The 72,089-nt window shown below is 43.8% G+C and overlaps 2 protein-coding genes across 3 annotated transcripts in view; both read left to right on the top strand.

The window, feature by feature from the left end:
- Positions 1-4,463, top strand: part of LOC115175489 (ras-related protein Rab-25) — a 6,416-nt gene extending 1,953 nt beyond the window's left edge. The window contains exons 3-6 of the mRNA XM_029734744.1: positions 1,594-1,787; positions 2,131-2,211; positions 2,401-2,552; positions 4,270-4,463. Coding sequence (XP_029590604.1) covers positions 1,594-1,787; positions 2,131-2,211; positions 2,401-2,528 — 403 coding nt within the window. The 3' untranslated portion in view covers positions 2,529-2,552; positions 4,270-4,463. The remainder of the gene's footprint in view (positions 1-1,593; positions 1,788-2,130; positions 2,212-2,400; positions 2,553-4,269) is intronic.
- A 29,221-nt stretch (positions 4,464-33,684) lies between these two features.
- On the top strand, positions 33,685-68,655 carry LOC115175488 (zinc finger protein 385D). 2 transcript variants are annotated; one of them, XM_029734742.1, is made up of 8 exons: positions 33,685-33,877; positions 37,785-37,906; positions 59,729-59,839; positions 60,823-60,988; positions 66,690-66,977; positions 67,219-67,400; positions 67,635-67,739; positions 68,032-68,655. In XM_029734742.1, the coding sequence occupies exons 1-8, from the start codon at positions 33,850-33,852 to the stop codon at positions 68,272-68,274; spliced, it is 1,245 nt and encodes a 414-aa protein (XP_029590602.1). In that variant the 5' UTR covers positions 33,685-33,849; the 3' UTR covers positions 68,275-68,655. The 2 variants fall into 2 exon arrangements, with proteins under 2 accessions (XP_029590602.1, XP_029590603.1); XM_029734743.1 differs by having other exon boundaries at positions 33,688-33,877; positions 66,690-66,941.
- The last annotated feature ends 3,434 nt before the right edge of the window (positions 68,656-72,089 follow it).

Genomic DNA, 72,089 nt, shown 5'->3' with positions numbered 1-72,089 from the left:
CAATTGCTTGTACATGATTTGGAAAGGAACACACTAGTCTATATAAGGTCTCACAGTTGACAGTGCATGTCAGAGCAAAAAGCAAGCCATGAGGTCGAAGGAATTCTCCGTAGAGCTCAGAGACAGGATTATGTCGAGGCACAGATCTGGGGAAGGGTACCAAAAAAATTCTGCAGCATTGAAGGTCCCCAAGAACACAGTGGCCTCCATCATTCTTAAATGGAAGAAGTTTGGAACCACCAAGACTCTTCCTAGAGCTGGCTGGCCGGACAGACTGAGCAATTAGGGGAGAAGGGTCTTGGAAAGGGAGGTGACCAATAACCCGATGGTCACTCTGACAGAGCTCTAGAGTTCCTCTGTGGAGAACCTTCCAGAAGGACAACCATCTCTGCAGCACTCCACCAATCAGGGCTTTATGGTAGAGTGGCGAAACGGAAGCCACACCTCTGTACAAGGCACATGACAGCCCGCCAGTTTGCCAAAAGGACTCTCAGACGATGAGAAACAAGATTCTCTGCTCTGATGAAACCAAGATTGAACTCTTTGGCCTGAAGGCCAAGCATCACGTCTGGAGGAAACCTGGCACCATCCCTACGGTGAAGCATGGTGGTGGCAGCATCATGCTGTAGGGATGCTTTTCAACGGCAGGGAATGGGAGACTAGTCAGGATCGATGAAAGATGAACAGAGCAAAGTACAGAGAGATCCTTGATGAAAACCTGCTCCAGAGTGCTCAAGACCTCAGACTGGGGTGAAGTTTCACCTTCCAACAGGACAACGACGCTAAACACACAGCCAAGACAACGCAGGAGTGGCTTCAGGACAAGTCTCTGAATGTCCTTGAGTGACCCAGCCGGAGCCTACACTTGACCCTGATCTAACATCGCTGGAGAGACCTGAAAATAGCTGTGCAGCAACGCTCCCCATCCAACCTGACAGAGCTTGAGAGGATCTGCAGAGAAAAATGGGAGAAACTCCCTAAATACAGATGTGCCAAGCTTTTAGCTTCATACCCAAGAAGACTTGAGGCTGTAATCGCTGCCAAGGTGCTTCAACAAAGTACTGAGTAAAGGGTCTGAATACTTATGTAAATGTCATATTTCACTCTTTTTTATATAAATTTGCTAAAATGTATATAAACCTGTTTTTTTGCTTTGCCATTATAGGGTATTGTGTGCAGATTGATGAGGGGAAAAAAACTATTTAATACATTTTAGAATAAGGCTGTAATGTAACAAAATGTGAAAAAACTAGAGTCTGAATACTTTGCGGGTGCACTGTTTATGCAAACACAACCCCCACACCAAGTGAACATCTGACTTCACTTTAGATGTCTCTCTCTCTGCTTCTCTCTCTCTCTGGTTCTCCCTGTCGATCTCTCTCTTTCTCTCTCTCTTTCTTGGTCTCTCTTTCTGTTTCTTTCTTGCTCTCTGTTTCTCTCTGTCGATCTCTCTCTCTGTTTCTCTTTCTCTCGATTTCTCTCTCTCACTCTGTTTCTCTCTCTTGCTCTCTCTTTCTGTTTTTCTTTCTTGCTCTCTCTCTCTGTTTCTCTTTCTTGCTCTCTCTCTCTGTTTCTCTCTCTTTCTCTCTCCAGGTACTACAGAGGGGCGGTGGGGGCTCTGCTGGTGTATGACATCACCAAGCACCTAACCTATGAGAGTGTGGAGCGTTGGCTGAAGGAGCTGTACGACCACGCCGACCCCCACATGGTGGTCATGCTGGTGGGCAACAAGAGTGATCTGGGTACCCTGAAGACCGTGCCCACCGAGGAGGCCAAGGACTTCACAGGTGATCATTTACTTACCAGTTAGTTAAAAGTTACTAGTTACTTACTAGTTATTTACCAGTTATGAGTTACTAGTTAGTTACTAGTTATGTACCAGTTACTTACCAGTTACCTGTAACTTAGTTACACAAGTGTGCAATATGAGGTGTGCAATATAGAAAGTGGCAGAATATTGCAAAATGTTTCATATTGCTTTTCCATAGAATAGCATATCAATGTCTGATGGTAATGTAAAAGAAATGACCAACTTTGCATCAATGAAAAGGAATTCTAGGGTTGGTTCTTAGCATGATTGAGTATGATGTACGTAAGAATAAAGTCAACAAGGTATTCCTTCTCATGCAGAAAAGAATGGCCTCTTGTTTATGGAGACGTCAGCTCTGGATTCTACCAACGTTGAAGCTGCTTTCCAGGAAGTTCTCACAGGTTCTTATTATGTTGCTCTTGTGCTTCATACCTTTATCTAGAAAACGTTAGACAACACCATGTCATGTGGATCTCTACTATTGTACTTTGTGCACTTTTCTGCCATGCACCTTTTCTGTGACGTGTGTGTGTGTGTGTGTGTGTAAGACCAGCATCACTTTTTGACGTGATGATATCTGTTACCCCCAGCGATCCACAAGAAGGTGGCCAGTCGAGAGGTGCCCCGCGTGTCCATCACTGCCGTGACCCTGTCCAGTACTATTGGACCAGCTAGCGACGCCCAGAAGAAACGCAGTACCTGCTGCAAGAACCTCTGACCAGTTCTGACAGGTTCTGACCAGGTTTGACCTGTTCTAACGGATTATCTTCAGTTCTACACATAATCTTCCTACTCTGCCCTCATTCAGGTTAAAGGGAATAGTGTATAGGACTGTCCAAACCAAAGACCAGGCAAGTCAAATCAAGTCACATTTAATTTACAGTGCATTTCACAATTCTCAACAAGACAGATTTAAGAGACATGCCACATTTATGTACAGTTGATCAATATTGACACTATTGGTGCTACCGTCATTCTGCCTGCTTGGCTAAATGTTGCTGACCACAACATATTTGGGTGGATTTTTTTATTCTTCTGTATGCTCGTTTTTAAACTTTAGCAGTTAATATACAGCAAATAAATCTTGATTTGGTATATTCAAAAGGAGGAACTACATTATTTTGGTATATACATCATGTTAGGTTGACCACACTAAAAAAAAAAATCGCAAATGCGGGACAGCGGTATGTTTTTAACGATATTCGAGTGACAATGTAGCCTACACACACACACATACACAAATCCCCCTCCTGCTGCACCAACAGAGCTAATTGAATAGCACGTAGCATAGTCTTTTGCCTCGCGCAAAATTTGGTGATGCTGAAATGAGAGACCACTTTTGTGGCTGTTTTATGAAAATCTGCAAATATTTGGCCAAGAAAATGTTTCTTGTTGGTCTCAGGGAATGTAAAACAGTTAGGATGGGAGACTTAAAACGGGATTGAGTGAAGTAGCAGCAAATATCTTGAATGAGCAACTAATGAGCATCACAAATTTGAAGAAATTAGCTCAGCCTATATCTTTCAGTCTAATACATCTTTTTACTTAGTTTTGTAGCTCTTCGTTAGAAGCACACATATTGTAAGTAGTAACTGTCCTCTCCAAATTAACTAGAATTTAGCCTGAAAATATTTGACAAATGTGATTGGTTGACGATATGACATTGGCCTAAATCTCGTTTTGCGCTGCGCAGAATATCAGATCTCAACAACGATTGGAGAAGTGTTTAACATCACCAGTAGGCTTAGGCTACCATATACTTATGATATATATATATATATATATATATATATATATATATACTTATGATATATATATATATACTTATGATATATATATATATATATATATATATATACTTATGATATATATACATATATATATATATATATATATATATACACTTATGATATATATATATACTTATGATATATATATATATACACTTATGATATATATATATATACTTATGATATATATATATATATATATACTTATGATATATATACTTATGATATATATATATACACTTATGATATATATATATATACTTACATAAGTATATATATATATATATATCATAAGTGTATATATATCATAAGTATATATATCATAAGTGTATATATATATATATCATAAGTATATATATATATATCATAAGTGTATATATATATATATATATCATAAGTATATATATGTATCATAAGTGTATATATATATATCATAAGTGTATATATATATCATAAGTGTATATATATATATATATATCATAAGTATATATATATATCATATATATACATATATATAGTCATAAACGCAACGTGACTGCAAAAGAGAGGTTGGAATCAATTTGCATCAAATGAATAGGACATCTGAGTGAAATACGGGACAAATCTACCTTGTGACGACCCTCCCACTCTGTCTGCTGTATTTCTCTCTTTGCTCTTGTTCCTTATTAGGATGCTGGTGGGCGGAGTTGGAAGGGTCGTCAGCTTGATGGGAAACACCTGGGCTCGGGTGTGTCCCAGGATAAAGACACCTCTTCCACAGTCATTGGGGAGACTCTCGCCATGCAGACACCTTGTTTTTGGTTGTGCTAGTTATGGTATCGAATAAATATATATTTTGTAATAGACATGTATTTTACAACCAACTTGTCATGACTCTTTTTAATTGAAGATTTCTTACATGCTAACTAGACCAGGCGCCGCCTGCGTCCTCACACGTGTGGATTTTGTCCACCCACACCAAACCCGATCAGGACATGCAGGTTGAAATATCAAAACGAACTCTGAACCAACTATATTAATTTGGGGGACATGTCAAAAAGTATTAAACATTTATGGAAATTTAGCCAGATAGCTTACTGTTGCTAGCTAATTTGTCCTGGGATATAAACATTGGGTTGTTATTTTACCTGAAATGCCCAAGGTCCTCTACTCCGACAATGAATCCACAGATAAAAGGGTAAACTGAGTTTGTTTCTCGTAATCTCTCCTCCTTCAGGCTTCTTCTTCTGATTTTATATGGCGCTTGGCAACCAACTTTAAGGTGCCTTACCATAAACCGACTGAACTGGAGTGTGGACCTCAGTTCATCTTTCAATCACCCACGTGGGCATATGCTCTAAAAACCAATGAGGAGATGGAAGAGGCAGGACTTGCAGTGCCTCAAGCTTCACTAATAAAACCAAGTTCTATTTTAGCGCCTGGCTACGCAGACGCTCGTTGACGCGAGCGAGCAGTGTGTGTGCAATGATTGAATAACATGTATGTGTACATTTATTTGCGACGCAGGCTGTGTGGTCTGCATGTTAGAGACTGCTGAGTACTCTGTCATTCACTCTCACTATTATCCTCCAGAGGGCAGTGCTGTTTAAAATCCATCTACGGTGGTGCGAGGACTCAACAAAGTGGTGTCTCCATAGGTCTACATTTGATTTGTAATTCCTCATCACACATATTTCCTTCAGTATTTTATGAATAAATAAATATCATAGACACAGATAAATGTTTGAGCGGTCTTATTATGGGACTTTGACCTAAATGAATGGCATCATCTACATTTCGATTGAGTCAGTCTGAGCGTGGTGTCCAGGTAAGTGTTTGTGTTGGTCAAGGCCCATGTCATACTCTCACCCACATACTGTGTTGTTCTCTGTCAAACACACCTGTGCAATGGTACCTGGTTAGAGAGGACAGCAGTGTCAATGGAGGGAGCGATTCATTCTCACAAACAGTACCAGTCAAAAGTTTGGACACACCTACTCATTCAAGGTTTTTTCTTTATTTTACTATTTTCTACATTGTAGAATAATAGTGAAGACATAAAAACTATGAAATAACAAATATGGAATCATGTAGTAACCACAAAATTGTTAAACAAATCAAAATATAGTTTATATTTTAGATTCTTCAAAGTAGCCAGCCTTTGCCTTATTGACAGCTTTGCACACGCATGGCATTCTCTCAACCAGCTTCACCTGGAATGCTATTCCATCAGCCTTGAAGGAGTCTTGATTTTGAGATGTGTCTGTTACTTAAACTCTGTGAAGCATTTATTTGTGCTGAAATCTGTTTTGCAGTTATCTCTAATGAACTTGTCCTCTGCAGCAGAGGTAACTCTGGGTCTTCCTTTCCTGTGGCGGTCCTCATGAGAGCCAGTTTCATCATAGCGCTTGATGGTTTTTGTCACTGCATTTGAAGAAACTTCAAAAGTTCTTGACATTTTCCGGATTGACTGGCCTTCCTGTACAATGGCACCAGAAGGGAGGGCTGCCGTCTTATCGGCTCTTAACCAACCATGCTATTTTGTTTTTTCATGTTGTTCGTAACTTGTTTTGTACATAATGTTGCTGCTACCATCTCTTATGACCGAAAAGAGCTTCTGGACATCTGAACTGCAGTTCCTCAACTCAAACTGGACAAAGAGTTTTTCTTCAATGAGTCGGACGGGAGGGATATACTACCACAGACACCCGACCAGGCCCAGATCCCCGTGATTCGCTGGAGAAGGAAACAGATATTTTGTGGAAAAATATCAGGGTGCCTTGCAAGGATCAGACGACGAGTGGCTAATCTGCCCTTGCCTTCCAACCTGCTAATCACTGGAAAATGAATGGGACGAACTGAAAGCACATATACAGTGTTAGTGGGGGAAAAAAGTATTTGATCCCCTGCTGATTTTGTACGTTTGCACACTTACAAAGAAATGATCAGTCTATAATTTTAATGGTAGGTTTATATGAACAGTGAGAGACAGAATAACAACAAAAAAATCCAGAAAAATGCATGTCAAAAATGTTATAAAATGATTTCCATTTTAATGAGGGAAATAAGTATTTGACCCCTCTGCAAAACATTACTTAGTACTTGGTGGCAAAACCCTTGTTGGCAATCACAGAGGTCAGACGTTTCTTGTAGTTGGCCACCAGGTTTGCACACATCTCAGGAGGGATTTTGTCCCACTCCTCTTTGCAGATCTTCTCCAAGTCATTTAAGTTTCGAGGCTGACGCTTGGCAACTCGAACCTTCAGCTCCCTCCACAGATTTTCTATGGGATTAAGGTCTGGAGACTGGCTAGGCCACTCCAGGACCTTAATGTGCTTCTTCTTGAGCTACTCCTTTGTTGCCTTAGCCGTGTGTTTTGGGTCATTGTCATGCTGGAATACCCATCCACGACCCATTTCCAATGCCCTGGCTGAGGGAAGGAGATTCTCACCCAAGTAATGACAGTACATGGCCCCGTCAAATGATGTGGTGAAGTTGTCCTGTCCCCTTAGCAGAAAAACACCCCCAAAGCATAATGTTTCCACCTCCATGTTTGACGGTGGAGATGGTGTTCTTGGGGTCATTGGCAGCATTCCTCCTCCTCCAAACACGGCGAGTTGAGTTGATGCCAAAGAGCTCCATTTTGGTCTCATCTGACCACAACACTTTCACCAGTTGTCCTCTGAATCATTCAGATGTTCATTGGCAAGCTTCAGACGGGCATGTATATGTATTCTTTAGGAGGGGGACCTTGCGGGCGCTGCAGGATTTCAGTCCTTCACGGCGTAGTGTGTCATTGCAACCCCACGAGGTGAGATCTTGCTTGGAGCCCCAGGCCGAGGGATATTGACAGTTCTTTTGTGTTTCTTCTATTTGCGAATAATCGCACCAAATGTTGTCACCTTCTCACCAAGCTGCTTGGCGATGGTCTTGTAGCCCATTCCAGCCTTGTGTAGGTCTACAATCTTGTCCCTGACATCCTTGGAGAGCTCTTTGGTCTTGGCCATGGTGGAGAGTTTGGAATCTGATTGATTGATTGCTTCTGTGGACATGTGTCTTTTTTACAGGTAACAAGCTGCGGTTAGGAGCACTCCCTTTAAGAGTGTGCTCCTAATCTTAGCTCGTTACCTGTATAAAAGACACCTGGGAGCCAGAAATCTTTCTGATTGAGGGGGGGTGAAATACTTATTTCCCTCATTAAAATGCAAATCAATTTATAACATTTTTTACATGCGTTTTTCAGGATATTTTTGTTGTTATTCTGTCTCTCACTGTTCAAATAAACCTACCATTAAAATTATAGACTGATCCTTTATTTATCAGTGGGCAAACATACAAAATCAGCAGGGGATCAAATACTTTTTTCCCCCACTGTATCCTACCAACGGGACATTAAAAACTGTAATATCTTATGTTTCACAGAGTCGTGGCTGAACGACATAATTAAGAACATACAGCAGGTGGGTTGAACACTCCATCGGCAGGGCAGAACAGCAGCCTCTGGTAAGGCATGGGGCGGGGGCCTATGCATATATGTGAACAACCGCTGGTGTACGATATCTAAGGAAGTCTTGAGGTTTTGCTCGCCTGAGGTAGAGTTTCTCATGATAAGCTGTAGACCACACAATTTAACTAGAGAGTTTATCTGTATTTTTCGTAGCTGTCTACATACCACCACAGACCGACGCTGGCACTAAAACCGCCATAAGCAAACAGGAAAACAGTCATCCAGAGGCGGTGCTCCTAGCGGCTGGGGACTTTAATGCAGGGGAAATTAAATCAGTTTTACCTAATTTCAATCAGCATGTTCAATGTGCAACCAGAGGAAGAAAATAATTCTAGACCACCTTTACAACACACACAAATTCCTGCTTACAAGAAAAAATTAAAGCAGGAAGCACCAGGACTCGGTCTATAATAAAGTGGTCAGTTGAAGCAGATGCCAAACTACAGGACTGCTTTGCTAGCACAGACTGGAATATGTTCCGGGATTCTTCCGATGGCATTGAGGAGTACACCACATCAGTCACTGGCTTTATCAATAAGTACGTTGAGGACGTCGTCCCCACAGTGGCTGTACGTACATACCCCAACCAGAAGCCATGGATTACAGGCAACATTTGCACTGAGCTAAAGGGTAGAGCTGCCGCTTTCAAGGTGCGGTACTCTAACCCGGAAGCTTATAAGAAATCCCGCTCTGACGAACCATCAAACAGGCAAAGCGTCAATACAGGACTAAGTTCGAATCGTACTACACCAGCTCTGATGCTCGTCGGATGTGGCAGGGCTTGCAAACTATTACAGTGTACAAAGGGAAGCACAGCTGAGAGCTGCCCAGTGACACAAGCCTACCAGACAAGCTAAATAACTTCTATGCTTGCTTCGAGGCAAGTAATACTGAAACATGCATGAGAGCATCAGCCGTTCCGGGTGACTGTGTGATCATGCTCTCCGCAGCCGATGTGAGTAAGACCTTCAAACAGGGGACAGACGGATTACCAGGACGTGTACTCCGACCATGTGCTGACCAACTGGCAAGTGTCTTCACTGACATTTTCAACTTCTCTCTGTCTGAGTCTATAATACCAACATGTTTCAAGCAGATCACCATAGTCCCTGTGCCCAAGAACACTAAGGTAACCTGCCTAAATGACTACTGACCCTTAGCACTCACGTCTGTAGCCATGAAATGCTTTGAAAGGCTGGTCATGGCTCACATCAACACCATTATCCCAGAAACCCTAGACCCACTCCAATTTGCATACCGCATAGACAGATCCACAGATGATGCAATCTCTATTGCACTCCACACTGCCCTTTCCTACCTGGACAAAAGTAACACCTATGTGAGAATGCTGTTCATTGACTACAGCTCAGCGTTCAACATCATAGTGCCCCCAAAGCTCATCACTAAGCTAAGGACCCTGGAACTAAACACCTCCCTCTGCAACTGGATCCTGGACTTCCTGACAGGCCACCCCCAGGTGGTAAGAGTAGGTGACAACACATCCGCAGCGCTGATCCTCAACATGGGGGCCCCTCAGCGGTTCGTGCTCAGCCCCCTCCTGTACTCCCTGTTCACTCATGACTGCATGGCCAGGCACGACTCCAACACCATCATGAGGTTTGCCGATGACACAACAGTGGTAGGCCTGATCACCGACAATGATGAGACAGCCTATAGGGAGGAGGTCAGAGACCTGACCATGTGGTGCAAGGACAAAAACCTCTCCCTCAACGTGATCAAGACAAAGGAGATGATTGTGGACTACAGGAAATGGAGGACTGAGCATGCGCCCATTCTCTTCGACGGGGCTGTAGTGGAACAGGTTTAGAGCTTCAAGTTCCTTGGCATCCACATCACCAACAAACTAACATGGTCCAAGCACACCAAGACAGTCGTGAAGAGGGCACGACAAAACCATTTTCCCCCTCAGGAGACTGAAAAGATTTGGCATGGGTCCTCAGATCCTCAGGTCCTCAAAAGGTTCTACAGCTGCACCATCAAGAGCATCCTGACTGGTCGCATCACTGCCTGGTATGGCAACTGCTCGACCTCCGACCGTAAGGCACTACAGAGGGTTGTGCGAACGGCCCAGTACATCACCGGGGCCAAGCTTCCTGCCATTCAGGACCTCTATACCAGGTGGTGTCAGAGGAAGGCCCTAAAAATTGTCAAAGACTCCAGCCACCCTAGTCATAGACTGTTCTCTTTGCTACCGCACGACAAGCGGTACCGGAGCGCCAAGTCTAGGTCTAAGAGGCTCCTAAAAAGCTGTTACCCCCAAGCCATAAGACTCCTGAACAGCTAATCAAATGGCTTCCCAGACTTTTTGCATTGCCACCCCCTCTGAAACGCTGCTGCTACTCTCTGTTATTATCTATGTATAGTCACTTTTATAACTATAAAATATTACCAAATTACCTCGACACCGGTGCCCCCGCACATTGACTCTGTACCGGTACCCCCTGGAACGAACTGCAAAAGTCACTGAAGCTGGAGACTCATATCTCCCTCACTAGCTTTAAGCACCAGCTGTCAGAGCAGCTCACAGATCACTGCACCTGTACATCGCCCATCTGTAAATAGCCCATCCAACTACCCTCATCCCCATACTGTATTTATTTATTTATTTATCTTGCTCCTTTGCACCCCAGTATCTCTACTTGCACATTCATCTTCTGCACATTGTCACGCCCTGGCCATAGAGAGGTTTTTGTTCTCTATTTGGGTTAGGCCAGGGTGTGACTAGGGTGGGCATTCTATGTTCCGTTTTCTATGTTTTGTGTATTTCTTTGTTTTGGCCAGGTATGGCTCTCAATCAGGGACAGCTGTCTATCGTTGTCTCTGATTGGGAGCCATACTTAGGTAGCCTATTCCCACAGGGTTTTTGTGGGTAGTTGATTTCTGTTTAGTGTTTTTCACCTGACAGAGCTGTTGCGTTTTTGTTCCACTTTGTTTTTGATTCAGTGTTCAGTAATAAATACCATCATGAACATGTACCACGCTGCACCTTGTTCCTCTCCTTGCAACAACCGTTACACACATCTACCATTCCAGTGTTTAATTGCTATATTGTAATTACTTCGCCACCATGGCCTATTTATTGCCTTACCTCCCTTATCCTACCTCATTTGCACATACTGTATATAGACTTTTTGTACTGTATTATTGACTGTATGTTTGTTTATTCCTGTAACGGTCGTCGTGCGTAGTGGACCAAGGCGCTGCGGGTTGAGTGCTCATAGTGACTTTATTTAACACTGAACAAACAAAACAAGAAAACGATCGAACAAACAGGATTGCAGGCTAAACACACAGCTATGCAACAACAACTTCCCACAAAGGGACAGGTGAAACAGGGCTACCTAAGTATGACTCTCAATCAGCAACAACGATGTAAAGCTAGCTGTTCCTGATTGAGAGCCATACCAGGCCAACACAAAGAAATACAACATAGACAGATCCTAGAAATACAAAACATAGAACATAACCAAATACCCCGGAATACTCTAAACCAACACCCCTCTACATAAACACATATACTAACAAACCCCGAACCACATAAAACAAACACCCCCCTGCCATGGTCTGACCAAACTACAATAACAAATAACCCCTTAACTGGTCAGGACGTGACAATTCCATGTGTAACTCTGTGTTGTTGTATGTGTCGAACTGCTTTTCTTTATCTTGGCCATGTCGCAGTTGCAAATGAGAACTTGTTCTCAACTAGCCTACCTGGTTAAATAAAGGTGAAATAAAAAATAATAAATAAAAATAATTGTCCTGCTATTATTATTTACTGCTACTCTAATTATTTGTTATTCTTATCTCTTAATTTTTTTTTTTAGGTATTTTCTTAAAACTGCATTGTTGGTTAACCTGTTATGGATAGGGGGCAGTATTTTCACGGCCGGATAAAAAACGTACCTGATTTAATCTGATTATTACTCCTGCCCAGAAACTAGAATATGCATATAATTATTAGCTTTGGATAGAAAACACTCCAAAGTTTCTAAAACTGTTTGAATGGTGTCTGTGAGTATAACAGAACTCATTTGGCAGGCCAAAACCTGAGAAGATTCCAAACAGGAAGCGCCCTCTCTGACCATTTCTTGGCCTTCTTGATCATCTCTAACCAAAACAGGGGATCTCTGCTGTAACGTGACACTTCCTATGGCTCCCATGGGCTCTCAGAAGGCGGCAAAAAGCTGAATGGTGGCTTTGCAGGCCCTGGCTGAAAAACATTAGCGCATTTTGATAGTGGTCGATCAGAGAACAGAGACTGGAGGCGCGTGCACGAGGCAACCCCATGTTTTTATTCTTTCGTCTTTGAATGTAAACAATGACTCCCGGTCGGAATATTATCGCTTTTTTACGAGAAAAATAGCATAAAAATTGATTTTAAACAGCGGTTGACATGCTTCGAAGTACGGTAATGGAATATTTGGATTTTTTTTGTCACGAAACGCGTCGGGCGCGTAACCCTTCGTCACCCTTGGATAGTGTCTTGAACGCACAAACAAAACGCCGCTATTTGGATATAACTATGGATTATTTTGAACCAAACCAACATTTGTTATTGAAGTAGCAGTCCTGGGAGTGCATTCTGATGAAGAACAGCAAAGGTAATCAAACTTTTCTAATAGTAAATTGGAGTTTGGTGAGGGTCAAACTTGGTGGGTGTCAAAATAGCTAGCCGTGATGGCTGGGCTATCTACTCAGTATATTGCAAAATGTGCTTTCACCGAAAAGCTATTTGAAAATCGGACATAGCGAGTGCATAAAGGAGTTCTGTATCTATAATTCTTAAAATAATTTATGTTTTTTGTGAACGTTTATCGTGAGTAATTTAGTAAATTCACCGGAAGTGTTCGGTGGGAATGCTAGTTCTGAACGTCACATGCTAATGTAAAAAGCTGGTTTTTGATATAAATATGAACTTGATTGAACAAAACATGCATGTATTGTATAACATAATGTCCTAGGCGTGTCATCTGATGAAGATCATCAAAGGTTAGTGCTGCATTTAGCTGTGGTTTTGTTTTTTGTGACATTATATGCTAGCTTGAAAAATGGGTGTCTGATTATTTCTGGCTGGGTACTCTGCTGACATAATCTAATGTTTTGCTTTCGCTGTAAAGCCTTTTTGAAATAGGACAATTTTAAAGACAAGACTCTCGTTAATCTAACCACACTGTCCAATTTCAAAAAGGCTTACAGCAGAGATCCCCTGTTTTGGATAGAGATGATCAAGAAGGCCAAGAAATAGTCAGAGAGGGCGCTTCCTGTTTGGAATCTTCTCAGGTTTTGGCCTGCCAAATTAGTTCTGTTATACTCACAGACACCATTCAAACAGTTTTAGAAACTTTGGAGTGTTTTCTATCCAAATCAATTCTAGTTTCTGGGCAGGAGTAATAATCAGATTAAATCGGGTACGTTTTTTTATCCGGCCGTGAAAATACTGCCCCCTATCCATAAAAAGTTAAGGGCTTATAAGTAAGCATTTCACTGTAAGGTGAACACCTGTTGTATTCGGCCCATGTGACTAATACAATTTTATTTTATTTGATAAAGTAATGATGGACTGTCGTTTCTCTTTGCTTATTTGAGCTGTTTTTGACATAATATGGACTTGGTTTTTTACCAAATAGGGCTATTTTCTGTATACCACCCCTACCTTGTCACAACACAACTGATTGGCTCAAACGCATTAAGAAGGAAAGAAATTCCACAAATAAAATTAACAAGGCACGCATGTTAATTGAAATGCATTCCAGGTGATTAACTCACAAAGCTGATTGAGAGATTGGCAAGAGTGTGCAAAGCTGTCATCAAGGCAAAGGGTGGCTACTTTCAAGATTCTCAACTTTAAAATATATTTTGATTTGTTTAACACTTTTTTGGTTACTACATGATTGCATATGTGTTATTTCATAGGTTTGGTGTCTTCCCTATTATTCTACAATGTTGAAAATAGTAAAAATAAAGAAAAACCCTAGAATGAGTAGGTGTGTCCAAACTTCTTAATGGTACTGTATGTAGAAAATAGCCTTCATAAACCTGGTTTTGAATCAAGCATTTGGAGTGTGTGCACATGTATACAACTGTGTCTGTAGCTCATCTGTGGACCATGGTTTAAATTAGTATTTTTGTGTAGCTCGGCCAAGAGAGTATAAATCTCCAGTATTGGGGATCAGTGACATTGATGACAGAAACGGCTCTATCTGTGCCTCACAGATGTGCACAGAAGACTTTTACTCTCTCTCTGTGTGTGTGTGTGTGTGTGTGTGTGTGTGTGTGTGTGTGTGTGTGTGTGTGTGTGTGTGTGTGTGTGTGTGTGTGTGTGTGTGTGTGTGTGTGTGTGTGTGTGTCATAAAAAATATTTTATGAATGCTCACTGAACTTTCTGCACAGGACAGTAAATGTTTAATAATTTCCTGTGAATTATGATTTATTATAGAGAGGCGAAAAACATATGGTTTGATAACCGGGGCAGGTTGAGCTGGCTGTTCAGGTTGGTCTTGAAGTCCATAAATCTTGATTTGCATCATACTGTATAAAAGGTGAGGGTTGTGTTAAAAAAATTATCAAGACCTCTTGCATGGTGGATTGGGATGGGAAAGCTCTCCGGCAAAGTGAGATTTGTTACTCTACTCTGTGCCTTCAACCGAATTCCCCAAACGCTTCCCAGATTTTCTCGACTGACCGCATTTTGACCCCTCACTATCGAAGTTAAGTTTGAGAGTGGCCTGAGTGAATGTGGGGAAAAGTGGGGATTTAAAACGTCCATGGTGGCCATTACGCCACTTGATATGCAGCCCATAAAACCATGTGTAAACCTTGGGATGCATCCATGGCTAATGGTTGAGCTTCAAAAACAGCAAGACTGGTCGTATATCTCCCCGTTTGAATTTTCACGTGAGTAGTTGCTGTCGGTCCACTCTGCTCAATTGGCGTGATCCCTGTGGGGATTTACGATCGTCGCACCACACCTATGTTTTATCACGACCGCTATGACTCCTGCGTTCATCCTGATCCTTGACCGCAGAGAGCATGGAACCCCCCCCCCCCCCCCCGACCAAACCTCGGCGGGGAATCTATCCAATCCACTGATGCCATGTATAATGTGGATCTCTCTCTGTAATCTGGTGGAGACCCTTCTGGTATCTACAGTATCCCCAGACAGAATGCAGCCATAAGCTATCTCTCCAGCCCCTCTAGCAGTGTATACTATAAGGTTAACTGTGAAGTGATGTGTGCATTAGCTGTGTTTATGGTTCATCTGGTGTTAGGGTTCAGCCTAGGGACAGTCCATTGTGGCTCCTGAGGTTTGACAGGGAGTTTGTGCTACCCTGCTGAGCTCTAACTCTGAATCTCCATTTCACAGGCAAGGATACTTACTCATGGTTCAAACCACAGGGAGCTTCATTATAGTCCGTCCTCCCCTCCATACACTCCTACATGTGTATGGAGAGCTGAGTGGTTGTGCTGGCTTTAATCAGACATGTACGGTGCCATCAGAAACTATAAACACCCTTTGACTTAGAAGTTAATGTTTTAAGTTAAAGTTTTATCCTAATTTCAATGTTTATAACACTGGTTGAAATGAGATCAAAACAGTAATTGTTGATGACTTTTTTCAAATACAGTGTATTTTCCACGCTGATTCCACATCACAGTACGTTGACAAATGACGTTGAAACAACGTTGATTCCACCAGTTTGTGCCCACTGGAAAGGAGGTCTACAGATTTTCCAGTGTGTATGACTCTGTTCTTCCTAAAATAGTTTGTCTTGTTCTGCCAGATGCTGTCTCTGCACATTTACCCTACACACAGGAGAGGAAACACACACACACACACACACACACACACACACACACACACACACACACACACACACACACACACACACACACACACACACACACACACACACACACACACATAAAGGTAGAACAAAAAAGCTTTAGGAAGAACAGAGTCACAGACACACTCATCACACAGAGACTCACACAGGCGTACTTACACAGTCTGTCAGTCACCCGCAGTGGGATGGGGACCTTGAGGAAAAGCAGGAGTGAATGGAAACCATCTAGAAGTTCCTTCATCCCATCTCACACATCACAAGAGGCACAGGAGACTGGATACCATGAGCTGCTGTTGAGAGGCACAGGAGACTGGATACCATGAGCTGCTGTTGAGAGGCACAGGAGACTGGATACCATGAGCTGCTGTTGAGATGTACAGGATACTGGATACCATGAGCTGCTGTTGAGATGTACAGGAGACTGGATACCATGAGCTGCTGCTGAGATGTACAGGAGACTGGATACCATGAGCTGCTGTTGAGATGTACAGGAGACTGGATACCATGAGCTGCTGCTCAGATGTACAGGAGACTGGATACCATGAGCTGCTGCTCAGATGTACAGGAGACTGGATACCATGAGCTGCTGCTCAGATGTACAGGAGACTGGATACCATGAGCTGCTGCTGAGATGTACAGGAGACTGGATACCATGAGCTGCTGCTCAGATGTACAGGAGACTGGATACCGTGAGCTGCTGCTCAGATGTACAGGAGACTGGATACCGTGAGCTGCTGCTCAGATGTACAGGAGATTGGATACCATGAGCTGCTGCTGAGATGTACAGGAGACTGGATACCATGAGCTGCTGTTGAGATGTACAGGAGACTGGATACCATGAGCTGCTGCTCAGATGTACAGGAGACTGGATACCATGAGCTGCTGCTTAGATGTACAGGAGACTGGATACCATGAGCTGCTGCTCAGATGTACAGGAGACTGGATACCATGAGCTGCTGTTGAGAGGCACAGGAGACTGGATACCATGAGCTGCTGTTGAGAGGCACAGGAGACTGGATACCATGAGCTGCTGTTGAGATGTACAGGATACTGGATACCATGAGCTGCTGTTGAGATGTACAGGAGACTGGATACCATGAGCTGCTGCTGAGATGTACAGGAGACTGGATACCATGAGCTGCTGTTGAGATGTACAGGAGACTGGATACCATGAGCTGCTGCTCAGATGTACAGGAGACTGGATACCATGAGCTGCTGCTCAGATGTACAGGAGACTGGATACCATGAGCTGCTGCTGAGATGTACAGGAGACTGGATACCATGAGCTGCTGCTCAGATGTACAGGAGACTGGATACCATGAGCTGCTGCTCAGATGTACAGGAGACTGGATACTGTAAGCTGCTGCTCAGATGTACAGGAGACTGGATACCATGAGCTGCTGTTGAGATGTACAGGAGACTGGATACTGTAAGCTGCTGCTCAGATGTACAGGAGACTGGATACCATGAGCTGCTGGTCAGATGTACAGGAGACTGGATACCATGAGCTGCTGTTGAGATGTACAGGGGACTGGATACCATGAGTTGCTGCTCAGATGTACAGGAGACTGGATACCGTGAGCTGCTGGTCAGATGTACAGGAGACTGGATACCATGAGCTGCTGCTGAGATGTACAGGAGACTGGATACCATGAGCTGCTGCTGAGATGTACAGGAGACTGGATACCGTTAGCTGCTGCTCAGATGTACAGGAGACTGGATACCATGAGCTGCTGCTGAGATGTACAGGAGACTGGATACCATGAGCTGCTGCTCAGATGTACAGGAGACTGGATACCATGAGCTGCTGCTCAGATGTACAGGAGACTGGATACTGTAAGCTGCTGCTCAGATGTACAGGAGACTGGATACCATGAGCTGCTGCTCAGATGTACAGGAGACTGGATACTGTAAGCTGCTGCTCAGATGTACAGGAGACTGGATACCATGAGCTGCTGCTCAGATGTACAGGAGACTGGATACTGTAAGCTGCTGCTCAGATGTACAGGAGACTGGATACCATGAGCTGCTGCTGAGATGTACAGGAGACTGGATACCATGAGCTGCTGCTGAGATGTACAGGAGACTGGATACCATGAGCTGCTGCTCAGATGTACAGGAGACTGGATACCATGAGCTGCTGCTCAGATGTACAGGAGACTGGATACCATGAGCTGCTGCTCAGATGTACAGGAGACTGGATACCATGAGCTGCTGCTCAGATGTACAGGAGACTGGATACCATGAGCTGCTGCTCAGATGTACAGGAGACTGGGTACCATGAGCTGCTGCTCAGATGTACAGGAGACTGGGTACCATGAGCTGCTGCTCAGATGTACAGGAGACTGGATACCATGAGCTGCTTGCTCAGATGTACAGGAGACTGGATACCATGAGCTGCTGCTCAGATGTACAGGAGACTGGGTACCATGAGCTGCTGCTCAGATGTACAGGAGACTGGATACCATGAGCTGCTGCTCAGATGTACAGGAGACTGGATACCATGAGCTGCTGCTCAGATGTACAGGAGACTGGATACCATGAGCTGCTGCTCAGATGTACAGGAGACTGGGTACCATGAGCTGCTGCTCAGATGTACAGGAGACTGGGTACCATGAGCTGCTGCTCAGATGTACAGGAGACTGGATACCATGAGCTGCTTGCTCAGATGTACAGGAGACTGGATACCATGAGCTGCTGCTCAGATGTACAGGAGACTGGGTACCATGAGCTGCTGCTCAGATGGAGACATTACTATACATCTTCCACTATATACAATATGCCTACATTCTACTGACAGCTACATGTGTAAGAAACATCAAATGTTATCACTCTGTGTTGAACAGTGTAATTTACAACATACATTATATAGCCTACTGTGTGTGTTAGCTGTGTCTACTGTGTGTATTCTCATTTAACAGTCATCTGATGCAGAATCCCATTCCAAGTTCCCATTCCAAGTTCCCATTCCAAGTTCCCCCGCAGAAGATTTACCATTGGAATGTCTCCAATGTCTGCGTTTGTTGGAAAACCTGTTGCACATTTCTTTGACTAATGCCATCACATAAACACATTATCTAATGATCTGCAGATCACCATGGTGATGTTGTTGTGGTGACCAATCAGGTGGGCTGAATGATTGTTGAAGTAGCATTTCAATCCTTTCAAACAGGAGATCTAGAGTGAGTCTGGAGTACTGTAGGAAGTACACTATATATACAAAAGTATGTGGACACCGCATCAAATTAGTGGATTGGGCTATTTCAGCCACACCCATTGCTGACAGGTGTATAAAATCGAGCACACCGCCATGCAATCTCCATAGACAAACATCGGTAGTAGAATGGCCTTACTGAAGAGCTCAGTGACTTTCAACGTGGCACCGTCATTGGATGCCACCTTTCCAACAAGTCCATTCGTGAAATTTCTTCCCTGCTCGATCTGCCCTGTCAACTGTAAGTGCTGTTATTGTGAAGTGGAAACGTCTCGGAGCAACAATGTCTCAGCAGTGAAGTGGTAGGCCACACAAGCTCACAGAACGGGACAGCCGAATGCTGAAGCGCGTAGCGCAGAAAATCGCCTGACCTTGTTTGCAACACTCAAGATACCGAGTTCCAAACTGCCTCTGGAAGCAACGTTCGCACAAGAACTGTTCGTTGGGAGCACGCTACCTGCCCAAATGCATAGTGCCAATTGTAAAGTTTGGTAGAGGAGGAATAATGATCTGGGGCTGTTTTTCATGGTTCAGCTAGGCCCCTTAGTTCCAGTGAAGGGAAATCTTAACGCTACAGCATACAATGACATTCTAGACCATTCTGTGCTTCCAACTTTGTGGCAACAGTTTGGAGAAGGCCCTTTCCCTGTACATACAGAAATGGTATCGAACACCTTTGGGATAAATTGGAACACTGACTGTAAGCAAAGCCTTATCGCCCAACATCAGTGCCCGACCTCACTAATGCTCGTGGAAACAAGTCGCCTCAGCAATGTTCAAACATCTAGTGGAAAGTCTTCCCAGAAGAGTGGAAGCTCTTATAGCAACAAAAGTGGAACCAACCCCATATTAATGCCCATGATTTTGGAATGAGATGTTCGATGAGCAGGTGTCCACATACTTTTGGTCATGTAGTGTATATATGGATGGAGCCTGGAAGTGACCACTTAGAACATTCAAACTCAACTCTGGACCTCAAATCCAGTTCCACTGCATTTAACTGTTCCCCTCTAATCAAGGACTGATTTATACCTGGGACACCAGGTGTGTACATTTAATTATCAAGTAGAACAGAAAACTAGGAGGCGCCGGACCTCGAAGGGTAAGAGTTGAATACCCCTAATTTAGAGCAAGTACTTGAAGACTTTTAGAAATATGTTATTGTTTTGAATGCCTAGTTGATTGCAATGTGAAGTAATATATAGGCAGTGTTTGTATTTGTGTGTGTGTGTGCATCAGGGTTTCCGTTAACCTAATAAAGCCAATAAATAAAATTAGCACCGGCAAATTGTCCTGGTGAAGAAAAAAAATCCCATTACGAAATAATAATTTTGGGCCTATTCATTGATGGGAATACCAGTTGATATAAATACATTTGACCCGTCATATGGGTTAATTTGCATAATTTTGTGGAATTAAATTGAGCTGGTGTATATTCGTTAAGTATCTTATTTTTCACAGGCGCACAGCATACAGCTTTTGTGTGTTAAAAATAGTTTTTGGGCCATGATTAAAAAGGGCTACTCTTTTTACTTCTCAACTGGTAATTGCAGAGCACATCCCATTTGCCATTCAAATGCTTAGGTAACAGTAGGCAGGCTTCAGCACAACACACCACTTTGCAAAAGTATGTGGACACCCCATCAAATTAGTGGATTAAGCTATTTCAGCCACACCCGTTGCTGACAGGAGTATATAATCGAGCACACAGCCATGCAATCTCCATAGACAAACATTTGTAGTAGAATGGCCTTACTGAAGAGTTCCGTGACTTTCAACATGGCACCGTCATTGGATGCCACCTTTTCAACAAGTCAGTTCATGAAATTTCTGCCCTGCTAGAGCTGCCCCGGTGAACTGTAAGTGCTGTTATTGTGAAGTGGAAATGTCTAGGAGCAACAATGGCTCAGCTGTGAAATGGTAGGCCACACAATATCACAGAACGATCCCGCTGAGTGCTGAAGTGCGTAGCGAGTAAAAATAGTCTGTCCTCTGTTGCAGCACTCACCCCCGAGTTCCAAACTGCCTTTGAAAGCAACATCATCACAAGAACTGTTCATAGGTAGCGGTGTAAAGCTCGCTGTCATTTGACTCTGGAGCAGTAGAAACGCGTTCTCTGGAGTGATGAATCACGCTTCACCATCTGGCTGTCCGATGGACAAATCTGGATTTTGTGGATGCCAGTTGGCATTGTGACTACACAATGCCAACTGTAAAGTTTGGTGGAGAAGGAATAATTGTCTGGGGATGTTTTTCATGGTTCAGGCTAGGTCCATTAGTTCCAGTGAAGAGAAATATTAAGGCTACAGTATACAATGACATCCTATTTTTTTTATTTAACCTTGATTTAACCAGGTAAGACCCATTTAGGTAAAAACTATTTTGCAAGGGCAACCTGGCAAGAAGGAAGGCAAAACAGGGAAATAGCAGCGTGTACATAAAATATTACTACAAAATACACACAAAATACAAAGTGTTACAAGTTACAGATACATTTGAAGACTAGAAACAACTGCTGCTATCACAAACAGTGTTGTGATCAGAGTCTTAAAAACTCCCCTAACTTTAATATCTTTCGAAGCATGTTCCAGGATGAAGGGGCATTATGGGAAAAAGATTGTTTCCCCATCTCAGTTCTAGCCTTAGGAACAGACAAGGACAGCAGCGACTATGAACGAAGACTGTATTGAGTGACTGATCTGGTCAGTAAGGGATCAGTGAGGAACAGAGATACAATCAATGCCCTATCAATGCTTTGTACACAAAAGTGTGCCAGTGCTTTAGCCTCCTGGTGGAAAGAGAGGCCCATTGCACCAGAGCATACAGATCACAGTGATGGGTGAGTGATCTAGTATTGGTAATACATCTTAAAGCACCATGATACACTGTGTCCAGATTTTAAGGTACTTGCTGAGGCCTGCATATAGACAATATCACCGTAATCCAGCACTGATAACAAAGTGCTTTGAACAATGTCCTTTCTGACTGACATTGAAAAGCAAGATTTGTTCCAAAATTAGAAACCCAATTTCAACTTCAGTTTCTTGGTCAAGTTATTAATGTGCTGTTTAAAATTCAGCTTTTCATCTAACCAAATCCCAAGATACTTATAGGAGGTGACCCTATCAATTTTCTGACCTTTTAGAGTTCAAATCTGCAAGTGACTCTGTCTACTTTTAGAGAAGAGAACACCACAGATGAATCTTTGCTTCCAACTTTATGGCAACAGTTTGGGGAAGGTCCTTTCCTGTTTCAGCATGACAATGCCCCATGCACAAAGCGAGGTCCATACAGAAATGGTTTGTCAAGATCGGTGTGGAAGAACTTGACTGGCCTGCACAGAGCCCTGACCTCAACTCCATCCAACACCTTTTGGGATGAAATGCGAACCAGGCCTAATCACCAAACATCAGTGCCCGACCTCACTAATGCTCGAGGCTGAATGGAAGCAAGTTCCCGCAGCAATGTTCCAACATCTAGCGGAAAGCCGAAGAGTGGAGAGTATAGCAGTAAAGGGGGGACCAACTTCATATTAATGCCCATGATTTTGGAATGAGATGTTCGACAAGCAGGTCTCCACATACTGTTGGTCATGTAGTGTAGCTACTTAAATGTTTGGAATAGTGGTTCCCAAACTTTTTATAGTCCCGTACCCCTTCACACATTCAACCTCCAGCTGCCTACCCCCTCTAGCACCAGGGTCAGCGCACTCTCAAATGTAGTTTTTGCCATCATTGTAAGCCTGCCACACACACATTATATGATACATTTATTAAACATAAGAATGAGTAGGAGTTTGTCACAACCCGGCTCGTGGGAAGTGACAAAGAACTCTTATAGGACCAGGGCACAAATAACAATAAATAATTACATATAAAACTTTATTTGTTCATCAAAAATGGTGAATAGCTCACCACAGGTTAATGAGAAGGGTGTGCTTGAAAGGATGCCCATAACTCTGCAATGTTGGGTTGTATTGGACAGTCTCAGTCTTAAATCATTTTCCACACAAAGTCTGTGCCTGTATTTAGTTGTCATGCTAGTGAGGGCCGAGAATCCTCTCCCATAGGTACGTGGTTGCAAAAGGCATCAGTGTCTTAACAGCGCAATTTGCCAAGGCAGGATACTCTGAGCGCAGCCCAATCCAGAAATCTGGCAGTGGATTCTGATTAAATTATATTTTCACAGAACTCCTTGCTGCAATTTCGATGAGGCTCTCTTGTTCAGATATTGGTAAGTGGACTGGAGGCAGGGCATGAAAGGGATAATGAATCCAGTTGTTTGTGTCATCCGTTTCAGGAAAGTACCTGCGTAATTGCGCACCCAACTCACTCAGGTGCTTCACTATATCACATTTGACATTGTCCGTAAGCTTGAGTTCATTTGCACACAAAAAATAATTAAATGATGGAAGACCTGTGTGTTGTCCTTGTTAATGCAGACAGAGAAGAGCTCCATCTTCTTAATCATAGCCTCAATTTTGTCCCGCACATTGAATATAGTTGCGGAGAGCCCCTGTAATCTTAGATTCAGATCATTGAGGCGAGAAAAAACATCACCCACATAGGCCAGTCAGAAAATTGGGCTACCGAGTGATGAAGCCGTCTAAGGCACTGCATCTCAGTGCTAGAGGCGTCACTACAGACCCTGGTTCAATCCCGGGCTGTATCACAACCGGCTGTTATCGGGGGTCCCATAGGGTTGCACACAATTGGCCCAGCGTCATCTGGGTTAGGGGAGGGTTTGGCCGGGGTAGACCGTCATTGTAAATAAGAATTTGTTCTTAACTGACTTGCCTAGTTAAAAAAAGGTTAAAAAGAGACAGGGACATTATTACAGAGCTGGATGTATCTTCCCATATTCACACAAGGGGCAATTGAGGTCAACACCTCTCTCTGTCTAGCAATTAGCAACAGGCCAGACAGAAACTATGGGAACAGCACATAGTTCCCCTTCCATTTATCATATCTCAGTTGCCATGGCAGCCAGAGTGTTTATTGCTGTATCTGTGACACTAAATGGTCTCTGGTGTAAAGGGATGGATCTAGTATCTCGAGGCGAGAGCCCCCAATCCATAAAGTGATGAATCTGAATATCTGGGGGTGATAGCTCCCAACCCATAAAGGAATGGATTTAGTATGTTGAGGTAATAGCTCCCAACCCATAAAGTAATGGACCTAGTATCTCGAGGGGATAGCCCCCAACCCATAAAGTGATGAATCTGAATATCTGGGGGTGATAGCTCCCAACCCATAAAGGAATGGATTTAGTATGTCGAGGTAATAGCTCCCAACCCATAAAGTAATGAACCTAGTATCTTGAGGTGATAGCCCCCAACCCATAGAATAATGAACCTAGTATCTTGAGGTGATAGCCCCCAACCCATAGAATAATGAACCTAATATCTTGAGGGGATAGCCCCCAACCCATAGAATAATGAACCTAGTATCTTGAGGTGATAGCCCCCAACCCATAGAATAATGAACCTAGTATCTCGAGGGGATAGCCCCCAACCCATAGAATAATGAACCTAGTATCTTGAGGTGATAGCCCCCAACCCATAGAATAATGAACCTAGTATCTCGAGGGGATAGCCCCCAACCCATAGAATAATGAACCTAGTATCTTGAGGTGATAGCCCCCAACCCATAGAATAATGAACCTAGTATCTTGAGGTGATAGCCCCCAACCCATAGAATAATGAACCTAGTATCTCGAGGGGATAACCCCCAACCCATAGAATAATGAATCTAGTATCTCGAGGGGATAGCCCCCAACCCATAGAATAATGAACCTAGTATCTTGAGGTGATAGCCCCCAACCCATGAAGTGATGGACCCAGTATCTCGAGGTGATATCCCCCAGCCCATAAACACAAGGCAGATAGTAATGTGAAATAGGCTTTTAACGTCTGGATGGTTTGGCCCTTGCCTGGCTACCCAAACTCCTTGCTCCGGCCTAACGCTACGCCCACGGACGTTTGTTTATTCTTCTAAATGAGTCTGGATCAGAGTACCTCTCTGACGATTTCTAGAACGGAAACAGATGCTAACCGTTCTGATTGGTCCCAGAAACCGATTGGTTGAGCCAGAGACAGAACACACGTGGGTAAAGTGGCTTTGATACTCTGATTGGTAAGAGATGATCCAATCGCTGATGACTTTGTTGTGTACAACACCCCTCATTTTGACGTCACCACAGACGACTTCAACGATGGCAGTCTCAGACTGAAGTATTGTATGTAGCAAACATAAAGCAGCGAAATAATTCATTTTGAGTCGTCAGGCAAGTTTGGACCAGGCATGTCATTAACCTTATTGCTAGAGCTGTGGTTGTCTCAAAGCAGATCTAGTATGTACCAACTTTCACACCAGCCTGCTAATGATGAATTTAATTTCTATCTCAGTTCTGCTCTTAGGCAGAGGAGCCAAGAGAAACACCTCTGGATTCTGACTAAGACTAGCCTGGACCCAGTCTGTATGTGCTTTACCCAACATACATGTAGCCCATTTTTTTATTTTTTTATTTAACTAGGCAAGTAAGTTAAGAACAAATTCTTATTTACAATGACGGCCTACCCCGGCCAAACCAGGATGATGCTGGGCCAATTTTGCGCCGCCCTATGGGACTCCCAATTACGGCGGTTGTGATATAGCCTGGAATCGAACCAGGGTGTCTGTAGTGACGCCTCTAGCACTGAGACGCAGTGCCTTAGACTGCTTCGTCACTCGGTAGCCCATGCCATGCCCAAGGAGCTGGCTAAAGTACCTACAGGTCTGAGACCAGCTCCAGGCTACAGTAAGACTGCTACCCTCAAACTTTCCCAACCCAAGTCTGAAACAAAGCTTAGTCCTGAGACTAGATAATGGGGAAACCTTTTGACTTCACCCTCGAGGGAGAAAAAAATGAATAATACCACCAAGCCTTAAAGCATTCTGTTCTTTTCCGAGAACAGAAAGTGTCTGGTCTGGCATAACAGTAAGTGACAAAGGAGCGTTACATTTAGTTTATGAGCAGATATTTCCATCTGTGTACTTTTCTTCTTCGCTCTCTCTGCCGTTGTTCCATGGAGCTGGACAGAAACACGCCAAATAACTCAGGTCAGTGGGAGATACTCTGGGAGGATGCTGGATGTTGATCTGTTACTGTTACTAAGGGCTTCCTTATATTTGTGTGAATTATTTATCATGCGATGCTAAGTAGATTAATTTCTTAATTAAAAGGATGTTTAAACCAAAACACTGCATTGTATTATGTGGCAGATCCACGACACCATTCCATTTAAATGCCACTAATTCTGATGAATCTGCCCCAGGTGCCATAGATTGTGAGAAAACATGTTATTGTCCTCCTCTCAAAAACTGGAGGGGAGATTGGAGCAGACAGGCCAAAACTAATTTGTATTCTCTAACTGTGAGTGCACAGTGCCTTTTTAAAGTATTCACACCCCTTCACTTTTTCCACATTTTCTTGTGTTACAGCCTGAATTTAAAATGGATTACATTTAGATTTTTTGTCACTTGCCTACACACAACAGCCCCTAATGTCAAAGTGGAATTTAGTTTTTTCAAAAAAATGTTAGTCAATAAGTATTCAACACCTTTGTTATGGCAAGCCTAAATAAGTTCAGGAGTAAACAATTACTTAATAAGTCACATAAGTTGCATGGACTCACTTTGTGTGCAATAATAGTGTTTAACATGATTTTTGAATGAATACCTCATCTCTGTACCCCACACATACAATTATCTGTAAGGTCCCTCAGTCAAGCAGTGAATTTCAAACTGTTACGATCGTCAAAAGGAGTGGACCAATACGCAGCGTGTTGAGTGCTCATATTTATTTATTAATTCTATAAATGAAACACTTAAACAAAGAAACAAAAACGAAAGCAAACAGTTCCGTCAGGCAACTAAACGGAAAACAACTACCCACAAAAACCCAGGTGGGAAAAGGCTGCCTAAGTATGATTCCTAATCAGAGACAACGATAGACAGCTGCCTCTGATTAGGAACCATACTCGTCCCAACACAAACAAATACAAAACATAGAATGCCCACCCCACACTCTGACCTAACAAAATAGAGAAATAAACCGTCTCTCTCAGGTCAGGGCATGACAGTACACACCCCCCCCAAAGGTGCGGACTCCCAGCCGCAAACCTGAACCTATAGGGGAGGGGCCGGGCATCTATACTTGGCAGCGGCTCTGGTTCGGGGCGTAACCCCCACACCGCCCACTGATCCCCCCGCTTCTGTGTCGCCGGAGGAACCAGACCGTGGATCATTGCCGGAGGCTCTGAACTGCCGACCGCCGCTGAAGACTCCGGGCCGCCGCTGCAGACTCTGGGCTGCGGACCCCCGCTGAAGACTCCGGGCTGCGGACCCCCGCTGAAGACTCCGGGCTGCGGACCGTCGCTGAAGACTCCGGGCTGCGGACCGTCGCTGAAGACTCCGGGCTGCGGACCGTCGCTGAAGACTTCGGGCTGCGGACCGTCGCTGAAGACTCCGGGCTGCCGCTGAAGACTCTGGGCTGCGGACCGTCGCTGAAGACTCCGGGCTGCAGACCGTCGCTGCAGGCTCCATACCATGGATCTTCACTACACGTTCTGCGCCATGGATCATCACTGGAGGCTTTGTGCCATGGATCATCCCTACAGGCTCCGGGTCATGGATCATCACTGGAGGCTTCGTGCCATGGATTATCACTACAGGCTCCGGGCCATGGATCATCACTGGAGGCTTCGTGCCATGGATTATCACTACAGGCTCCGGGCCATGGATTATCACTGGAGGCTTCGGACCATTGATCATCACTGGAGGCTTCCTACGTGCAGCTGGAACCGGTCTCACCGGACTGGGGAGACGCACAGGAGACTGGGTGCGCAGAGCAGGCACAGGGTAAACTGGGCCGTGGAGGCGCACTGGAGGTCTGGAGCTTAGGGCTGGCACACCCCATCCTGGCTGGATGGTTATTTTAGCCCAGCAAGGGCGGAGCGCTGGTACAGGATGAACTGGGCTGTGCTGGTGAACGGGGGGTACCGTGCGTAGAGCTGGCGCAGGATAACCTGGGCCGAAGAGACGCACCGGAGACCAGGAACGCTGAGCATGCACACTCCTTCCTGGCTGAGTGCCAACTCTAGCACGGCAACGGTGAGGAGCTTGCACCGAGCGCACCGGGCTGTGAGTGCGCACTGGCGACACAGTGCGCATCACCGCATAACACGGTGCTTGCTCGGTCACTCGCTCCCCAAGGTAAGCACGGGGAGTTGGCTCAGATCTCAACCCCAACTTCGCCAATCTCCCCGTGTGCCCCCCCCATTTTTTTTTGCCGCTGCCTCTCGGGCTTCCGTTGTTTCCTTGCCTGTTCCTCCCAGTATCGCCGTTCCACTTTCGGTTATTGTTTAAGTGTTTCCTTTATCTCCTCCTGCGGGCGGTGATACTCCCCAGGCCTTGTCCAGGGTCCTGCCCCATCCAGGATTTCCTCCCAGGTCCAGTCAATCGGCCCAGGCTGCTTGGTTCTTTGGTGGAGGGTAGTTCTGTTACGGCTGTCGAAAGCAGTGGACCAAAACGCAGTGTGTTGAGTGCTCATATTTATTACTATAAATGAAACACTTAAACAAAGAAACAAAAACGAAAGCAAACAGTTCCGTCAGGCAACAGATAACTAAACGGAAAACAACTACCCACAAAAACCCAGGTGGGAAAAGGCTGCCTAAGTATGATTCCTAATCAGAGACAACGATAGACAGCTGCCTCTGATTAGGAACCATACTCGGCCCAACACAAAGAAATACAAAACATAGAATGCCCACCCCACACCCTGACCTAACAAAATAGAGAAATAAACCGTCTCTCTCAGGTCAGGGTGTGACACAAACACAGACTCAACCACAAAGACCAGGGAGGTTTTCCAATGCCTCGCAAAGAAGGGCACCTATTAGTAGATGGGTAATAATTAAAAAAGCAGACACTGAATATCCCTTTGAGCATGGTGAAGTTATTAATTACACTTTGGATGGTGTATTACATGGTGTATCAATACAAAGATACAGGCACCCTTCCTAATTTCACCATGAGGACAATGGTGACATTAAAACAGTTACAGAGTTTAATGGCTGTGATAGGAGAACACTGAGGACGGATCAACAACATTGCAGTTACTCCACAAAACTAACCTAATTGACAGAGTGAAAAGAAGGAAGCCTGTACAGAATAAAAATATTCCAAAACATGCATCTTGTTTGCAACAAGGCATTAAGTAGTACTGCAAAAAATGTTGCAAAGCTATTCCCTTTCTGTCCTGAATACAAAGCGTTATGTTGGGGGCAAATCTAACACAACACATTACTGAGTACCACGCTCCATATTTTCAAGCATAGTGGTGGCTGCATCATGTTAAGGGTATGCTTGTAATCATTAAGGACTAGAGAGTTTACAGGATAAAAAAGAAATGGAATGGAGCTAAGCACAGGCAAACTTCTAGTGGAAAACCTGGTTCAGTCTGCTTTCCACCAGAGACTGGGAGATGCATTCACCTTTTCGGAGGACAATAACCTAAAACACAAGGCCAAATCCACACTGGAGTTGCTTACCAAGAAGACAGTGAATGTTCCTGAGTGGCCGAGTTACAGTTTTAACTTAAATCTACTTGAAAATCTATGGTAAGACCTGAAAAGGGTTGTCTAGCAATGATCAACAATGAATTTGACAGAACTTGAAGAATTGTAAAAAGAATGGGCAAAAGTTGCACAATCCAGGTGTGGAAAGCTCTTACACGGAACCAAAACCGGCTGCGCGCATGCGCCATCGTGCGCCATCGTGCATAAATGCATTTTGTCCCCCCACACCAAACGCGATCACGACACGCAGGTTAAAATATCATAACAAACTCTGAACCAATAACATTCATTTGGGGACAGGTCGAAAAGCATTAAACATTTATGCCACTTTAGCTAGCTAGCTTTCATTTGCTAGCTAATTTGTCCTTTTTAGCTGGCTTGCTGTTGCTAGCTAATTTGTCCTGGGATATAAACATTGAGTTGTTATTTTACCTGAAATGCACAAGGTCCTCTACTCTGCCAATTAATCCACACATAAAACGGTCAACCGAATCGTTTCTAGTCATCTCTCCTCCTTTCAGGCTTTTTCTTCTCTTGACTTTATATTGCGATTGGCAACTTTCTTAAATTAGGTGCATTACCACCACTGACCTTATTCATCTTTCAGTCACCCACGTGGGTATAGCCAATGAGGAGATGGCACATGGATACCTGCTTATACAAACCAATGAGGAGATGGGAGAGGCAGGACTTGCTGTGCGATCTGCGTCAGAATTAGAACTGACTCCTATTTTAGCTCTTGGCAACGCAGACGCTCGTTGGCGTGCGCGAGCAGTGTGGGTGCAATAATTGAATAACATGTATGTCTAAATTGATTTTGCAACGCAAGCAGTGTAGTCAGCCTGTTAGAAACTTACCCAGAAAAATTCACAGCTGTAATCGTGAGTGGTGCTTCTACAAAATATTGACTCAGGGGTGTGAATACTTATGTAAATGAGATATTCCTGTATTTTATTTTCAATACATTTGCAAACATTTCTAAAAACATGTTTTCACTTTGTCATTATCGGGTATTGTGTGTAGATGGGTGAGAGAAAAACAAATCTATTTAATCCATTTTGAATTTATTCAGGCTGTATACCACAACAAACTGTGGAATGTCAAGGGGTATGAACACTTTCTGATGAGAAGAGTGTATTTAAGAGCCATGCTTGTGAGTGTGTGGACATGTTTAACTATACTTGTGGTTTACTACCACGAGAGTAGTAAACCAACAAAAATTGTATCAATTGGGGACATTTTGTTTTGTCCCCACAAGGTGAAATGTTATTTCTAGGGGCTTTAGGGTTAAGGTTAGAATTAGTGTTAGGGTTAGAATTAGTGTTAGGGTTAGAATTAGGGTTAGGAGCTAGGGTTCGTTTTAGGGTTAGGAGGTAGTGTTAGGTTTAGGGTTAGGGAAAATAGGATTTTGAATTGGATGAATTGTGTCCCCACAAGTTTAGTTCTACAAGACTGTGTGTGTGTGTTTCTGTGTTTCTGTGTGTGTTTCTGTGTGTGTGTGTGTGTGTGTGTGTGTGTGTGTGTGTGTGTGTGTGTGTGTGTGTGTGTGTGTGTGTGTGTGTATGAGAGCCTATGCATGTGCACATGTGATGATGATGGTGATGATGATAACACCTAGTGTGATGTTATGTGTGTGGGACATACAGTGCATTCGGGAAGAATTCAGACCACTTGACTTTTTCTACATTTTGTGACGTTACAGCCTCGTTCTAAAATTGATACAATTGTTTTTTCCACTCATCAATCTACACACAATACATCATACTGAAAAAGAAAAACAAGTTTTTATACATTTTTGCTAATTTATAAAAAGAAAACAACTGAAATATCACATTTACATAACCATTCAGACCCTTTACACAGTACATTGTTGAAGCACATTTGACAGTGAATACAGCCTCAAGTCTTCTTGGGTATGATGCTACAAGCTTGGCATACCTGTATTTGGCAGTTTCTCCCATTCTTCTCTGCAGATCCTCTCAAGCTCTGTCAGGTCTCTCCAGAGATGTTCAATCGAGTTCAAGTCTGGTCTCTGGCTGGGCCAGTCAAAGACATTCAGAGACTTGTCCCGAAGCCACTCCTGCGTTGTCTTGGCTGTGTACTTATGGTTGTTGTCCTGTTGGAAGGTGAACCTTCACCCCAGTCTGAGGTCCTGAGCGCTCTGGAGCAGGTTTTCATCAAGGATCTCTCTGTACTTTGCTCCGTTCATCTTTCCCTCGATCCTGACTAGTGTCCCAGTCCCTGCCACTGAAAAACATCCCCACAGCATGATGCTGCCATCACCATGCTTCACCGTAGGGATGGTGCCAAGTTTCCTCCAGAAGTGACACTTGGCATTCAGGCCAAAGAGTTCAATCTTGGTTTTACTGCATTTTACTGAGGAGTGGCTTCCGCCTGGCCGCTCTACCATAAAGGCCTGATTGGTGGAGTGCTACAGAGAAGGTTGTACTTCTGGAAGGTTCTCCCATCTCCACAGAGGAACTCTGGAGCTCTGTCAGAGTGATCATCAGGTTTTTGGTCACCTCCCTGACCAAGGTCCTTCTCCCCCGATTGCTCAGTTTGGTTGAGCGGCCAGCTCTAGGAAGAGTCTTGGTGGTTCCAAACTTCTTCCATTTATGAATGATGGAGGCCACTGTGTTCTTGGGGACCTTCAATATGGCAGAAATGTTTTGGTACCCTTCCCCAGATCTGTGCCTCAGCACAATCCTGTCTTGGAGCTCTATGGACAATTCCTTCGACCTCATGCTTGGTTTTTGCTCTGACATGCACTATTAACTGTGGGACCTTATATAGACAGGTGTGTGTCTTTCATAGCAAAGGGTCTGAATACTTATGTAAATAAGGTATTTCTGTTTGAATTTGTGTTTTATTTAAGCAATTTTACAATAACGCTGTAACGTAACAAAATATGGAAAAAGTCAAGGGGTCTGAATACTTTTCAAATGCACTGTATCTGCATGCTGTATGTGGTTTCCTTCTGAACCAGTGAACGCAGGGATGCATCTAAAAATACCAGCCCCAGGAGGAATGGAGTGAGGATGTTAAAGGATTTACACACAGGCTCATCCAAAGACAACAGCCTGGGCAGCCTCCATAGACTCACAGTGGAGTGAATGAATCACAGTGAGGAGGCAGGGATTTCCCCATTTTTAGGGCTGGATGGTGACCATGGTATCCCATATGCCGCATCAGATCACATCAGTTCTCTGCTCTCCCTCCCTTCCTCTCTCTCTCTATTTCTGTGTGTGCACGCACACATGTGCATGTCAATAGGTTAACAAGAGCACCTGGCTCGGTGATGACTTGACCAATAACCTCAAATAGCATACTACAGATGACACAGACACACCCTGCATATGGAGCCTACACTCCAATAAAGTCAAATTCTTCACACATCTCAGAGAAAGACAGAGGTAGGTGGAGGGGGAGGGAAACAGAAGCCATGTTTACACCTGGTTCTAACATGTATCATTTTTCCTGATCTTGTTTACATTCTGATTGTGCCCACATTTTCAGGCAGGTGTAGACGACTAAAAGACATCTTCCTGACCACCTCCAGAGGTATTCAGGGACCCATTGTACATGGATATCAATCAAGTTTTAACAGCTCTGGATGGTCAAATCGTTTAAATCATTATTATACCTGCCTCTCAAATCATTGACAGGTTGCACCATTGGCGTATGGCATCAATAATTGGTTTAAAATAAATACATTCATATTATTTTGAAAGAAAGTCAAATAATTTGTATACAGGAAGGCACCAGGAAATTTAGTCACAATGCAAGCACAGTAGACGGAAAAGAGACACATTTTACCTCCATGTGTAAACGAACCTTGATCCGGTAGTGATTGGGACCACATGTTAGCTCAAGGTGTAAACAAGGTTAGAGAGAGAGAGAGGGAGTTTAGAGGAGGGAGAGTAGCCTACCTCAGCAGTGAGTGGTAGCCTATTGTGGAGGAGAGGAGACTCATTCAGGACCCATCATACCACCATGCTCAGCTAGAATCGATTAAAGACTTTACCAGTGGGCGGTGAAGTTGCATGCAAAAGGAATATTGATGGTTGATAAGACCAGCATGTATTTTGGTAAGGAGATACTTATTTTTACTTCAAGTACAGTAGGAAATTACCAGAATGCATTTAGGTAGCCTGAAATAAATAAAACATTGCCTACTCAAACGGGTTAGTTTAATTACCATTTAAGGCTCAGTAAATGCACAGTTAGATGCTTCATGTACATGTCTGCTGTAAGGATGCGCTCTGAGGACGCGCTCTGAGGACGGGCTCTGAGGACGCGCTGTGAGGACGTATGGGTCACAGAAATAGCCTGTTGCCCATCCTGGCAAGTTGAGTCCACCTTTTTGTTTTGTTGTCCCCAACGATGAATTCGGGAGGGGTCTGTGGATCTGTCTACGTCCGTTAGAACGTTCATACATACATGCTTTTGCAGACTGTACGATTTTAGCCGTTTTATGCCCCGATTGTATCCCCCACACAAGATTGGTTTCCACGTCGTGGGAAAATTCTTAGGCCGTAAACGATTATCGGACGTCTTGGACCGTTCAGTGTGACAGGGTCTAGGTCTGCGGATTAAGTACCACTACGTTAGAATGTAGGCTCCGACAAAGTTCTGGTAGTGTCAGAATGTTTTGCCTTTATCGTGTAATGCGGCAGCTGTTACACAACGATCCGATTGACTGACCAATAGGAAAACAGCTGGCACTGAGTAGTATGCACACAATAATACGGAATTGTCAGATTAATATAATTGTCAATATTTGAAACGTTTATGATGTGCAAAAAGAACGATTCCCAAAAAATCTTGTTTACATGTCATTTGAAATCATGCTACTTGATGGGATTTTGATAAATGCACAAGATCGCCAATCAATATAAACGTTCTACCACAGCGACCATTTTATTTTGGGGAAGACTATTTGATTACGAGTTGGACACAACGTTTCTATGTGAAAACTATTTCACACATAGTTTTGAGGAGTTCGAATCAGAGTTCAGTTTGGTCATCCAACAACAGCTCAATATCTCAATCTGCTATGTGAGTAGCCTATATATAGCCCCCTTCTCCCATTAATCCGAATCGGATGCGCTCATAAATGCGTTGCTACTACTCACATATTTCTGAGATCTCAAATGATGATGCTGCGTGCATTTAATCAAATGCTGTCAAAACAACCAATTAGCGCAGTCAAACAACCAATAATAATGCGTGACTGGTTATTTTCCTGTGTTCGGTACGGACTGCGTTCTGTTCTCACGGTGAGAGAACGGCACCACAGTACGAATTGAATCGGAACGAGACCACCCTTTTTGAGCGTACCACGGTGCGTTGTTTAGTGCGTTCCCGAGTGCGGATAGATTGTTAACACCAGATTTCGGAAAAACCTCACCAAACCATTTCGCTGTAAAATCCCCCTAAAATTCATAGAATAAATTATGTTTTTCGAACTCACTTCACTCGCGCATAAGCATAGAGCAGAGGTTCCCAAACTTCAATGGGTCTGAATACTTTCTAAAGGCACTGTATTTGAAAACCACACCACAATGGATTAAAAACATGTTTTTCCTCATCAAACTACACACAATACCCCATAATGACAATGGGTCTGAATATTTTCAGAATGCACTGTAAGTACAGAAATATGGTACTGCTCTTGTTTACTCAACTCAGGGCTTCTGCCTCCAACTCTATTTGATGCTAAAGTGTGACTTTGCTCCCTGATGTCATGCCTGGTGCTACATAATAAACCTTCTCAGTCTGCTTCCCAAATCGTACCCTGTTCCATACATAGTGCACTGGTTTTGACCAGAGTCTTATGGGAGGGATCAATGGGATTTAGAAGGGGGGAAAAGTAGGATGCATTGTTCTCCCTGCATGTCTCTCAGCCAAAGGCAATGATATTACTATCTATATATTTTACATTAGAAGACTGCAGAATCACACAGTGTGAAACAGAAAGAGAGAAAGAGACGGAGAAAGAGACAGTGAGGGACAGAGCGAGAGACATAAAGAGAGACAGACAGACATAAAGAGAGACAAACAGAGCGAGACAGAGAGAGAGGGACAGAGAGAGGGACAGAGAGAGGGAGTCAGAGAGAGGGACAGAGAGAGGGAGTCAGAGAGAGGGAGTCAGAGAAAGGGAGTCAGAGAGAGGGACAGAGAGAGGGAGTCAGAGAGAGAGACAAAGAGGGAGAACGAGAGACAGACAGAGCAAGACAGAGAAATAGACAGAGAAAGAGGGAGACTCCCATATCTACTGGGTGAAATACCAATGTGCCATCACAGCAGCAATATTTGGGACCTGTTGCCACAAGAAAAGGGCAACCAGTGAAGAACAAACACCATTGTAAATACAACCCATATTTATGTTTATTTATTTTCCCTTTGTACTTTAGCCATTTGCACATCGTTACAACACTGTATACATACATAATATTACATTTGGAAATTCATTATTCTTTTGGAACTTCAATGAGTGTAATGTTTACCGTTCATTTTTATTGTTTATTTCACTTATGTATATTATCTACTTCACTTGCTTTGGCAATGGTAACATATGTTTCCCATGTTAATAAAGCCCCTTGAATTGAATTTAATTGAGAGGGAGAAAGACAGACAGACAGACAGACAGACAGACAGACAGACAGACAGACAGACAGACAGACAGACAGACAGACAGACAGACAGAGACATCAAGAGAAGGAGAGAGGAGGGAGGGAGCGAGGTAGGGACAGACAGAGACATGGAGAGAGGAGGGAGGAGGGAGGGAGCGAGGTAGGGTCAGACAGAGACATGGAGAGAGGAGGGAGGGAGCGAGGTAGGGACAGACAGAGACATGGAGAGAGGAGGGAGGGAGCGAGGTAGGGACAGACAGAGACATGGAGAGAGGAGGGAGGGAGCGAGGTAGGGACAGACAGAGACATGGAGAGAGGAGGGAGGGAGCGAGGTAGGGACAGACAGAGACATGGAGAGAGGAGGGAGGGAGCGAGGTAGGGACAGACAGAGACATGGAGAGAGGAGGGAGGGAGCGAGGTAGGGACAGACAGAGACATGGAGAGAGGAGGGAGGGAGCGAGGTAGGGACAGACAGAGACATGGAGAGAGGAGGGAGGGAGCGAGGTAGGGACAGACAGAGACATGGAGAGAGGAGGGAGGGAGCGAGGTAGGGACAGACAGAGACATGGAGAGAGGAGGGAGGGAGCGAGTTAGGGACAGACAGAGACATGGAGAGAGGAGGGAGGGAGCGAGGTAGGGACAGACAGAGACATGGAGAGAGGAGGGAGGGAGCGAGGTAGGGACAGACAGAGACATGGAGAGAGGAGGGAGGGAGCGAGTTAGGGACAGACAGAGACATGGAGAGAGGAGGGAGGGAGCGAGGTAGGGACAGACAGAGACATGGAGAGAGGAGGGAGGGAGCGAGGTAGGGACAGACAGAGACATGGAGAGAGGAGGGAGGGAGCGAGGTAGGGACAGACAGAGAGAAAACCCACAATCAGCCTGTGCTCTAACACTCATCTTTCTCTTATTAGCTCTTGTACTTGCTAGTCCTCTTTAGTTTGCACTCTCTTTCTCTCTCTCTCTTGCTCAGACACATACACACACACACACACACACACACACACACACACACACACACACACACACACACACACACACACACACACACTTAAGGTAATCAGGCCAAATGTTTGTGCAGCAGGGTGTACATGGGTGGGGCTGTGATTGTTATGATTATCAAACTGTAATCAGGCTCAGTGGAAATCCCAAAACAAAACAAACTCTCCATAATCAGGAACTCACCCACACAAACAGAGCTAATCACAGAGGATACACTAATGACCTTATTGAACCAAACTCTGTGTGTGTCTGTGGGTCAGTATGTGTGTGCGTGAGTGAGTGTGATTAGCCCCTCCCCCTCACCCTCTTTTTAAACTGTATTTATCTGTTTAGAATTGACGTGATGACTGTCTCCTAGGTAACGTCTGTCAGACCGCTACCCTGCCTTCATTGGACCTTGGGCCTCCTGTGGGAGGAGTCCACCAATCCATGGAGCTGAAGCCCCTCCTCCCACTCAGCCTGTTCCATGGTTTCACTGGAGTGAGTAGTGTCAATCAATACCATCACCATAGTTAGTTGGTAGTATACAATGCTTTGACATTTCTCCACACAACCTGAGGCGAGCTTTACTCTGTTGTTTCTGCACCAAGCTTTTCTTAGAACTCTGTCCAGGTCACGCTAGACAAGATGGAATCTTTTTGTGTCTGTAAAATGTATTATGTGAGAAATGTCAGTGTAAATGCTTTCATGCACAAATATTGATATAATAACCATCGTTTCTAAGTTAACTTGGAGTCATGCGATGATATGGAGTGTGGTCCTCCCACTACGACTCATCAGGAAAGCAGTTTATTAGGCTACAAATGTAATAAGTTATGATGAACTTCACAGGGTGGTGAAAGTGCACGGTGATGAACTTGATGCTCCTTTCAATAAATATCGAGGGTCTTATTCTGGTGACATGGTGATCGATGCTTGGCTGTCGTTTGACAATTAAAAATGATCTTGCTCTTTTGTCCATAATAATAATCTCATGTATGCTACATGTGCGCTCTAGCCAAGCGCACAGATAGAGCTTGTGGTGCCCACAATACCAGAGTGGGCACACTTGCTGTATAACGCAACATTTTTTGTGAGACAACCATCAGTATAGTTGAAAATGAGATGGAAACCCATTTAACTAGTATTATTTTATTCGGTACATGGGAATTTTAATGCAAAAAGTATTTTTATGTGCATTACGTCATCACGCACAGCCTTTTATCGGCAACAAGTCAATTTGATGGAAAATGTGCAGATTGTTTTTATGCAGATTCTTTTTATATTTGTATGAAAATATGTCGCCAATTGGATGGAAACCTACCTCATGACAAGTTTCAGACATAGAAAGCCAAACAGTGTAGGTAGGATTCTCTGTATCGTCTGGTTGAAAATCGAGATTTTCTTCTCAAGTCAAATCAAATGTTATTTGTCACATGCTTCGTAAACAACAGGTGGAGACTAACAGAGAAATGCTTACTGACTGGACTTTCCAAACAATGCAGAGAGAAAGAATATAGAGAAATAATAGAAAAGTAAAACATGTAATAATAAAAGTAATAATAGATACACAATGAGAAACAATGACTTGGCTATATGCACGAGGTACCTGTACCGAGTCGATGTGCAGGGGTACGAGGTTATTGAGGTAGATATGTACATATAACTAAGAATAAATTGACAGATAGTAAACAGTAGCAGCGTATGTGATGAGTCAAAAAAGTTAGTGCAAAAAGGGTCAATGCAGAAGGTACGGGTAGCTATTTGGTTCATTATTTAACTAACTATTTAGCAGTAGTATGGTTTGGGGGTAGAAGCTGTTCAGGGTCCTTTTGGTCCCAGATTTGGTGCTCTGTTCAGGAGCCTTTTGGTCCCAGACTTGGTGCTCTGTTCAGGAGCCTTTTGGTCCCAGACTTGGTGCTCTGTTCAGGGGCCTTTTGGTCCCAGACTTGGTGCTCTGTTCAGGAGCCTTTTGGCCCCAGACTTGGTGCTCTGTTCAGGAGCCTTTTGGTCCCAGACTTGGTGCTCTGTTCAGGGGCCTTTTGGTCCCAGACTTGGTGCTCTGTTCAGGAGCCTTTTGGTCCCAGACTTGGTGCTCTGTTCAGGAGCCTTTTGGTCCCAGACTTGGTGCTCTGTTCAGGGGCCTTTTGGTCCCAGACTTGGTGCTCTGTTCAGGAGCCTTTTGGTCCCAGACTTGGTGCTCTGTTCAGGAGCCTTTTGGTCCCAGACTTGGTGCTCTGTTAAGGAGCCTTTTGGTCCCAGACTTGGTGCTCTGTTCACAATGAGAAACAATAACTTGGAGTCGATGTGCAGGAGTACGAGGTAATTGAGGTAGATATGTACTGTACATATAACTAAACTCAGCAAAAAAAGAAACGTCCCTTTTTCAGGACCCTGTCTTTCAATGATATTTCGTAAAAATCCAAGTAACTTCACAGATCTTCATTGTAAAGGGTTTAAACACTGTTTCCCATGCTTGTTCAATGAACCATAAACAATGAATGAACATGCACCTGTGGAACGTTCGTTAAGAAACTAACAGCTTACAGACGGTAGGCAATTAAGGTCACAGTTATGAAAACTTAGGACACTGAAGAGGCCTTTCTACTGTCTCTGAAAAACACCAAAAGAAAGATGCCCAGGGTCCCTGCTCATCTGCGTGAACGTGCCTTAGGCATGCTGCAAGGAAGCATGAGGACTGCAGATGTGGCCAGGGCAATAAACTGCAATGTCCATACTGTGAGATGCCTAAGACAGCGCTACAGGGAGACAGGACGGACAGCTGATCGTCCTCGCAGTGGCAGACCACGTGTAACAACACCTGCACAGGATTGGTACATCCGAACATCACACCTGCGGGACAGGTACAGGATGCCAACAACAACTGCCCGAGTTACACCAGGAACGTACAATCCCTCCATCAGTGCTCAGACTGTCCTCAATAGGCTGAGAGAGGCTGGACTGGGGGCTTGTAGGCCTGTTGTAAGGCAGGTCCTCACCAGACATCACCGGCAACAACGTCGCCTATGGGCACAAACACACCATCGCACGACCAGACAGGACTGGCAAAAACTGCTCTTCTCCGATGAGTCGCGGTTTTGTCTCACATGGGGTGATGGTTGGATTCGCGTTTATCGTTGAAGGAATGAGCGTTACACCGAGGCCTGTACTCTGGAGCGGGATCGATTTGGAGGTGGAGGGCCTGTCATGGTCTGGGGTGGTGTGTCACAGCATTATCGGACTGAACTTGTCATTTCAGTCAATCTCAACGCTGTGCGTTACAGGGAAGACATCCTCCTCCCTCATGTGGTACCCTTCCTGCAGGCTCATCCTGACATGACCCTCCAGCAATGCCACCAGCCATACTGCTCGTTCTGTGCGTGATTTCCTACAAGACAGGAATGTCAGTGTTCTGCCATGGCCAGCGAAGAGCCCGGATCTCAACCCCATTGAGCACGTCTGGGACCTGTTGGATCAGAGGGTGAGGGCCAGGGCCATTCCCCCCAGAAATGTCCGGGGACTTGCAGGTGCCTTGGTGGAAGAGTGGGGTAACATCTCACAGCAAGAACTGGCAAATCTGGTGCAGTTCATGAGGAGGAGATGCACTGCAGTACTTAATGCAGCTGGTGGCCACACCAGATACTAACTGTTACTTTTGATTTTGACCCCCCCCCCCCCCCTTTGTTCAGGGACACATTATTCAATTTCTGTTAGTCACATGTCTGTGGAACTTGTTCAGTTTATGTCTCAGTTGTTGAATCTTGTTATGTTCATACAAATATTTACACATGTTAAGTTTGCTGAAAATAAACGCAGTTGACAGTGAGAGGACGTCTCTTTTTTTGCTGACTTTAGGAATAAAGTGACAGATAGTAAACAGTAGTAGCAGCGTATGTGATGAGTCAAAGTTAGTGCAAAAAGGGTCAATGCAGATAGTCCGGGTAGCTATTTGGTGAACTATTTAACTAACTATTTAGCAGTAGTATGGCTTGGAGGTAGAAGCTGTTCAGGGTCCTGTTGGTTCCAGACGGTGCATTGGTCCCGCTTCACGTGCGGTAGCAGGGAGAACAGTCTATGACTTGGGTGGCTGGAATCGTTGAAAATGTTGAACACTTCCTCTGACACCACCTTGTATAGAGGTCCTGGACGACCTTTTCACGACTGTGCTGGTGTGTTTGGACCATGATAGATCCTTAGTAATTTTTGAGGTATTTTATTAGGATCCCTATTAGCTGTTGCAAAAGCAGCAGCTACTCTTCCTGGAGTCCACACAAAACATGAAACATGACATAATACAGAACATTAATAGACAAGAACAGCTCAAAGACAGAACTACATCAATTAAAAAATACATTTTTAAAAAGGCACACGTAGCCTACTTATCAATACCAATACATACACACAAACTATTTTGGTCAAATATGGGAGAGGCATTGTGCTGTGAGGTGTTGCTTTATCTGTTTTTTTAAACCAGGTTTGCTGTTCATTTGAGCAATATGAGATGGAACAGAGTTCCATGCAATAATGGCTCTGAATAATATTGTATGCGTTCTTGAATTTGTTCTGTATTTGGGGACTGTGAAAAGACCCCTGGTGGCATGTCTGGTGGGGTAAGTGTGTGTGTCAGAGCTGTGTGTAAGTTGACTATGCAAACAATTTGGGATTTTCAAAACATTAATGTTTCTTATAAAAATAAGTTATGCAGTCAATCTCTCCCCAACTCTAAGCCAAGAGAGACTGGCATGCATAGTATTTATATCAGCCCTCTGATTACGATGAAGAGCAAGACATGCCACTTGTCCCCCACAGCGCCGGGGTTATGGGTGGGCCTCAGGGGGCCTGGCCTGCCCAACTGTACATCCTTGCCAGTCCAAATAAAATATTGGTAGTCTATTTGACTAACACACGCGTAGAAAGACGCATCAATCTCAGATAAATCATCCGAGCAAGCTAAACAGCGCCCCTCCGTCTGCGTATGTGTAGACCATGTATCTGATGCTGTCTGGACAAAAATAGTATGGCATGTCATACTATTTCTGTCCATACAGCATCAGATACATGGGTTACCTATAGTAAGATAGAGGGGCACTGTTTCGCTCGCTCGGATGCTTTCTCTGGTGAGATACAGTAGTTTTACCAGAGAGAAAAGGCAAAGCGAGAGGGCTCATTCTCGCCAAAATCTGTCCATAATAAGCCAAATGCGTTTCTATGGGGATACCTTAATATAAAATGACTCAAGTAAAAGTGAAAGTCACCCAGTAATTACTACTTGAGTAAAAGTCTAAAAGTATCTGGTTTTAAATGTACTTAAGTACAGTGCTGGAAAAAGTACTCAATTGTCATACTTGAGTGAAAGTAAAAACTAAAAGTAAATGCTATACATGATTATTATTATTATTATTATTATTTCTATTTATTTTTTGACAGCCAGGGGCACACTCCAACACTCAGACATAATTTACAAACAAATTATTTGTGTTTAGTGATTCTGCCAGATCAGAGGCAGTAGGGATGACCAAGCATGTTGTCTTGATAAGTGTGTGAATTGGACCATTTTCCTGTATTGCTAAGTATTCAAAATGTAACGAGTATTTTGAGTGTCAAGGAAAATGTATGGAGTAAAAAGTATATTATTTTCTTTATTAATGTAGTGAATGAAAAGTAAAAGTGGTCAAAAATAGAAATAGTAAAGTATTTATACCCCAAAAAACTACTTAAGTAGTACTTTAAAGTATTTTTACTTAAGCACTTTACACCACATGTGCCGGTGCCAGTGCAGTGTTCGGATGCTGTCTTCCCCTAAAGTAAATTGACGTTTTTGCCAAAATTATATAATTACTCCTGTCTAAATAAAATCATTCAAAATCTTTCACAAGAGAGCACAGAGGATTCTTAGCTTCTTTTAAAAAATAGTTGAAGATTGTTTCAAATCACATGTGTGTAGGCCTATGCCTATTTCATTTGGAAGCCCGCAATTTGGTTTTTAAGGCCAGGTCTCTCTACAGAATGCATGCACTGAACTCTCCATAATGCACTCAGCTGTCTCCTGACAATTCTTGCGCATTCATTTGTTTGTGTGAATTGTTTGCCCTTTGACTGTTTATTTTTGTATAAATTCCCCATTACACATGTCACCAGTAGGCCTAATTAATGTACTGTTAATTAATTTCTGTTCACGCATGTATTAATTAAAGTAATTTACTGTTCTCAGTCTCGGAATGGAAATGGTTGCCGACTTCACAACCTACTACACTTGTGAGAAATTACTTTTGTCAATGTTTTCATTGTCTACTCCATGTGAGCAATGAGAATGTGACTGGTTTCTCTGTTCTGATAACGTTTAGGGAGAGCGCGCCTGAGCACGCATAGAAGTACCTGGCCTGCTGCGGGATAATGTAGAAATCTTCCCATTTGGGGATGTCTGATTTCTGATTGTGTAATGAGGTCTGTGTGTAGCTTGTGTAGAGGAGTCAGGCGCAGGATAGCAGATATGAGTAAATAAACGTAATTTACTCAAAATAGGCAAATACAATACAATAAAGCAAGCCCACATAATGGACCGTACAACATACAAACAATCACTCACAAAAAAACATGGGGGAACAGAGAGTAAATAATGAACAAGTAATTGGGGAAGTGAAACCAGGTGTGTAAAACAAAGACAAAACAAATGGAAAATGAATAGTGGATCGGCGATGGCTAGAAGGCCGGTGATGTCGACCGCCGAACGCCGCCCGAACAAGGAGAGAGACCAACTTCGGTGGAAGTCGTGACAGATTGTCTTAACTCACCACTTCCGCCACTAATAACCTGAGCTTCTAAGTCATTTTTTTCTTCACCTCACACAATAAGTCAACAAAGTCTTTTTTTTTTTTTTACATCCCGGCTTCGATAATCACCAAGCCTCGGTGTGTAAGCAAAATATCATGATCATCCCATATATCCAGCGGAAATGTCATAAAAAACAGCTGTCTGTACTGAGCTCACTGGCAGCGGGAAACTATTAGGGCCCGCGGAATAGGCTCGTTCAGTGGTTCCCAAACTGTGGGGCGCGGCCAGTAGGGGGGGCGCGAAGGGTCAGCAGGGGAGGTGTGAGTGTGTGCCCCCCCCCCAAAAAAAAAGTTAAGGAAATCAGTCCGGCTTTCAACTCACTCTTGAAAGTTGTAATAGTAGAATGGACAAAAACAGGTTTTTAGAAATGTTTGCAAATGTGTTACAAATAAAAAACAGAAATACCTTATTTACGTATTCAGAGCCTTTGCTCTGAGACTCGATATTGAGCTCAGCAGCATCCTGTTTCCATTGATCATACTTGAGATGTTTCTACAACTTGATTGGATTCCACCTGTGGTAAATTCAATTGATTGAACATGATTTGGAAAAGCACACACCTGTTTATATAAGGTCCCACAGTTGACAGTGCGTGTCAGAGCAAAAACCAAGCCATGAGGTCAAAGGAATAGCCCATAGAACTCCGAGACAGGATTGTGCTGAGGCAGAGATCTGGTGAAAGGTACCAAAAAAGGTCCCAAAGAACACAGTGGCCTCCATCATTCTTAAATGGAATAAGTTTGGAACCACCAAGACACTTCCTAGAGCTGGCTGCCCAGCCAATCTAAGCAATCGGGGGAGAAAGACCTTGGTCAGGGAGGTGACCAAGAACTCGATGGTAACTCTGACAAAGCTCCACAGTTCCTCTGTGGAAATGGGAGAACCTTCCAGAATGGCAACCATCTCTGCAGCACACCACCAGTCAGGTCTTTAGGTTAGAGTGGCCAGACAGAAGCCACTCCTCAGTAAAGGGCACATGACAGCCCGCTTGGAGTTTGCCCAAAAGGCACCTAAAGACTCTCAAACCATGAGAAACAAGATTCTCTTGTCTGATGAAACCAAGATTGAACTCTTTGGCCTGAATGCCAAGCATCACGTCTGGAGGAAACCTGGCACCATCCCTACGGTGAAGCATGGTGGTGGCAGCATCATGCTGTGGGATGTTTTTTAGCGGCAGGGACTGGGAGACTAGTCAGTATCGAGGGAAAGATGAGCAGGAGAAAAGTGCAGAGAAATCCTTGATGAAAACCTGTTCCAGAGTGCTCAGGGCCTCAGATTGGGGCGAAGGTTCACCTTCCATCAGGACAACGACCCTAAGCACACAGCCAAGACAACGCAGGAGTGGCTTCGGGACAAGTCTCTGAATGTCCTTGAGTTGCCCAGCCAGAGCCTGGACTTGAACCCGATCGAACATCTCTGGAGAGACCTGAAAATAGCTGTGCAGCAACGCTCCCCATCCAACCTGACAGAGCTTGAGAGGATCTGTAGAGAAGAATGGGAGAAACTCTCCAAATACAAGTGTGCCATGCTTGTAGCATCATACCCAAGAAGACTCAAGGCTGTAATCACTACGAAATGTGCTTCAACAAAGTACTTATTAAAGGGTCTGAATACGTATGTGATGTATTTTTTGGCCAAATTTGTAAAAACCTGTTTTTGCTTTGTCATTATGCGGTATTGTGAGTAGATTGATGAGGGGGGGAAAAAACGATTTAATCCATTGTAGAATAAGACTGTAACGCAACAAAATGTAGAAAAAGTCAAGAGGTCTGAATACTTACCGAATGCACTGTATGTTGTAGTAATGTTCGAGCCACTCAAATATCAAATGAATACACAGTAGTCATGTCAAAATGTATAGAATTGCAAGAAAATGGGCTATAGAACGGCAATATGTTCTGTACACCCCATGACAAAATGTGTGGAATAGCAAGAAATAACCTTTTGCTGCAATGGGGGTCTGAGTGAAAACGTTTGGGAACCCCTGGACTAGTTGATACAATGTTGCAAGTTCGCTAGCAACAGCTTCAGCTGGACCCATTTGATTTATTTGATAGCCTTGTTGCACTTCACTAGTGATAGCTCAAGTCAACACCGATAGAAAGGCGGCCGACTGGCTGCGTAGAGAGATTAATGCGATTGAAAGAATCTGAATTTTCATCAGGATATTTTCTACTGTTTTTATTTCTCGGCTTTAGGCCTATGTATTTTACTAAGTTGACGATGGAAGTTAAAGGCCTGCTGCTGCATTGGCCTATAGGATATGTCTGAGTTCCATGTGCTCATTTCTTTAGCCGCCAATGGATCACAGTGTATCAATGTGTCCATATGACCGAGGCTGATTGTCACAACGACTCCTGCTCCCTCCCTCCCTCCTGGCATTTGACGTCACCAGTCTACTAACCACTGGCCATGGCTTCATTATTACGCACACCTGGTCGTCATTGCCTCCTTGATTACTCCCCCTTTATTTAGCCTTCAGTCACTAGGTGTTATTGTTTTCTCTCACGTTCAGTACGCGCCTCGTGTTTGTTCATCTGCATCAGTTCTATATTAAACTCACCTTCTGCACCGGTTCTTTATTAAACTCACCTTCTGCACCGGTTCTATATTAAACTCACCTTCTGCACCGGTTCTTTATTAAACTCACCTTCTGCACCGGTTCTTTATTAAACTCACCTTCTGCACCGGTTCTATATTAAACTCACCTTCTGCACCGGTTCTTAATTAAACTCACCTTCTGCACCGGTTCTATATTAAACTCACCTTCTGCACCGGTTCTTTATTAAACTCACCTTCTGCACCGGTTCTTTATTAAACTCACCTTCTGCACCGGTTCTATATTAAACTCACCTTCTGCACCGGTTCTTTATTAAACTCACCTTCTGCACCGGTTCTATATTAAACTCACCTTCTGCACCGGTTCTTTATTAAACTCACCTTCTGCACCGGTTCTATATTAAACTCACCTTCTGCACCGGTTCTATATTAAACTCACCTTCTGCACTGGTTTCCTGGCTCCCGGCGTATACATTGCACTGATTCTATTGCATTAGTTGAATTTTTACTTAAGACATGTGTTCAGCTTTTTAAGATTAACCACGTGACAGTGATTTTGAGAAACTTAAACTTTATTATGAAAATATAAACAAAATGCTCATACAGAAATAGTCATAACTGGCACACAGGTCGGTAGAAATGGTAGCTTCCCCAAACTTTAAACTCATAACACCCATACAAAAACATTATGCACGTGTTTGCCCTCCCACTTCCTACATATCCCTCTCTCCCTCCATGTCCCCCTCTCACTCCCTCCATGTCCCCCTCTCACTCCCTCCATGTCCCCCTCTCACTCCCTCCATGTCCCCCTCTCACTCCCTCCATGTCCCCCTCTCACTCCCTCCATGTCCCCTCTCTCTCCCTCCATGTCCCCTCTCACTCCCTCCATGTCCCCTCTCACTCCCTCCATGTCCCCCTCTCACTCCCTCCATGTCCCCCTCTCACTCCCTCCATGTCCCCCTCTCACTCCCTCCATGTCCCCCTCTCTCTCCCTCCATGTCCCCTCTCACTCCCTCCATGTCCCCCTCTCACTCCCTCCATGTCCCCCTCTCTCTCCCTCCATGTCCCCTCTCACTCCCTCCATGTCCCCTCTCACTCCCTCCATGTCCCCTCTCACTCCCTCCATGTCCCCCTCTCACTCCTTCCATGTCCTTCTCATGGTTTCTCTCTTACTCTCAGTTTCTCTCTCTCTCTTTCTCTCCATCCATCAACCCTCTTACCTTTTCTCCCCTCTCTCTCCCACCCCCTTCCTGTCTGTCTGTCCGTCCGTCCGTCCGTCCGTCCGTCCGTCCGTCCGTCCGTCCGTCCGTCCGTCCGTCCGTCCGTCCGTCTGTCTATATGGTGGTGTTGATATGATGATTGTGGTAGGTAGGTTTTGCCAGAATGTTAATGAGACCTGGCTAGGGTAATGGGAATCCGCCCCCTCTCTCGAACGCAGCACGGATGATTTGAACCTGTGGGTGTTTCAGTTGCGTAAGTGTGTACAGTTGAACTGAACTCTGGCTGTGTGTGTGTGTGTGTGTGTGTGTGTGTGTGTGTGTGTGTGTGTGTGTGTGTGTGTGTGTGTGTGTGTGTGTGTGTGTGTGTGTGTGTGCACATGCGCGCATGCGTGCGTTTTGTGTTACTGTTAGAATTTGCCCAGGAGTCTGTAAGCACACACACCATCTCCAACATGACTTTTTGTTTGTTGTCGACATGTGGGTTGTCATGGTTACAGGAATGTGTATGTTGTGTGCCAAGCAGCATGTCTAATGGGGAGGGATTGATGGGTTGTTTGGCGTGTTGTGTAGTGTTTCTTTGGGAACGGGAGAGACGGGTGTCTCAGTATTCTAATTGGCCTCTTAGTGAGTTGAAAGAGTAGAACAAACACTCACCCATTAATTTCATTTCAGGTCTACGCCATCTAATAACAGACAAGTTATTACAATGTAACAGCAGTCAACAGATGTAATAACAATCAAGAGATGCAATAACAGTCAACAGATGCAATAACAATCAAGAGATGCAATAACAGTCAAGAGATGCAATAACAGTCAACAGATGCAATAACAGTCAAGAGATGCAATAACAGTCAACAGATGCAATAACAGTCAAGAGATGCAATAACAGTCAAGAGTTGTAATAACAATCAAGAGATGCAATAACAGTCAAGAGATGTGAAACAGTCAAGAACAATCACCGTACAGTTGAACAGTTAACCTTCTGAATGTACTCAGATTGAACTGGAGCTATACTCACTTCTCTGTCCAGATTCCCGTAGTACACAGACATAACTCACGCTAATGACTGTAATGACCATGATCTTCTCTAACTCATAACTCTGTCTGTCACCTCCCTCAGAAAGGGACCAGGAAGTGTGAGCTCCAGTACAGCAGTATTTACACTATGAATGATGTGTTTCCATCTACTGACACATAGCCCATAACTCTCTCTCCTACAGAACAATAAATAGACAAAGACAGATTATATGAGGGATGGAGCGATTGAGAGGTGAGATTTGTAAGTGTGAAAAGAGGAAGATACATACAAACAGATATACAGACAGAGAGAGAGAAAAGGAGAGAAATTGACAGTGTAGAGGAGAAAGCGAGAGAAAGGCAGGAAGAGAAAGAGAGAGAGAAAAAGCAGCAATAGTAATGTTTGTCCATCTTGAGACACTGTAGCCAGTATATACATCTTAAAAATAGTCAGAATTAATCTATGATAACTCATTAATTTTGACGTTTTTGACGAGGAGATTTTAGTAATGCAATTTTACATCTAACTAACATGTTTGGTGCAGTATTTCTCAAGTGGAAAAATGTGCATGAAAACGAGTCATCTATTGTTGAATGACAACAAACACTTAATTGAAGAATACCTACAGTTCACCAATGGAGAAATAACTGACAGTGTAGGCTTGGCTACCGAAATCCGGCTTGCCTCGCTCATTTTTTGGGGGTGTGCACGAACAGCCAAAAAAAACCTGGCTGAAGACCAAAATGAACAAAAACGTCAGAAAATGTTCTCATAATATATGCAAGAAACTGTTTCGGATGGGAAGCATGCAGAAGCCTTAATAAGAGATAGAGAGTGATACAGTGCAGTAACCAAAGGTGGTAGACAGTCCATCACACTCAGAGGAGAGTGTCTGAGACAACAGCTCCTTGGGGAGACCTGAAGGTGACTTTGATCAGACAAAGACAGAGGAGGTGAGAAAGAAGGATAGAGAGGGTAAAGAAGTGGAGAGGGATCATAGTGGAGCAAATAGAGTGTGGGTTGGGGTTGGAATGTGGAGTGCCGGCTCAGAGAGGGGTCAGAGGGTGATATAAGGGTTGAGGGTGTTGAAGGGTTAAGGCGTCAGCATGTTTCAGTTCTGCTGGCACCTAGCTGAACTTGGCTAGCCTAACCGAATGAATGTGCTCGCATACTCCCTTAAAAGACCTTTTCTTGAAAAATGAGTAAAAACAATTCCTACCGTTGACCAATCAATGACGAAGGGGTGTAGTTTTTGGCTCCCGAACTTCAGCTTGCCTCCAGTAAAAATGGAGCCGAAGGGTTGGGGGGGGGGGGGGGGGGGGGGGGGCGCTGTGTTGAAGCTACCCGAGCCTCCATCTTGGCACTCCCTCACCACACCATTGTATAAAATATTTTGTAAGCTGTAGAAATGTATTTATTTTTGCCATATTTGTTATATTACAGATACCTTAATACATACTTTTAAATTAGATTATGTGAGCATGCTAGCAGAAACTCGTAGACATCAAGTCATTGCGCTAATGCTATTTAGCATTAGCTCACAAAACTACCTCTAACTGGACACAGAGACATAAAAATGGTATCCACTAGTTCATCTGACTCTGTTGAAGTAAATAAAGGACCTAATTGCCAAAATTCTGAAGTATCCCTTTAAGTCCAATTTGTAAGTCGCTCTGGATAAGGGCGTCTGCTAAATGACTTAAATGTAATGTAAAAAAGTCACGGTACAATGCTTCCCAGTGACCACAGGTAGAGGGAGACAAAGTTGGTTAAGAAACAAAATAAAAACTATTTTATTTAACTATAAGAGGTCAGATTTAGATTAAACGTTATGTGTTGTGAATGTGATCTTGTCAAGTCGTGAATTGTATTCCTCTAGAGAAGTGGTGGTCAATTTACCTCCTTGAGAGTTACTGGGTGTGCAGGCTTTTGCTCCAGCTCTACAATAACACACCTGATTCAGATGTCAGTAGAAGCAGTAGAATCAGGAGAGTCAGTAGAATTAACAGCCTCATTCATTACTATTCCACCTGTAGGTTTACCATGAAATTAAAGTGCTTTTTGGCAAAGTTCAAGAGTTTATTTTTGAACTTGTCAAGGTGAACTTGGAGATGCTCGTCTCAATCCAGAGTTTTCAAAGCCCATCTCTGTGGACAATAATGACTGTCACCCTTTAGAGAGGTGTCCAGTAAGGGATGTTGGACCTGCCTACCTTTTAAGTGCACTTTGAGGTGTTTAGGGGTATTTACTGTTGAAAGGTACCATGTACCATGTAATCAGTTATGGAGCGATAAGATTTTTCTCAACCGTGACCTCTTGATCAACCCTAAAACTAACCCCATTTTACCACTTGCTCACTGTTGAAAGGTAGGAGTTGGTCACCCTGCGCCCTGTTATAAGGAACAAAAGCATTATTTTTTGTGTCTGGCAGAATCTGGTCAAAAGTAGTACACTGTCACGGCTGTCGTATAGATGAGACCAAGGCGCAGCGGGTACGTGAATACTCATACTTATTTATTAAAGTGAACACGAAAAAATAATAAACAAAGAACGACAGGAACAGTTTAGCAGGCTAACTAAAAGCAGTGCTAAAACAACTACCCACAAACAAACAAGTGAAAACAAGCTCTTTAAATATGACTCTCAATCAGGAACAACGATGAACAGCTGTTCCTGATCGAGAGCGACACAGACCACAAAGAAATATAACCACTAGAAAAACCCTAGAATACAAAAACCAGAACATACACCAAAACCCTGGAACACATAAATAAAACACCCTTCTACAATACACATAACCCCCGAACCACATAAAACAAATACCCTCTGCCACGTCCTGACCAAACTACAATAACTAATACTCCCTCTACTGGTCAGGATGTGACATACACAAAAGTGGTGCACTACATAGGGAATAGGGTGCCATTTGGGACACAACGTCTGGCTAATAAGCCTGTCTAGTCAAGGGAGCATTGAATATATAATAATAATATGAAATGCCATTTAGCAGACACTTTTATACAAAGCGACTTAGTCATGTCTGGGTACATTTTAAATATAGGTGGTCCCTGGAATCAAACTCAAGTACAATTCTCAACCAACTGAGCTACAGATTACCATTTCTGGTCTTCTTGCTCAACATTGACCTGTTGCTTAACCCTATGCCGACCGCATTATCTACCAAGAGAATTCTCTTCGATCATAATCACAGTCGTGTATATTCCCCCCCAAGCAGACACATTGACGGCCCTGAAAGAACTTCATTCGACTCCATGTAAACTGGAAACCACATATCCTGAGGCTGCATTTATTGTAGCTGGGGATTTTAACAAGGCTAATCTGAAAACAAGGCTCCCTAAATTCTAACAGCATATTGATTGTGCAACCCGGGCTGGCAAAACCCTCGATCATTGTTATTCTAACTTCCGCGACGCATATAAGGCCCTCCCCCATCCTCCTTTTGGAAAAGCTGACCACGACTCCATTTTGTTGCTCCCAGCCTATAGACAGAAAGTAAAACAGGAAGCACCCATGCTCAGATCTGTTCAACGCTGGTCTGACCAATCGGATTCCACGCTTCAAGATTGCTTCGATCACGTGGACTGGGATATGTTTCACATAGCGTCTAACAACAACATTGATGAATACGCTGATTCGGTGAGAGAGTTTATTAGCAAGTGAATCGGTGATGTTGTACCCACAGCATCTATTAAAACATTACCCAACCAGAAACCGTGGATTGATGGCAGCATTTACGCAAAACTGAAAGCGTGAACCACTGCTTTTAATCAGGGCAAGGTGACCGGAAACATAACCGAATACAAACAGTGTAGCTATTCCCTTCGCAAGGCAATCAAACAAGCTAAGCGTCAGTATAGAGACAAAGTAGAGTCGCAATTCAACGGCTCAGACACGAGACGTATGAGGCAGGGTCTACAGTCAATCACGGACTACAAAAGAAAAACCAGCCCAGTCGCGGACCACAATGTCTTGCTCCCAGACAGACTAAACAACTTCTTTGCTCGCTTTGAGGACAATACAGTGCCACTGACACGGCCCGCTACCAAAACCTGCGGGCTTTCCTTTACTGCAGCCAACATGAGTAAAACATTTAAACGTGTTAACTCTTGCAAGGCTGCAGGCCCAGACGGCATCCCCAGCCGCGTCCTCAGAGCATGCGCAGACCAACTGGCTGGTGTGTTTAAGGACATATTCAATCAATCCTTATCCCAGTCTGCTGTTCCCACATGCTTCAAGAGGGCCACCATTGTTCCTGTTCCCAAGAAAGCTAAGGTAACTCAGCTAAATGATTACCGCCCCGTAGCACTCACTTCCGTCATCATGAAGTGCTTTGAGAGACTAGTCAAGGACCATATCACCTCCACCCTACCTGACACCCTAGACCCACTCCAATTTGCTTACCGCCCCAATAGGCCCACAGATGACGCAATCGCAATCACACTGCCCTAACCCATCTGGACAAGAGGAATACCTATGTAAGAATGCTGTTCATCGACTACCCTGGGTCTCGACCCCACCCTGTGCAACTGGGTCCTGGACTTCCTGACGGGCCGCCCCCAGGTGGTGAGGGTAGGTAACAACATCTCCACCCCGCTGATCCTCAACACAGGGGCCCCTCAAGGTTGCGTTCTCAGCCCTCTCCTGTACTCCCTGTTCACCCACGACTGCATGGCCATGCACGCCTCCAACTCTATCATCAAGTTTGCAGACGACACTACAGTGGTAGGCTTGATTACCAACAACAACGAGACGGCCTACAGGGAGGAGGTGAGGGCCTTCGGAGTGTGGTGTCAGGAAAATAACCTCACACTCAATGTCAACAAAACAAAGGAGATGATCGTGGACTTCAGGAAACAGCAGAGGGAGCACCCCCCTAGCCACATCGACAGGACAGTAGTGGAGAGGGTGGAAAGTTTTAAGTTCCTCGGCGTACACATCACGCACAAACTGAAATGGTCCACCCACATAGACAGCGTGGTGAAGAAGGCGCAGCTATAGAAAGGCTGAAGAAATTCGGCTTGTCACCAAAAACACAAACTTTTACAGATGCACAATCGAGAGCATCCATTCGGGCTGTATCCGCCTGGTACGGCAACTGCTCCACCCATAACCGTAAGGCTCTCCTGAGGGTAGTGAGGTCTGCACAACGCATCACCGGGGGAAAACTACCTGCCCTCCAGGACACCTACACCACCCGATGTCACAGGAAGGCCAAAAAGATCATCAAGGACAACAGCCATCCGAGCCACTGCCTGTTCACCCCGCAATCATCCAGAAAGCGAGGTCAATACAGGTGCATCAAGCAGCTTCTATCTCAAGGCCATCAGTCTGTTAAACAGCCATCACTAACATTGAGTGGCTGCTGCCAACATACTGACTCAACTCTAGCCACTTTAATAATGGAAAAATTTATGTAATAAATGTATCACTAGCCACTTTAAACAATGGCACTTTATATAATGTTTTCATACCCTACATTACTCATCTCATATGTATATACTGTACTCTATACCATCTACTGCATCTTGCCATCTTGATGTAATAAATGTATCACTAGCCACTTTAAACAATGCCACTTTATATAATATTTACATACCCTACATTACTCATCTCATATGTATATATTGTACTCTATACCATCTACTGCATCTTGCCTATGCCGTTCGGCAATCACTCATTCATATATTTTTCTGTACATATTCTTATTCATTCCTTTACACTTGTGTGTATAAGGAAGTTGTTGTGAAATTGTTAGGTTAGATTACTTGTTAGATATTACTGCATGGTCGAAACTAGAAGCACAAGCATTTCGCTACACTCACATTAACATCTGCTAACCATGTGTATGTGACAAATAAAAAATAAGATTTGATTTGATATTCGTAAGTCTACTTTTAACCCTACTCTTAACCCTACTCTTAACCCTATCCATACCACATTTTCCCTCTGGTTTGGTTTGGGAAGGTAGGCCTGCATTGGTCACCATCTGTTATAAGTAAAGGAAGGACCATTACTCTAAGCCTGTTTAAGTCTGAGATAGGGCTGTTACGGTAACAATATTAACGCCACACCGGTGGTCAGGAGTCATGACGACAGTCAAATTCCCTGTGACCATTTAGTCACGGTAATTAGGCTTCTCCAAGCTCTGATGCTGCTGATGGTCATTAGTAGCCTACCAAACTTGCTAACTGCCTGCACTTTATTGTCCCTCTTATCGCTCTGCATCAATGCAAATGTAATTGAAAATCTAATCAAGCACTTAATGAGAGCCCATGAGCTCATGTTGTGCAACATTTCTATAGGGTATGCAATTGCGTGAGAAATGTTTTGATGGCCTCTATTAAAAAGAGGAGGAACCCATCAGCTTTCTATAGGCTAGCCTACTATATCTATTTGTCAACTTTCCTAATATGCTTAAGCACATTGCTTGTCTTTACAACAGGAGTATAGCCTACAGTACCTGGCTGGCATGAAAATGAACCACGGGAAAAGTGTCCTCCATTCGCTATTTATGTGCATAGATGACATGTATTTTTTCTCCTGCCCCTGTTTTGAGAAAGGAGCATGATAATGGTCTATTCAAAATCAAAACAAATTTCACACATACAGTACCATTCAAGGGTTTTCTTTATTCCTTTATTATATTAAGCAAAAAAGTTGAGATTTGAGATTCTTCAAAGTAGCCACCCTTTGCCTTCATGACAGCTTTGCACACTCTTGGCATTCTCTCAACCAGCTTCATGAGGTAGTCACCTGGAATGCATTTCAATTAACAGGTGTGCCTTGTTAATTTCTTAATGCGTTTCAGCCAATCAGTTGTGTTGTGACAAGGTAAGGGTGGTATACAGAAGATAGCCGTATTTGGTAAAATACCAAGTCCATATTATGGCAAGAACAGCTCAAATAAGCAAAGAGAAACGACAGTCCATCATTACTTTGAGATATGAGGATCAGTTAATCTGGAAAATGTTAAGAACTTTGCAGGTTTCTTCAAGTGCAGTCACAAAAACCATCAAGCGCTATGATGAAACTGGCTCTCATGAGCACCGCCACAGGAAAGGAAGACCTAGAGTTACCTCTGCTGCCGAGGACAAGTTCATTAGATTTAACTGCACCTCAGATTGCAGCCCAAATAAATGCTTCACAGAGTTCAAGTAACAGACACATCTCAACATCAATTGTTCAGAGGAGACTGTGTGAATCAGGCCTTCATGGTTGAATTGCTGCAAAGAAACCACTACTAAAGGACACCAATAATAAGAAGAGTCTTGCTTGGGCCAAGAAACACGAGCAGTGGACATTAGACCGGTGGAAATCTGTCCTTTGGTCTGATGAGTCCAAATTTTTGATTTTTGGTTCCCACCGCCATGTCTTTGTGAGACGCAGAGAAGGTGAACGGATCTCCTCATGTGTGGTTCCCACCATGAAGCATGGAGGAGGAGGTGTGATGGTGTGGGGGTGCTTTGCTAGTGACACTGTCTGTGATTTATTTTGAATTCAATTTAACTTAACCATCATGGCTATCACAGCATTCTGCAGGGATATGCCATCCCATCTGGTTTGCGCTTATTGGGACTATCATTTGTTTTTCAACAGGACAATGACCCAACACACCTACAGGCTGTGTAAGGGCTATCTGACCAAGAAGGAGAGTGATGGCGTTCTGCATCAGATGACCTGGCCTCCACAATCACCTGACCTCAACCCAATTGAGATGGTTTGGGATGAGTTGGACCGCAGAGTGAAGGAAAAGCAGCCAACAAGTGCTCAGCATATGTGGGAACTCCATCAAGATTGTTGGAAAAGCATTCCAGGGGAAGCTGGTTGAGAGAATGCCAAAAGTGTGCAAAGTTGTCATCAAGGCAAAGCGTGGCTACTTTGAAGAATCTAAAATCAAAAAAAAAAATTGATTTGATTAACACTTTTTTGGTTACTACATGATTCCATATGTGTTATTTCATAGTTTTGATGTCTTCAATCTTATTCTACAATGTAGAACATTGTAAAAATAAAGATAAAACCCTTGAATGAGTAGGTGTGCCCAAACTTTTGACTGGTACTGTATATTATTTAGTATATGTAAAGACAAGATTAAATCAAGATTAATCTGATGGGTGACGATATTAGCCTATTACTTGGGAATTATATATTATCATTTGTGAATGATGCCCAGCTTGTGCAGTGTCGTGGAAATTCTAATCAAAAGGAAGAGTGACTGCAGATTCTTCACTTTTTATTATAAGGTTTACAAATCTGGAGCTGGTTAACAATCCACTCAACAACAGTGCAGAGTTAAGAGCCAAACAAGCAAGAGTTGGTCTCAGCCTTTATAGGAAAATACAACCACAACCACATGGCAGTTTAGCGGGTATCTGAGATCATGATGGGAACATAGCGCACAAACTAGTGATAACGCCAGTTTTGTTACTCCTTTCTGCTGGTAGAATGTTCGCTGCGGCTCAAGCTAGCCTCTGTTCTCTTCATATCTCCACACAGCTGTGCCCTTGAAAGATACGAAAAGAACAGGATGGACCAAAAATTGTGGTCATTCTTAGAGGCTCTTTGCATTTGCCCACGTGACCAAGTCACTTAGAAACAAGAGAGGAAAAAACAATGGCTTCTTACATGAGAGAAACAGACAGTGGAAATGTACAGGTTTAAGGCTCATACAGTGTATTTGCATAACAATGTTTCTAATTTTGCCACCATAGCAATAAGGCAAGAAACAGCATATGCCTTTTTTTGTTGACTTTTTCAAATCATAATTGCACACGTCATGTAGCCTAGCCCATATGCCTATATGTTTTGATAAGGTTTGTATCACAACTGAAGGGCCAAATAACTTCTTAAAATGAAGCACATTAATCCGCTTTACAACAGGTGTAACACACACAGTGGTTGAGTTTAAAGTTTGGGGAAGATCATTTTCACCATAAAAATGCACCTTTATAATAAAGCATTACATGCATAATTGCATTTGTGATCACTTTTGAGAATTCCCGCTAATTGATTGCATTTTGGAACATTCACACTTATAGCCTACTATAGCCTACTATTTATTTCTCGCACAGAATAGGTCAACTTTTATACTATGCAGGATAGTAGATTGACATAGGCTAGTGCTTTTGATATTCGTTAGGCTTACTCATCTTGTTGGCTAATGAATAGTAAATATGGATAATTCTTCAATATGCACCTCTGTAACGGTCTTCGTCGTCCTCAGATGAAGGGGAAGAGAAATCAGTCCAAAATGCAGCGTGGTAAGTGTTCGTCATTTTTAATGATAAAACTGAACACTAAATCCGACAAGCAAAACAAAAGAACAACCGAACAGTCCCGTCAGGTGCAAAACACTAAACAGAAATGATCTACCCACAAACCCCAAAAGAAAACAGGCTGCCTAAGTATGACTCCCAATCAGCGACAACAAAGTACAGCTGTCCCTGATTGAGAGCCACACCAGGCCAAAACAAAGAAACACAAAGCATAGAAAAAAGGACATAGAATGCCCACCCCAACTCACACCCTGACTAACCAAAATAGAGACATAAAAGGATCTCTTAAGGTCAATGCGTGACAACCTCGGAATTGCGCAGTTGCATCCCCGATATGTCTGTCTTCACTTGTAGCCTGTGAGAAGGACCCGATCACATGACGGGCTTAATAAGAATTTAGATATCTGAGAGAGCCATGTGAGTGAGAGGTGCTTCGGAGCACTCACCTGGGCGAAGGGTATTATAATTATTATATTCAGCCCAAGGGCACAACAATCACACAAAGGGGATGCTGCCGGGAAAATCGAGGCATTATCAAGTGCTTGTCAAATTGTGAATTAAAGACTGATAAAGTGTGTGCAGCCTGCGCAAAAAATAAAGCAGAGCTCATGCCTTTCATGCGACTTTTTTCAAATCATCATTAGAGTCGCATGATGCAGCCTTGGAATGTATTCAAATCAAAACATATAGCCCAATGTTTGTATCACAACTAAAGTTGCATAAATAACCCTAAATCAAGCATATAGGAGGACCAGTTTCTTCGTTAACCACTCAACACAGAATAGCCGCATGTGCGCACTCCCTCAAATCGTTTGTAGAAAATATCCTTTCTATTTTATTCAGCTATATTCAGTTGTATTCTTCATACTATAATATAAAATAATGCCACTGAATTCTCAGCAAATCTTGTCTACTAAATTAACTAGTGTAGCCCACGGCCTTATGGCATAGCCAGACCTGGGCCTAACATATGGATAGCTCAGAGTATGCTATTCTGTTCAACTGAAATAGACTACATTTTCTTTATGTCATGTTTCTTTAGACCTGTCTAAAATAAATAATGGATTTATTGTGATGGTGTAGGCTATATTATATTGATTTATTAGACTTTTTAAAATGTAGATATTCCAAAGGTTTGCGTCAGTGGCTTGTAGGCTATGCATGGAAGCCACGAGATGCTAAATGTGTTTATGTTCATTAACGGTCAATTACCGTGAGACCGGCAGTTATTTGCTTGACAATCACCAGCTGACAAAATGTCATGACCGCCACAGCCCTAGTGTGAGAGCATTTGAGGTACTCTTTAACATTGACATCTTGCTCAACCTTCACTTCTGCCTCAGCCTCTGCCCTAGCCATACCACAGTAATTCAACACCTTTTCACTCTTGTTGTTGCAGATGGACCGCGTTCAAAAATCCCAGATTGGTCCAGGATTTGGACTAACCACGCCCCTTATGAGGAAACCCAGCTCATCGTGTGTCGTGTGCCGACTGAGGTTCAACTCAGAGGTAGGCAGAGTTTGACCTCTTACAGGGCAGTACCAGGGATGCTGCGGGGTTTCACCTCATACAGGGCCAGTACCAGGGATGCTGCGGGGTTTCACCTCATACAGGGCAGTACCAGGGATGCTTGCAGAGTTTCACCACATACAGGGCAGTATCAGGGATGCTGCAGAGTTTCACCACATACAGGGCAGTACCAGGGATGCTGCGGGGTTTCACCTCATACAGGGCAGTACCAGGGATGCTTGCAGAGTTTGAACTTAACCAGTAGATATATACTAAGTGTTGTGTGGTGTGAACCAGTAGATATATACTAAGTGTTGTGTGGTGTTGACCAGTAGATATATACTAAGTGTTGTGTGGTGTGAACCAGTAGATATATACTAAGTGTTGTGTGGTATTGACCAGTAGATATATACTAAGTGTTGTGTGGTGTGAACCAGTAGATATATACTAAGTGTTGTGTGGTGTTGACCAGTAGATATATACTAAGTGTTGTGTGGTATTGACCAGGAGATATATACTAAGTGTTGTGTGGTGTGAACCAGTAGATATATACTAAGTGTTGTGTGGTGTTGACCAGTAGATATATACTAAGTGTTGTGTGGTATTGACCAGTAGATATATACTAAGTGTTGTGTGGTGTTGACCAGTAGATATATACTAAGTGTTGTGTGGTGTTGACCAGTAGATATATACTAAGTGTTGTGTGATGTGAACCAGTAGATATATACTAAGTGTTGTGTGGTATTGACCAGTAGATATATACTAAGTGTTGTGTGGTGTTGACCAGTAGATATATACTAAGTGTTGTGTGGTATTGACCAGTAGATATATACTATGTGTAGTGTGGTGTTGACCAGTAGATATATACTAAGTGTTGTGTGGTATTGACCAGTAGATAGACTTGAGTTCTTACTACTGCATGGTCATTGGAGTTGTTGTCTCTTGTGTGACTCAGTGGTTCTGGTTCTATTCTCTCTGTGTAGAGCCAGGCCTCATCCCATTACAATGGTACCAAACACTTCAAGAAGCTCAAAGCCCTCGACCCACCGGACTGCAAGACCAGAGCCCCCGACACAGTAACAAAGGAAACCACGACCAAGAGCGTATCACCCTGCCCTGTGCCGCCCAGCTCAGAACCCAGTTCAACAGGTTAGTGTGTGTGTCTGTGTGTGTGTGTCAATGACTATATATGAATGCACAAATCCATCAATCACATGACACCATTCATTCATATGTGAAGACTCAATAGCACATTAGAGCCAAATGAAGACGGTTAAGATGGCGTCTCGTGGAGACATAACATGAACAATTTGAGCCACTCCAGTAAGTGACGTAGCTCAGTGCTGCTCCTCTCACTGAGTAACTCATGTTGAAGGCTGAACGATGTGCTGAAGGCCGCCATTAGCAACTCAATTATCTTTATAACTTCTTCTGTGTGCGATTTTAAAATAATACATTCTTGGACATTTGCTGTATTAGAAGCAATAATTGGCATCATGATTGTCTTATTACTTAAGGCCAACCAGTACCGTGGTCGGCCTTGAACTTCAGTGGCTTCAATGAGAGGGGGCAGTCTTTCTCCCCTTGTGTGTACTGCGTGCGTGCGTACATGCGTCTGTGTGTGAGTGTGTGCGTGCGTTCATGAGTACATGTGCATGTGTTTGTGTACACCTGTCTATCCTCACTGTCAAAAAGAGCAGATGGACTAAAAGGCTGAAAGGCATTAAACTCTCCTCCCTCTACATTACCCTAAATACATATTAAAAACAGTGCATTCGGGAAAGTATTCAGACCCCTTGACTTTTTCCACATTTTACATTTACATTTACATTTACATTTAAGTCATTCAGCAGACGCTCTTATCCAGAGCGACTTACAAATTGGTGCATTCACCTTATGATATCCAGTGGAACAACCACTTTACAATAGTGCATCTAAATCTTTTAAGGGGGGAGGGTTAGAAGGATTACTTCATCCTATCCCAGGTATTCCTTAAAGAGGTGGGGTTTCAGGTGTCTCCGGAAGGTGGTGATTGACTCCGCTGTCCTGGCGTCGTGAGGGAGCTTGTTCCACCATTGGGGTGCCAGAGCAGCGAACAGTTTTGACTGGGCTGAGCGGGAACTGTGCTTCCTCAGAGGTAGGGAGGCGAGCAGGCCAGAGGTGGATGAACACAGTGCCCTTGTTTGGGTGTAGGGCCTGATCAGAGCCTGAAGGTACGGAGGTGCCGTTCCCCTCACAGCTCCGTAGGCAAGCACCATGGTCTTGTAGCGGATGCGAGCTTCAACTGGAAGCCAGTGGAGAGAGCGGAGGAGCGGGGTGACGTGAGAGAACTTGGGAAGGTTGAACACCAGACGGGTTGCGGCGTTCTGGATGAGTTGTAGGGGTTTAATGGCACAGGCAGGGAGCCCAGCCAACAGCGAGTTGCAGTAATCCAGACGGGAGATGACAAGTGCCTGGATTAGGACCTGCGCCGCTTCCTGTGTGAGGCAGGGTCGTACTCTACGAATGTTGTAGAGCATGAACCTACAGGATCGGGTCACCGCCTTGATGTTAGTGGAGAACGACAGGGTGTTGTCCAGGGTCACACCGAGGCTCTTAGCACTCTGGGAGGAGGACACAAGGGAGTTGTCAACCGTGATGGTGAGATCATGGAATGGGCAGTCCTTCCCCGGGAGGAAGAGCAGCTCCGTCTTGCCGAGGTTCAGCTTGAGGTGGTGATCCGTCATCCACACTGATATGTCTGCCAGACATGCAGAGATGCGATTCGCCACCTGGTTGTCAGAAGGGGGAAAGAAGAAGATTAATTGTGTGTCGTCTGCATAGCAATGATAGGAGAGACCATGTGAGGATATGACAGAGCCAAGTGACTTGGTGTATAGCGAGAATAGGAGAGGGCCTAGAACAGAGCCCTGGGGGACACCAGTGGTGAGAGCACGTGGTGCGGAGACAGATTCTCGCCACGCCACCTGGTAGGAGCGACCTGTCAGGTAGGACGCAATCCAAGCGTGGGCCGCGCCGGAGATGCCCAGCTCGGAGAGGGTGGAGAGGAGGATCTGATGGTTCACAGTATCAAAGGCAGCAGATAGGTCTAGAAGGATGAGAGCAGAGGAGAGAGAGTTAGCTTTAGCAGTGCGGAGAGCCTCCGTGACACAGAGAAGAGCAGTCTCAGTTGAATGCCCAGTCTTGAAACCTGACTGATTAGGATCAAGAAGGTCATTCTGAGAGAGATAGCAGGAGAGCTGGCCAAGGACGGCACGTTCAAGAGTTTTGGAGAGAAAAGAAAGAAGGGATACTGTTACATTACAGCCTTATTCTAAAATGAATTAAATATTTTTTTCCCCTCATTAATCTACAGACAATACACCATAATGACAAAGCAAAAACAGGTTTTTAGAAATTTTTGCAAATGTATTTAAAAATATCACACTGACATAAGTATTCAGACCCTATGTACATGTATACATACAGTTGCAGTCGGAAGTTTACATACACCTTAGCCAAATACATTTATACTCAGTTTTTCACAATTCCTGACCTTTAATTCTAGTAAAAATTCCCTGTCTTAGGTCAGTTAGGATCACCACTTTATTTTAAGAATGTGAAATGTCAGAATAATAGTAGAGAGAATGATTTATTTCAGCTTTTATTTATTTCATCACATTCCCAGTGGGTCAGAAGTTTACATACACTCAATTAGTATTTGGTAGCATTGCCTTTAAATTGTTTAACTTGGGTCAAAAGTTTCAGGTAGCATTCCACAAGCTTCCTACAATAAGTTGGGTGAATTTTGGCCCAATCCTCCTGACAGAGCTGGTGTAACTGAGTCAGGTTTCTAGGCCTCCTTGCTCGCACACGCTTTTTCAGTTCTGCCCACAAATTTTCTATAGGTTTGAGGTCAGGGCTTTGTGATGGCCACTCCAATACCTTGACTTTGTTGTCCTTAAGCTATTTTGCCACAACTTTGGAAGTATGCTTGGGGTCATTGTCCATTTGGAAGATCCATTTGCGACCAAGCTTTAACTTCCTGACTGATGTCTTGAGATGTTGCTTCAATATATTCACATAATTTTCCTGCCTCATGGTGCCATCTATTTTGTGAAGTGCACCAGTCCCTCCTGCAGCAAAGCACCCCCACAACATGATGCTGCCACCCCGGTGTTTCACGGTTGGGATGGTGTTCTTCGGCTTGCAAGCCTCCCCATTTTTCCTCCAAACACAACCAGACTTGTGGAGGTCTACAATTTTATTTTTCTGAGGTCTTGGCTGATTTCTTTTGATTTCCCCATGATGTCAAGCAAAGAGGCACTGAGTTTGAAGGTAAGCCTTGAAATACATCCACAGGTACACCTCCAATTGACTCAAATGATGTCAATTAGCCTATCAGAAGCTTCTAAAGCCATGACATAATTTTCTGGAATTTTCCAAGCTATTTAAAGGCACAGTCAACTTAGTGTATGTAAACTTCTGACCCACTGGAATTGTGATACAGTGAATTATAAGTGAAATAATCTGTCTGAAAACAATTGTTGGAAAAATTACTTGTGTCATGCACAAAGTAGATGTCCTAACCGACTTGCCAAAACTATAGTTTGTTAACAAGAAATTTGTAGAGTGGTTGAAAAACGAGTTTTAATAACACCAACCTAAGTGTATGTAAACTTCCGACTTCAACTGTATATTCTCAGTCTTTAGAGGTTCAAAAGCAGCCGTTTACTTGTGTGTTTGTAATGTATGCAGATCTGTGAGTATGTATGCGTCCACAGCTCTAGGAGTTTGCGTTGTTTGTTCATCTCTGCAGATCTGGGAGTGTGTATGTGCCTTTATATCACAAGAGGTTGGTGGCACCTTAATTGGGGTAATGGCTGGAGCGGAATCAGTGGAATGGTATCAAATACATCAAACACATGTTTCCATGGTTTCCATGTGTTTGATGCCATTCCCTTATCATATTTGTTGGTGTGCATGAGTGTTTTAGAGTGGGAGGCATATTGTTTGATAATAATGCGACATAGTGAGAGACCATTTTGATTAATGTGATAGCGATAGAGTTAGTTTTTCTGTGTGTGGAAGAAACAAGGGAGCTTTGTGATGATGACTTTGTCAAACAGCCTTATTGCCATTTTAGAGAGACAGTCAATGAAAACAAACAAACAAACCCTCACGGGCCTAATCACCATTACCAAGGCAAGGTTCCCAAATTCCCTTCTTCCAGTCTGTCTCACTGCAGATAATGGAGTATAATCATCTCAATCCAAGCCTCTAATTTTCCCACTCTGAAAAATCGAATCAGATTCCCATAGGGGTAAATCCATATGAATTAACACCATGGAAGAAGTGGTCAGAAAGTGACTTTTTGGACCTGAATGCCAAAACAGGTGCTCAAAGTTGACCCATTTTGTATTCCCCATCATACAATGAGACATCTATGTCTATGTCTTTTATGAAAACAATCATTTTTTTTAACCTTTAATGTCAATGATCTAAAGTCTCTGATTCTTCTCATATTCACATATGTTGTAGCTTAGAACCGATTTGAGGTTTTTGTGTTGTGCCCGCCATTGGTTGAGACACAACATGGTCTTGAATACAGGGTGTCATTTCAATCATAGAAATATTATTCATAGAATGGACCTATCCCTTCAGACCATTGCAATTCAACTGGTACACCATTGAAATTGAATTGAAATTTTAACATTAACTTTAGAAGCCTTTCAAAACTCAAATACCCTACAAGTTTGCATTTCCTGCTGGGCAGGAAGATTCTCAGAAACAAAAGAGTGATCAAATTAAGATCCTACATCTGTAGGTCTCCTATGGAGGATTGACAGTATATTTTAAAACAACAGATCTTCCCATTAAACTCAACATTCTCTGATGTGTGGATGTCTAACCATCTTTGTGGTACTATTTGAAAGTCGAAATGTATATTTGATTCCCATTTTAGTACATTTAACAGTCAAAACATGACACCCACCCTGTATTCAAGAGCATGTTGTCTCAACCGATAGCTGGCACAACACAAACACCTCAGATGATGTAAAATAGGGTCTAAGCTACAACATATGCGAATATGGACACGTTTCAGATAATTGATGCTTAAGGCAAAAATTACATAATTGCTATAAATAAATATATAAAACATTCAATACATTATAGAATTGTTTGACAACCCTGTTTTTGTAAACTTTTAAAAGACATCAATCTCAACCGTTTATCTTTTCCAGTGATCAAAAAAGGTCAACTTTCAGCACTTCTATCTCTTGAATGTTTTGGCATTCAGTTCCAAAAAGTAACTTTCTGAGCAAGTCAACAATGGGTAAATACTGTATGTAATGAAGGTTTTGTTCAAATCAAACGGGGTGCTGTCAAAAAGTGATTGAATTCAAGTGGATTTACCCATAGGAAACCTTTGATTATTACCAAGATTACAGCTAATGAATCTCATAGACACTGGTGTGCTTTTATCTGTCTCAGTGAGTTATGGTAAGAGTTGAGAAACTTGGGATGCGTCCCAAATGGCACCCTTTTCCCTACATAGTGCACTACTTTTGACCAGACCCCTCTGGGCCCTGGTCAAAAGTAGTACACTAGATAGTGAATAGGGTGCCGTTTGGGACGCAGACCCTGCAGTGGTAATCAGCATTAGAGACTCTGTTAGAGGTTGATGTAGGAGAGAAGAAAGCATCAGAGTTAACTTATCTCCCCTCTCTCTCACCACCACTGTCACACACACAAACACTCTCCCCACTAATTCACCGTTCACCACACTCAAATTCGTTTTCATTTTACGATGACAGAAAATGGAGGGATAAACCCTTATCACGATGCTCTTTTCTATTCTTCTGTGTAGATGTCACAGCCGGAGCCGTGTTGTCACCACCCTCTGCCTCCGGGGTGGTTCCATCGACCTGCTGCCCATCTGTATCCATGGAAATGCCCTCTGACCCCTCTTTGTCACTCTGTCCCCTGCTGGAGAAGGAGATGGATGGAGTGGTGGAGGAGGTTGTAGAGTCGGAGGAAAAGAAGGCTAAGAGGCTACTATACTGTTCTCTCTGCAAGGTGGCGGTCAACTCTGCATCCCAGCTACAGGCTCACATCAGCGGTGAGAATGAAGCTTTGCTGACCTGTTTGTGTACAGGTGTGTGTCATCATCATGTTGCAACAAGTCCGTCTTCTTAATCATTGCTCTCATCAGGTCAATACCACACCAATCGATCACTCACTCCCTATCCCCAAGGGTTAGGCCATTATTGCCATCGTCATCCTCCCCATTGAGATGCACCTTTATGTTGTAGCCAGATGTCCCACTTTGTTAATACTGTACTTAGTTGGCGTCTCTGCTTCTAACCTTTGACCCATCTGACCTTTCACCCTGTCAGGCACGAAACACAAGACAATGCTGGAGGCCAGGAGCGGCGACGGAGCCATAAAGTCATTCCCCAGGTCAGGGGTCAAAGCCAAGCTGGCCACTCCCACTGAGGTGTCGACTGGGCTACAGAACAAAACTTTCCACTGTGAGATCTGCGATGTGCACGTCAACTCCGAGACACAACTCAAACAGGTTAGTTGTATACTGTATTTAAACTGAAATCTGCCCTTTTATGAATATTTATACATCTGCGTTCCAGAGATGAGAGGAAAAAGTGGGATTTTAATTAGGTTTAGTGTTTCCATTAATTTCCCGTGACCTGATGAATCTATGAGCTAGACTGACCCATGTGGCTAAGACATCTCCTTCTCCCGCATCCCTGTCGCCCCTCCTCCTCTCTCCACCCCGCCCCCTCTCTCTCCTCAGCACATCAGCAGTAGAAGGCATAAAGACCGTGCAGCAGGGAAGCCAGCCAAGCCCAAGTTTAGCCCCTATGGTCTGCCGCCTCAACGCAACCAGAATCTACATACAGTGAGTACCACATTATTGTCTTTTGGCAGTACTTTACTGGAGGTTTTGTTTGTGGTTTACATCTGGTATGATTGGATTGGAGTTGTTTTGCAAACTGTTGTAGATTGTGGAACAGGTGTGATAGCGATATGGTTGCGATCACGCTGTGATTTAATTGTAGACTGGTTGCGATCATGTTGTGATTTAAATGTAGACTGGTTGTGATCATGTTGTGATTTAAATGTAGACTGGTTGTGATCATGTTGTGATTTAATTGTAGAATGGTTTTGATCACGCTGTGTGTGGTTTCCAGGTTGGGATCACTCTGAGGAAGGAGCAGGACTTGGCGAAGCCTCTCGTCTCGTGCCTCTTACAGCGCCATCTCTCCCTCGCTGCTGCTGCTGCCATGGCAAACCTGTCCCCATTCCATTTGCGCCCTGCCCCTACATCTGGCTCCGCCCTCTTTCAGACTCAGCCCCTCCACCAGACCCTATTACATCCTGCCCCAGGACCTCTCCGTACGGCACATACATCAGTTCTGTTCTCACCGTACTGACTCAGACCTGAACCAGATTTGGCCTACTCCTGACTCAGACCCATGTCAGATGGACCAGAACCCAACAGAACCTGTGGGACCAGTGCAGACAAACTGCAGTCTGTAAAGTTGGAAACAGAGCTGGGATCAGATTCAGAGTATTTATCTCTACTGACCATCTTGGACCAGGGTGTCTATGTTGGTTTTTGTGCCATGCTTGAGCGGGTGCGTGTGTGTGTGTGTGTGTGCGTGTGCGTGTTCGTGTGTGTGTGTGTGTGTCTGTGTGTGTGTGTGTGTGTGTGTGTGTGTGTGTGTGTGTGTGTTCATGTGTTCTTTCGTGTGTTTGTGTGTTTGTCATGAAATTTGAGTATTGTTTTTTAATAAAGAATTTGTTGCTTACCTTGATTTTACCTTAATTCATCTTTGGTTGCCGTTCAAGAATTTCTCAAAAACTGAAATGAATTAAGAGATGCAGATCCTTCATTTTGGCTTCAAACGATCGGCCTCAATTATTTATTACTTAGAGTACAGTTAATCCCCTTGGCTTAACTTCTTCAGATAAATCACAACAGGAATGTTCTCCTTTACCGTGACTTTATTGTCTGGGAGATGCTGCTGTGCACAGGAGGACCCAGGCCCCATGAATCTCTGTAGAGATCCATTTAATCAGACATATGTTGGTAAATCTAATGTTTTGGTGGGAGGTAGTCTTTAAGAAGGGGTTAACCCCTATCAAATACAACTATTTGATAAAGACATCCTTAACAAGATGTTTTACAATATACATATTATCATATGTTTGTATGGCAATCAAAGCAGGGGGGGGGGTCTTCAAGAGGGGTTATCCAAAGTATAAGAGGTAGTGCATATGAAAACAGTTCTGTGCATTGTGTCTACAAGCTACATACAGCGACAGGATTGTGTCGAGGCACAGATCTGGGAAAGGGTACCAAAAAATGTCTGCAGCATTGAAGGTCCCCAAGAACACAGTGTCCTCCATCATTCTTAAATGGAAGAAGATTGGAACCACCAAGACTCTTCATATAGCTGGTCGCCCGGCCAAACTGAGTAATCGGGGGAGAAGGGCCTTGGTCAGGGAAGTAGGTGACCAAGAACCCGATGGTCAGTCTGAAAGAGCTCCAGAGTTCCTCTGTGGAGATGGGAGCACCTTCCAGAAGGACAACCATCTCTGCAGCACTCCATCAATCAGGCATTTATGGTAGAGTGGCCAGACGGAAGCCACTCCTCAGTAAAAGGCACATGACAGCCCGCTTGGAGTTTACCAAAAGGCACCTAAAGGACTCTCAGACCATGTGAAAGAAGATTATCTGGTCTGATGAAACCAAGATTGAACTCTTTGGCCTGAATGCCAAGCGTCACGTTTTGAGGAAACCTGGCACCATCCCTACGGTGAAGCATGGTGGTGGCAGCATCATGCTGTGGGGATGTTTTTCAGCAGCAGGGACTGGGAGATTAGTCAAAGTACAGAAAGATCCTTGATGAAAACCTGCTCTAGAGCGCTCAGAACCTCAGACTGGGGCGAAGGTTCACCTTCCAACAGGACAACGAACTGAACCACACAGCCAAGACACGCAGAAGTGGTTTCGGGCCAAGTCTCTGAATGTCCTTGAGTGGCCCAGCCAGAGCCCGGACTTGAACCAAATCGAAAATCTCTGGAGAGACCTGAAAAATAGCTGTGCAGTGACACTTCCCATCCAATCTGACAGAGCATGAGAGGATATGAAGCGAAGAATGGGAGAAACTCCCCATCGGTGTGCCAAGTTTGTAGCGTCATACTAAAGAAGACCTGAGGCTGTAATTGCTGTTAAAGGTGCTTCAACAAAGTACTGAATAAAGGGTCTGAATACTTTTTTTATTTTTATTTTTTATTTCACCTTTATTTAACCAGGTAGTCAATTTGAGAACAAGTTCTCATTTACAACTGTGATCTGGCCAAGATAAAGCAAAGCAGTGTAACACAGACAACAACAACATGGAGTAAACAAACAAGCCAATAACACAATAAACAAGTCAATGATACAGTAGAAAAAAGAAAGTCTATATACAGTGTGTGCAAAAGGCATGAGGAGGTAGGCAATAGATAGGCCATAGGAGCAAATAATTACAATTTAGCAGATTAACACTGGAGTGATAAATGAGCATATGAAGATGTGCATGTAGAGATACTGGTGTGCAAAAAGAGCAGAAAAGTAAATAAAATAAAAACAGTGTGGGGATGAGGTACGTAAATAGGGTGGGCTATGTACAGATGGGCTATGTACAGCTGCAGCGATCGGTTAGCTGCTCAGATAGCTGATGTTTAAAGTTGGTGAGGGAAATAAAAGTCTCCAACTTCAGCGATTTATGCAATTCGTTCCAGTCACTGGCAGCAGAGAACTGGAATGAAAGGCGGCCAAATGAGGTGTTGGCTTTGGGGATGATCAGTGAGATATACCTGCTGGAACGTGTGCTACGGGTGGGTGTTGTTATCATGACCAGTGAACTGAGATAAGGTGGAGCTTTACCTAGCATAGTCTTATAGATGACCTGGAGCCAGTGGGTCTGGCGATGAATATGTAGCAAGGGCCAGCCGACTAGAGCATACAGGTCGCAGTGGTGGGTGGTATAAGGGGCTTTGGTAACAAAACGGAAGGCACTGTGATAGACTGCATCCAGTTTGCTGAGTAGAGTATTGAAAGCTATTTTGTAGATGACATCGCCAAAGTCGAGGATCGGTAGGATAGTCAGTTTTACGAGGGTAAGTTTGGCGGCGTGAGTGAAGGATGCTTTGTTGCAAAATAGAAAGCCGATTCTAGATTTGATTTTGAATTGGAGATGTTTAATATGAGTCTGGAAAGAGAGTTTACAGTCTAGCCAGACACCTAGGTATTTGTAGTGGTCCACATATTCTAGGTCGGAACCGTCCAGGGTGGTGATGCTAGTCGGGCGGGCGGGTGCGGGCAGCGAACGGTTGAAAAGCATGCATTTGGTTTTACTAGTGTTTAAGAGCAGTTGGAGGCCACGGAAGGAGTGTTGTATGGCATTGAAGCTCGTTTGGAGGTTAGTTAGCACAGTGTCCAAGGAAGGGCCAGAAGTATACAGAATGGTGTCGTCTGCATAGAGGTGGATCAGGGATTCGCCCGCAGCAAGAGCGACATCATTGATATATACAGAGAAAAGATTCGACCCGAGAATTGAACCCTATGATACCCCCATAGAGACTGCCAGAGGTCAGGACAACATGCCCTCCGATTTGACACACTGAACTCTGTCTGCAAAGTAGTTGGTGAACCAGGCGAGGCAGTCGTTAGAAAAACCAACGCTATTGAGTCTGCCGATAAGAATACGATGATTGAGAGAGTGGAAAGCCTTGGCCAGGTCGATGAAGACGGCTGCACAGTACAGTCTTTTATCGATGGCGGTTATGATATCATTTAGTACCTTGAGCGTGGCTGAGGTGCACCCGTGACCGGCTCGGAAACCGGATTGCACAGCGGAGAAGGTACGGTGGGATTCGAAATGGTCAGTGATCTGTTTATTAACTTGGCTTTCGAAGACTTTTGATAGGCAAGGCAGGATGGAAATAGGTCTGTAACAGTTTGGGTCTAGGGTGTCACCCCCTTTGAAGAGGGGGATGACAGCGGCAGCTTTCCAATCTTTAGGGATCTCGGACGATACGAAAGAGAGGTTGAACAGACTGGTAATAGGGGTTGCAACAATGGCAGCGGATAGTTTTAGAAAGAGAGGGTACAGATTGTCTAACCCAGCTGATTTGTATGGGTCCAGGTTTTGCAGCTCTTTACTTCTGTAAATGTGACCTTCAGTGACTAAGAATA

Source organism: Salmo trutta, chromosome 36 (genome assembly GCF_901001165.1).
Source record: "Salmo trutta chromosome 36, fSalTru1.1, whole genome shotgun sequence".
Taxonomy (NCBI): Eukaryota; Metazoa; Chordata; class Actinopteri; order Salmoniformes; family Salmonidae; genus Salmo; species Salmo trutta.
This window is presented reverse-complemented; position numbering and strand designations above follow the sequence as displayed.

Coding starts and splice junctions, on each gene's coding strand:
- LOC115175488 (XM_029734742.1), top strand. CDS start 33,850: ATGGTTGATAAGACCAGCATGTATTTTG. Junction 33,878..37,784: donor TAAGACCAGCATGTATTTTG/GTAAGGAGATAC, acceptor ACTGTCTCCTAG/GTAACGTCTGTCAGACCGCT. Junction 67,401..67,634: donor CCGAGACACAACTCAAACAG/GTTAGTTGTATA, acceptor CTCTCTCCTCAG/CACATCAGCAGTAGAAGGCA.